Source organism: Microcebus murinus, chromosome 17 (genome assembly GCF_040939455.1).
Source record: "Microcebus murinus isolate Inina chromosome 17, M.murinus_Inina_mat1.0, whole genome shotgun sequence".
NCBI classification, from domain to species: Eukaryota; Metazoa; Chordata; class Mammalia; order Primates; family Cheirogaleidae; genus Microcebus; species Microcebus murinus.
The window spans coordinates 18,006,294-18,078,382 of record NC_134120.1 but is presented as its reverse complement, the minus strand read 5'-3'; the positions used below and the strand labels follow the sequence as shown (position 1 = coordinate 18,078,382).

Here is a 72,089-nt window from a genome sequence, read left to right as displayed (position 1 = left end):
ACTTTAAAAATGACCCGAAAAGAAACCCTGTGGCCATTAGTTGTCACTCCTCACTCCTACCACCCCAAGTCCCTACCTGCCACTAATCTACTTTCCTTCTCTATGAATTTGCCTATTCTGGACATTCTTATAAATGGAATCATACAGTATGTGGCTTTTTTCGACTGGCTCTTTCTCTTAGCATAATATTTTTCAGTTTCATACACATTTTAACATGTATCAGTACCTCATTCCTTTTAATGGCTGAATAATATTCCTTTATATGGACATACCACATTTTGTTTATCTATTCATTAGCTAATGGACATTTGGGTCATTTTCACTTTGGGGCTGTTATGAATTATGCTGTTATGAAAATCTGTGTACAAGTTTTGGTGTGGATGTATGTTTTTAATTCTCCTGGGTAGATACCTAGCAGGGAAGTTGAATGGTCAAATGGTAACTCTATGTTTAACATTTTGAGAAACTTCCAAACTGTTTTCCAAAGAGGCTGTGCCATTTTATATTCCCACCAACAATGAAAGAGAGTTCCAATTTCCCCGCATCACCTATGCTTGTTATTATGTGCCTTTTTGATTACAGCTACCCTGGTAGGTGTGAAGTGGTTCTATACAAATGTTTTTAATCCACACAAATGCAATTTCAAGCCTCTGTCCCTCTGCCTTAGGATGAAACTCAAGTAGTTTTTGTGGATCCTCTTACACAGGGATGTGTCCAGAAGGATAGAATCAGAGAGTTTGGATTAAAGTAGAGATGACCAGGAAAGAACACTGGAGAAATGTTAGGGAGGGCTAGAGAGGAAGGCCTACGGTGTCATTTTTGATTCCATGTTAAAATGCCCCAAATCAGTTTGTTTAATGATCCAATTGCTGAACTTAGCTATTTACCAAAAATATGTTTATTTTAACTGTTATGTACAGCAACTCATATAAAGTGGGATCGTTTTAACAGGTTTTGAAGATTCTGTAAAGTTTTAGTTGACAACCTTCATCTTCTCTTTGTAGCAGTTCTTTATGTACATTCTCCATGTCAGTTGGGCATGACCTGTCAATGCTGCTGTGACCTGAATAAGCAGGATGTTATTCTTAGATAGCGTCCTCTGTGTAAATAAGTTTCAGTTAGTGACTAATCCAGGACAACGTAAAAATAAACCAATAAAAAATATACATCAAAATGAATTATTTTAATTTCAGATAAAGTGGTTTTCTTTAGAGTTGGTTTCCAACATAGGACTTGCTGATAATGCTAGAAGCCAGGATCTGGGGAAAGCTAATGTTTAACCTTAAACTGGAAGACTCTAACATGAAGCTTTATACCAACAGGCGTTGTGCTATAGCGACATAATGGGCATGTGACTCACTTTGGGAATGACAGCAGGTTCCTTACCCAACACCACACATGAAGCAAGGGCAGTGACTGCTGACTGAGGATGACAAAAATGAAGACGGCGTTATGGGCTCTGATACTGAGAATGTCCATAGATGCAGATCAGGCTACGGAATTCTGATGCAAGGAAGAGAAAAAATGAACCCATTCACTCCAGAGCCCTTTGTGTGGGCTGAATTATGTTTTCTCCCTGCCCCAAATTCGTATGTTGAACTCTTAACCCTCAGTACCTCAGAATGTGACTGTATTTGGACAAAGGGTTTTTAAAGAGGTAATTAAGTTAAAATGTATTGTCAGGGTGAGCCCTATTGCAATATGACTGGTGTCTTCACAAGAAGAGGAAATTTTGGACACAGAGGAAAGACCACATAAAGACAGGAAGAAGACAGATATCTACAAGCCAAGGAGAAAGTCCTCAGAAGAAACCAACCATACAGACAACTTGATCTTGGACTTCTGGCTTCTATAATTGTGAGAAAATAAATTCCTGTTGTTGAAACTACCCATTCTGTTGTACTTTTATGGCAGCCTCTTAGCAAACGAGTACAACCTTAACTTCCAATACTCAGCTTTGCGGAATGCATTTTAATTGATAGTTATAAGTAGATATTCTTTCATTTTAAGACACAAAGCAGTGCCATTGGGAGCTTCCCTTGGGCAATAGGTGTCAGAGGCAAGTTTGATTCTCATTGTCAAGGTGGAGGTCATTTCCTACGGGGTTCAAGGCCAAGCATTGCTGTTTCTCCCATGCAGGGCAGCAGAGTATGGGCAGTGCAGTAAACACAGCTTCTGGAGTCCAAGAGCACCTACCTCAATAGGTGGGGGGAACATTAATTTTATTAATATGTGTCACACCTGCCACACCATGAATGCTGCATAAGTGGTAGCTGTTGTCCTTATTATCATGGAGTCAAAAAATTGGAGATGAAAGTGACCTCCTAAATGAGTATTATTGGGAGTAGTAATAAGGATAAGTGACAGTAATAAAGTAAGTTACAGCAGATATACAATAGCAATTGCTAGTCCTTAAGTGGTAGCACATTCTCATTTATGGAAACCTCTTTTCCTAATTCAACACATCTTCCTTTGATATCCACTCTCCCCAAATTCTTTTAAACCTTTATTGGCTTTTCACTTTTGGTCTCCTCATACATCTTTTGGCCCTTTCAATGTATTGATTTTTTTTTTTTACTAGATCTTGAACTGCCTATATCTTCCCTGCACTAAACTCCAGCACAAGAATCTGACTTGGGGTTCAGTTCTATCCAGAACCTATTTGAACACATGAAAGCTTCCATCCTTTTAACTTAGAGAAAGATGACACCAATAAAGAAATTAAGAAATCACAGTGTCTTATAGGTTGCCTCAATGTATAAAGTATGATAGATTTATAATTTTGAGCCTCAAAGTGATGGTGGTCAGGTCCAAGGGTGACTGATGCTCTGTTCTAGTTCATGGCATTTCCCAGACTTGATCTTTGAGATCTAGATTATTTCTGGTTTGCTCAGGAGTTCATCATTGCTTTGCTGTGCATGTTGTCCTCTGGAATTGTGCAGGGTGTAGTCTGCACTGCTATTCATAGTAGCTCCCCTCCAACTATGGCTTCTATGCCCCGGCCCCACTCTGAACATCTCTCACTGAATACCTGGGCTCTCATCTTGCTTCCTGGGGACCCAGACTCTCTCTTAAGGAACTTCCCATGGGTTCTTACCCTCCTTGCTCAGTACCTTACATAGTCAACAACCTTGCCTCTTTTCATTAATACTTATCAGTCCTTCAGATGTTGGCCTTATAAAAATATAGACTAACATGAAAAATCAGTTTATAAGAAGTTGAGGATTACCGCTGATATATATTGATATTGATACAGATACAGATATCTCAAAGAGCTTGGTTCTTGGCTATTAATATGAATTCAGTGATAGTTATTAATATTATATTCTTATTTATTCTCAAATTATAATTTTTATGATTTATCATTTTACCCATGTTAGTTGCCCTTTAACAGAAGTTTTTAGTATGAAATGCCTTAACTGAAGAAAGGAATTTCTAAGAATAGAAATCCTAATGTTGAAGCAGTTTATTTTGGGGGAAATTTTCATGTAAGGATGATATTGAAAAAGCTGCTGAAAAAATGACCTTTATTTGATGTGTTATAATACCAGGGATTCTATTATTAGGTGTCTTAATCTTTTTTTCTGTTGCTATACCAGAATACCACAGACTGGGTTATTTATAAAGGAAAGAAGTTTATTTTGGCTCATGATTCTGGAGGCTGGGAAGTCCAAGGTATGGTGCAAGCATCTGCTTGGCTTCTGGTGAGGGTCTTCTTGCAGCTTCATAACACAGTGGAAGAAATCATATGGCAAGAGAGAAAGAGCATGCATATCAGCTCGGGTCTCTCTTCCTCTTCTTATAAAGCCACCAGTCCCATCATTAGGGCCCTACCCTGATGATATCATCTAATCTTAATTATCTCCGAAGCCCCCATCTCCAATCAACATATGAATTTGGGGATTAAATTTCCAACACATGAAATTTGTAAGACATGTTCAAACCATAGCATTAGGAAAATGGTTCTCTTTAAAGAACAGGGACATTGTGTAGTGCAGTTGTCCTGAAACTTGACTGAGTATCAAAATGATGGGAGAATTTGTTAAAATCCAGAGTCCGGGGCTGAACCCCCTGATGCAGGACGTCTAGGATGGAAATGGAGAGTTTGCATTTCTAACAATTTCCCAGGTGATGCTGATGCTACTGGTCTAGCGACCATTTTGAGAGCCACTCATGTAGTAGAAAGAGTCGAGCAGAGGAGATACGGGCTCTAAGTCCAGTCTTGTTCTCCCAAACATGTTGTGAGATCCTAAGCACACTTCTGAATTTTCCTCAGTCTTCTCACCTGTAAAATACAGGGTTAGCTTGGACAGTCTCCAAGTTTCCCTCCAACTCACATTCCTTCCTATTCAAATTCTAAGCTGCTCACACCACGTGCCTCCTGTCTGCCTAGGAGGGGACAGTGTGTGTGTGTGTGTGTGTGTGTGTGTGTGTGTGTGTGTGTGCCCAGAGATAGTCTTACTGGGGGCAACTTCCCCTCTTTGTTGTGACCCTTACTTCATTTTTAGGTACAACTGTCACCTTTGGTGGGGGAGTCAGGAAAGACTCTGCTCCAACTGAGTGGGCTAAGACAGCACAAAGGGACCCCAGGGCGGCAGGAGTGCTCACCTCTGAAAAATTCTAGAAGGAATAGGTGATCACAGAGTGGAGGACAAAACAGAAGATAATATACATAAAAATTATGCCTTTCTCATACAGAAAAAGAACATTCCCCTAAAATTTAACAAACCTGAAATGAATAGGTACATAAACAAACAAAAGTGGTTATGGTTTTCATCTTGCTTTCTATAAATATCTGCAGGAACTCTGTTGCTAGTCTCCAGCCTAACCTTTTCTAAATCACATAAATGTTTCTGTTGCAAGAATTAAATTTTTCCTTACCCTTTTAATTTTTAAATCAGTACAATTTTCCAGAATTTGTTTATTAATTGCTTTCATTTCTATGAGCATTAACTTAAATAAAACCTAGACTTTTGTTTTCCTACCTAGTCAACAAGAACAAAATGGCCAAAGTTATAGCCCTGTTGCTTCATTAGATATGTGTATCATTTCAGTTCCTAGTTTTACACCATACTCAAGTCCACAAATATATCATTAAAGGCACAGTCATGCCATAATAAATCCAGATTCAATATGGTTTTTTTTTTTTTTTTTTTTTTTTGAGACAGAGTCTCGCTTGTTGCCCAGGCTAGAGTGAGTGCCGTGGCGTCAGCCTAGCTCACAGCAACCTCAAACTCCTGGGCTCAAGCAATCCTGCTGCCTCAGCCTCCCGAGTAGCTGGGACTACAGGCATGCGCCACCATGCCCGGCTAATTTTATATATATATTAGTTGGCCAATTAATTTCTTTCTATTTATAGTAGAGACGGGGTCTCGCTCTTGCTCAGGCTGGTTTCGAACTCCTGACCTCGAGCAATTCGCCCGCCTCAGCCTCCCAGAGTGCTAGGATTACAGGCGTGAGCCACCGCGCCCAGCTAGATTCAATATGGTTTTATCATTTCATTGTTTAGTTTCATTTTAAAAATGGCTTTTAGATTTGTTTTTAGTGAACCTATGTTAGCTCCCAAAGATTAATTCTTCTCTTCAAAGTTTACTCAAGTCAAATATTAATAATTCATTAGAAAATATTAATGAAAATAAGCATTAACCTCATTAGTTTATAGTTCCTGAAATTCCCCTTTTTTATCCTACCCCTATCCCCTGTCTTTGTTTCCCCCTTTTTCTGGAAAGTCAGGACAATGTTTCCTTATATTGTTCTGTTATCTCTCCTCTCCGTTATTTTTTAAAGACTGTACGACATTGGTTTTGTGATTGTACCTCCCAGCACTTTGAGCATCCAAGGATGTAATTTGTTTGGGCCTGGAAATTTGAATATAGTCAACATGGTTAGCTGCAATCATTGCTCCAGCTTACTTAATGATATTTATTCTTTCTATTCAAGGTTGATGATCATGATCCTGTAGTGAGCACATAAGTAGTTAAACAGTGTTGCTTTTATTAGGGTCTTTTGTCCGAAATAATATTTAACCTATTAATGACCGGATGGCAGGTGAATGAACATGCAGTGGATTTTCTTGATAGATACTCCAGAGGCCTATGTAGCATAGGTGCTTGCTGGCAGAATTATCAGACACTTTTTATTCTAAAGGAGATATCAGGGACCACAGCTCTTTCCTGTTTACCTGACTGTAAACATAAGTCATTGCAGTGTTGTCCTGTAATGAGTTCCACATACTGGGAGGAACCTGTTTGGGCTCTGCCTTATCTTTTTCTGTGTTTGCTTTGAGTCCACAACTAGATTGTTAGTGCCTTGAAAACACAGACTCTTTCTTGTACCACATTTTATCATCCTGGTTCATAGCAACTCATGTTTGACATTGATGATGGACATGCTTGTAATATTTTGATTAAATTATTTCTTAAAGAAAATCTAAGAATTATTTTTTTTTCTTTCTTTTTGTTTAAATTTTATTTCTGCATATTATGGGGGTACAAATGTTAAGGTTGCATATAATGCCCTTGCTCCCCCTCGCCCCTCGAGTCAGAGCTTCGAGCGTGACCATTCCCTAGACAGTGCACATAAGAATTATTTTTTTTTAATTTGGCATTGGAGCTTTTTGCCTAAAAAGCTCTTCCTATAGAAGCATATTTTCATTACGCTTTTCCTCCATTTCTCCAATACACATAAGCTCCCCCAAACATCCTGAAATTTCTGCTTGGTGAAACATTATCTTAAGAGTTGAAGTGGAAGTCCAGGATCACCTCTCTCATTTTTTTGAAAACGTGGGGCAGTGTGGATTTGGATGCCACAGTTAATCTCTGATGGATGTTTAATTCTTTGGAAGGTTGGCTAAATACCTCAGATGGAATTGCAAAACTGGAGCACAAAGAAAGTCTTGGAGTCCAGAGAATCAAAAGGGAAAGAAAACACACACACACACACACACACACACACACACACACACATACACACATACCCAAACCCCAGATGGGAGGCTCAGCCTACTATGTCATCACATTTGTCTTGCAGAAATGAACGGTTTAATAGCTCCTGCAACTCAGGTCAGCAGGATCACCTGCCGAAGGGGTTCTGGCTGTGCTAGGGTGGCCAGAGCTGGTGAGACACCTGCTAGTTTAAGTTCCAAAGGTTTCCTGAGTCATATTACAAATACATTCCTGGGGAATTTCGTTGAGCTGCTTTTAAAGCAGTTTATATGCATTGCAGTAATGGGTAAACTAGCTATTTTGACACATTGTAAAAGAATGTTTTTGAAAAGAGAAACACTCCTGGTGAAAACAGACAAATGATTGAGGGACGTTTCATTGTCGCTGAACTCAGTGTTGATGTAGGTGTTTAAACAGCCAGTTCCCAGCTCGCTATTTAAATACCTATATACTGAATTAGTTATTCACCAGGGAGAGATGTTGAAGAGAAGCAAAAATGATACAATTAAGTTACAAATATAGGAGATACAGTCCAAAATATCCCAACTGTCCTCTTTTTCTTCTTTAACGAGTGTCATTATATTTTGATGTGTTTAATAATACAGCAGAGGTTAAATGAAACATGAAAAAGGGATGTACATTAAAATTGAGATAACTCTCCCTTCAGTGAAGTGGAACCCAGCAGATGTAGCAGCACACTGTAATTGCTGCCTGTTTCCTGTCAGTCTGATTAAGTTGCATTGTCCCAGCTCCAAGTGTAAGAATCAGTGGCTTCCCACAGGGCACAGCGTGGGACGCGGGCTGAGGCAGAGGCATAACTACATGCACCTCCTGCTTCTCCTGGTAATAGTGTAGACATACAATATACATTGATGACATATAAAGTCAATAGGCTGTGTAGTGGATTAGGAGCACACTATAATCCATCTTCTCAAAGTTGCTTCGCAGGAACGCCAAATCGACAATAACACCCTGAAATCTGAGGCTCCGTGGACTCACCTGCCAGGACCAGAGCCAATGACTTGAACATTCATTTTTCACAGAAACCTATAGATTTAAAATTTAATCTAAATTTGAGCAGATCTTAAATCTGCTATTTTGCTTGCCATTCTTCCCCCACCTCAACTGTGTACTGTGATTTCCGAACCAACCCAGTCAATCGACAAGTGTTCACTGGGCACAAAAGGAAGTCCAGCATCGTGCTAGGGTTTGCAGGGGATAGATAGGCACCAGACACTTTACGATGCACTTGGGGAGACAACACTACCATAACAAGAGACAATTAGAGAACTATTAAGAGATACACTGGGTGAGCAAGAGTTCAGGGAAGGGACAGCTCAATGTCGCCCGGAGTGGTGTGAAAGGGGTTTCCTGTGGATAGAACTTGAAATAGGCCCTGAAGAGTAGGTGGGAGGGGGGCGGCATTTCAAGCTGTGTGACAGTAGTGACCAAAAGTGTCCTGATTGAAATGAGCTTGGGAAACCTTGAAGAGATAGATCTACCTGGAATGGCTGATAGAGCAATAAAGTTACACAGAGATTTATCATAGGATAGTCCAATAAATGTACCACTCTACAGTGATCTTTCACCTTCTGTAAAAGTAAATATAATAATGATCGCTATTGAGAGCAGCTAACCAATTGATTGCTGGCAACTGTAAGTCAGTGATTTAGTTTCGCTGAAAAAGTCTCTGGGGTGGAAGGTACTATGCATATTCACATTTAATTTAACACGAGGCCCACTGGTGACAATAGAAAGGGTTGAAAAGTGGGAGAAAAGTCATCATTGGATTTGGATATTTGGTCTGTTTGAAGTGATTTGACTAATTTTTTTTTTTTTTCTGACTGTGTTGGAGAGATGTGTTGATCTCATGTAAACATAGCCAACACGGACATATGGTGAGCGAATCAAAATATGCTATCTCGTGTTGGCTGTGAACATTTTGGACTCCTCACCTAAAAGGGGATATAAGGACATTTCAGTTCTGGGATCTGCCCTCAGTGTGCTTACTGAGAACTACATCTAAATAATTCTAATACCACACGGACAAGACTAATGGAACAATGTCTAAGGCAATTTAGAGGAGAGAGATGACTTGCAGTTGCCAGCAGTCAGTGCATGCCATTTCTTGTGTATGCAGGTTTGACTCAAGTTTAATGTCAAGTTCATGTCCTTGGGGAGTACGTTTCAGCTGGGGGCCCTGAAATCAATTCTTGGATGTCAACAGAGATTTTACTTACTAACTTGCAATCTAGTGAGACAATTACAGATCTTTCAAAAGGGGGCCAAAAATCTTCCATTCAATCATTTGGTCCTTGTACACCCTTGAAATAATTTTGGAATAATCATGATACTTTAGATACCGAGAAAAGGAATACTTCCTTTGACCCATTGTAGCCACTAAGTGATTGGATTGAGGTTAAATTAACTATGGTCAAGTGTATGGAAGCTCAGATGGTAAAAAGCCAGCTGATTTAGATACTCTTAATGACAATCTCCTGTTTCCTGGGTCTCACTCTTTTCCTAGCTCATCCTCCTCCTGTGTGGCTGGAGGAATTCCAGGGACCCTTCAGTAATTCCCAGTTCTGCGCTTGCTCTCAAGAGAGTTCACTGTGCTTATGGTTGCACTGCCACTGGCTTCCACAAGGCACCTGCTTTCTTCCTCATCCCTGGCTCTTTGCACTGGTCTTCTGGTTCTCTTTCTTCAGCACGCTCGGAAGTGGCCTGATGTGATGGCCAGTTGACATGACCAGAATCTTCCACTACATGGTGTTAATCCCTGGGCTGTTTTCTGCTCTTCCCTCTGCCACTCTCAGTCTTTTATTGAGGACCAAACTTTTCCTAAAACACCAGCTTTATACAAATCTAATTTAGACCTTTGGTTACCATCTTTATTCTTTCAGAGTCTAACATAAATCCTTGGTGGCAATGGTGGGATGAAAAGATGATACCATCAACCATTTTTGAAATATCTCTTCCCCTCACACAACAGCCCTTAGTCCTTGGACCAAGTTGTTGTGACTCTACTCTTTCTTTAGTAGAATGTACTTTTCTAAGTTATACCTTGGTCCTTCTTAAATATAGATACATGACAGAACAACATACACTACTGTCCATACAAATCATACCTATTATTTTTCTCATAACACTCTCTTCTTAAATTAAGTAGGGATAACATTTATTAGGAAAGTCTCCTTATTTGTAAACCAGTTTACTTGCTAAAGAAAAAAACACAATTGCACCATAGAGGGCAATGATACCTCATGTTTATAGTGGTGTTTACACTTCTTTGCATTACCTATGAAGCATATTGATCATTATTTTATTTGTTTTGAATAACTTAGTATCATTGATGCAACCATGTTATGATTGCATCCTCAGCACTGAAAAAAGTATGGGTGATGTGAAAGTGTTGGAAATTTGGGGGAAAAGAAGATTATAACATGTTGGGACCATAATCATGAAGAACCTTGGCATCTTATATATTAGGGAAAAAAATTCAAAAAGTTACAGAAACAATAAATAGTATGCCTTGGCCAAAGTTTCTAAAAGAGGGAGTATTACGAGGAGAGTGGATCTTTAAAGGGAAATCCTGATGATAAAGTAAAAAGTGCTTCAAATGAAAAGTTGAGAGTGTTTAAAGACAGAAGGTCAGGTCATTCTGAGATCAGCCTTTGCAGTCATGAAGACCTGGCTGGACCCTTGCTTTGTCTCCTACTTCTCAGGTACTCTTAGTGCAGGGTTTTTCATCAGTGGTCCTATTGACATTTTGAATCCGATAATTCTTTATTGTGGGTGGCTTTCCTATGCATTATGGGATGTTGAGCAGCATCTTTGGCCTTTACCCACTATTAGGCCAGTGGTACTCTATGGTCCAGCTGTGACAAGCAAAAACATTTCCAAACATTGCCACATGTCTCTTGGTGGGCAAAATCACCTGGTTAAGAACCATTGCTTTAAACAAATACTCATTTTTTTTAAAAAAATATAGAACTATTCTACAAGAATCGTGCTCCCAATTAGAGAAAACATTGTCATCAAAGAACTAAAACTAAGAATTTGGAAAAGGTCATTCAATCACATTAAATCGTTTCAAGTTTCTCATTAAAATTAGAGTTTTATATGAAATCTACATATGAGCTGGTAATCTTTGTAAAATGGCGGAGAATTTTGCAAGCTATGGAATGGTGGGATTGATGACTAATTCTGGCAAAATTACATAGTATATCATTAACAAGTGACTTAATTTAGAAAAGAAAGTGTAATCGAAGGAGCTAGGATGGGTTTACAAGAACTAAACAAACCAAACGATTTAATTTCTTTTTCATTTTCCTCTTATTTTGGATAGATTAGTGATTTGGGTAGTAGTACTCAGACACCAGAGGGGCCTACTGCAATAAAATTCTGATGCTAACCACCTGGAGTTAGCATCAGACCCAGGTTAAGGGTTCAGTCCCCAAAAAGAGCATCTTCACTTCGGATACCACCTGTTAGCAGAGTCCCCTAGGTTACCTGTCCTTCTGATAAATTAGCTACCAATCCAGGAAGTTACAGGCCTACTCAGATTTAATAATTCAATAGAGTGACTCACAGAACTCAGGAAAATATTATACTTAAGATTACAGTTTCTTTGTAAAGGGTACACATAAGGTGAAGTCTGAGAGGGACACGAAGCATCCATACCCTCTACCCATGGAGTTGGGACAATTGTTCTCCTGACACAGCAGTGTGTTCATCAGCCAGGAACCTCTACTGAGCTTTGGTTTTTATTGGGGTTTCACTCCAGAAGTATGACTGATTAAGTCATTGGCCATGTGACTAAATTCTTTCTCCATTCCCCCTCTTGGGAAGTTGGGCAATTCAAAATCCCAGCCTTCGGCCAGGTGCGGTGGCTCATGCCTGTAATCCTAGCTCTCTGGGAGGCCGAGGCAGGAGGATCGCTCAAGGTCAGGAGTTCAAAACCAGCCTGAGCAAGAGCGAGACCCCATCTTTACTAAAAATAGAAAGAAATTAATTGGCCAACTCAAAATATATACAAAAAAATTAGCCGGGCATGGTGGTGCATGCCTATAGTCACAGCTACTCAGGAGGCTGAGGCAGGAGGATTGCTTGAGCCCAGGAGTTTGAGGTTGCTGTGAGCTAGGCTGATGCCACGGCACTCTAGCCCGGGCAACAGAGTGAGATTCTGTCTCAATTAAACAACAACAAAAAAAATCCCAGCCTTGGAGTCATTTGGTCAGTCTTTCTGGTGACTGGCCCTCACCCTAAAGTTATCTAGGGTTCCACTGTAAGCCACCTCATTAGCATAACAGAGATACTCCTATCACTCAGGAAATTCCGAGGGTTTTTGAAGCTCCTTGCCAGGAATCTGAGCTGAAGACGAGACAAATTCTTCATTATACTACAGGTACAGTTAAGGAGAATTTTTAAAAATCTAGGTTATTTTGACTTTAGGAAGATAGTCCATAGAGTGCCTTTCTGCCTTAAGGGAAAATAGAATATTGACTAGATAATGGTGTGGTCAGAGGAATTTGTAGTTATCTCAATAATTATATCCAAAGGTTTTTAGTTAATGGATTAACCTGGAGGAATAAAAATTAAATTGAGCCAAAGAAGGCATGCCTATCAAATTTTCAGATGATATAAAACTATGAAGGATAGCTCATATTTTAGCAAACCAAATAAAAATTCAAAAGCATTTCATACTTAAAAGAAGTAAAAGATAGGCCTCTTCATACCCACCAAAGAGCTGGGCTCCATTTACTTCCTGCTCCACCATCTTTCTTTCCATGCTCAAGGTTACTCCATCATCTAAAATAGCTACTGAATCTTCAACCATAACATTCACATTCTGGGAAGGAGGAAGAAAGAAGGAAAAAGGGGTATACCTCCTACCTGCTGTAGTTTCCTTTAAAAAGCCTTCCCAGAAGTTCCCATAAATTTTCAATTATAACTCATGGCCTTGCACTTAATCACTTAGCTGCAAGAGAGGCTAAGAAATATAATTTTGAGGGGGAGGGGCTGAGCACAAGGCTGTCCGCCCTCCAAAAACAAAACGAAAAACAAACAATCTTAAAATGGCTAAAATGGAATAAAAACTAACAAAGTGAAATTGAGCAAAATGAATAAATCATTATGATTTCATATTAAAATGAGCTCAAAAATTGAAAAAAGTAGCCGGGCGTGGTGGCTCACGCCTGTAATCCTAGCTCTCTGGGAGGCTGAGGCGGGCGGATTGCTTGAGGTCAGGAGTTCGAAACCAGCCTGAGCAAGAGTGAGACCCCGTCTCTACTATAAATAGAAAGAAATTAATTGGCCAACTAATATATATACAAAAAATTAGCAGGGCATGGTGGCGAATGCCTGTAGTCCCAGCTACTTGGGAGGCTGAGGCAGCAGGATTGCTTGAGCCAGGAGTTTGAGGTTGCTGTGAGCTAGGCTGACGCCACGGCACTCACTCTAGCCTGGGCAACAAAGCGAGACTCTGTCTCAAAAAAAAAAAAAAAAAAAAAAAAAAATTGAAAAAAGTGCGATTTTAAGTATAAATGCAGAACTTTGCTAAATGCAGTCCTAATAAATCAGTCTGGTAATATATCATAGTAAAGGAATAATACTTCTCAGAGTAGGAATTATTTCAAAAATGCAAAGATGGTTTAATATTTAAGTCCACTTTGTCACTCCTCTGCTCAAAATTCAGCTGTATTGGCTCCTCTCTGGACATAGATAAATTTTTTGTTCTCATTCTTCAAAGTTATAAACGATGCTGCAATGAATAGACAAACAGTGCTGCGATAAACATCTTAATGTCTTTTGGGACAATTTATAGTTAAAATTCTTGAAAATAAAACTGGTAGGTCAAAATTCAGGCACATTTTACAGTTTGTTATATCTGATAATTTGCCCTTCAAAAAGACAGTGTCAATTCTCAAACTCAGAGCATCGTGTGGGAGTGCCTTTTTCCCCCCTAACATTGCCTAATACTAATTATTATCATGTTTTAAAAGAACTTTGATAATGAGATAATGGAAGAAAAATAATACTTCATTGTGGTTTTAATTAGTATTTCTGTATAAGTAAAATCATCAACTTTCAAATTTCTGTTGGTTTTTCTTTCCCTCTTCCCTAGATTGCATCCACGTCACTACCTCCACCCCCGGCTGCTGCCTTTTCCATCTTTCTCTTGTTGATTTGGAGAAAACTTTCTACACTAAAAATATTTTTCCCAGTTAGTTATTTACTTTTTAACATATATACTGTTTTTCTTCATAGAAAATTTAAAAAAATTTTAGTATTTAAATTTATTCAATTTTTTCTTTTTTCTTTTTGGCTACTTGTCTTAGTGTTATGCTACAAAATACAAAATGTCCCCCCCCCTTTTTTGACACAGGGTCTCACTCTATCACCTGGGCTAGAATGCAATGGCATCATTATAGCTCATTGCAACCTTCAACACCGGGGCTCAAGTAATCCTTCTAACTCAGCCTGCTAAGTAGCTAGGACTACAGGTATGTGATACCATGCCCAGCTAATTTTTAAATTTTTTGTAGAGACAGGGGTCTCACTATAATAATAATTAACTAATTAAAATTTAATTCATTAATTTTTGCCCAGGCTGGTCTTGAACTTCTGGTCTCAAGCAATTCTGCCTCAGCCCCCCAAAGTGCTAGGATTACAGCTGTGAGTCACCACAACCAGCCTACAAAATATTCCTAAAATATGAAGACTAATAAAAAGATGCCAAATTAGCAGAAAAATGGGCAAAAGAAGTGGCAAGCAATATCCAAAATAGAAAGGTAAATGACCGTTAAAACAAAAATGTTTTTCTAACTATTACCCACAGAATTCAGATTAATATAATAGGGATAACATTTCCCCCAATTTTGCAAAGACTACGAAATAAAAATGGCCATTGTTTGCAAGGGTGAGATAAAAACAAAACAAAACAAAATAAAACACACTGGTACACTGCTAGTGGGATATAAATTTTTCCAGCTTCCTGGAGGGCAATATAACATACATAGCAAAAGCTTTAAATATTTTTTTTCATTTCTACTCAGTAGTTCTACTTTTATTAATAGCAAGTCATTTTAAAGAAATAATCAAACACATATTCAGAATATATATATGAATTGCTCACTATAGTATTATTTTTAAAATTTATTATGAAGTATTCAACACACACAAAAATCATGATAATTAATGCAGTGAACACCCATGTACTCAACAGCAAGAGTAAGAAATAAATCATTATTGATAGAGTTGATACCTTTTATTCATCTCTCCCTCAATACCTTTACCTCCTGACCTCCAGAGATGAATGTGGTGTTATAATTATGATGTGGCATTATTTAATGATAAATTTCCTATAAGTCTAAGCTTAAGGAAATTAAGTAATTTATGATACCTTGAAGTAGTAAAATATCATTTATTAAATTAATGAATTAATTTTAATTATTATTAATATTAATTAGTTTTATTATTACACATATAATTCATGCACATTATTGGACATTTAGAAAAATAATGTAGAAAAAACATTTAGAAAAATAATGGTTACAACCAGATGTAACCATTACAGCATTTACTGTAGTGTCTGTTGTGCCATGTAATCTTTTTTAATAGACAGTTACATATTCACACACTTGTAGTCCCAGCTATTCCAGAGGCTGAGGTGGGAGGATCTCTTGAGCTCAGTTTGGGGCCACAGTGAGCTATGATTGTGCCACTGCACTCGAGCCTAGGTGACAGAGCAAGACCTTATTGCTAAATAAATGAATAAATAATTTAATTTCTATATCATGTAGGTAAATATTTACTCTATATTTTTATATTTTTGCATCATTCACATTTTTTGTTATTATAAATGAAACTGCAGTAAATTTTTTTGTAGCTAAATATTTGCTATACAATAATATTTATAAAGTCAATTCCTAAAAGTGGAAATTTTTGGTTTAAAAGTCTAACGAAAAATAATCAGTCTTTGGAGAATATTTAGTGATATGATATACTGCTAAGTGAAAAAGTAGAATACAAAACAATGTATATGGTATATTTGCAAATGTTAAAAGATGTATGTAAAGTGAAGAGGGTAGATAGTATTTCAAAATGTTAACAAGCTTTCTCAGGGCAGGTGGAGAGTGGATTACTTTTATTTGCATCTCTATGCTTTTCTATTAATATATTGTCCAGTTTTTCTACAGCCAGTATATATTTCCTTGTTGATCAGAAACAAAATAATTTTTAAAGTGATTGAATAAATATTAAAGAAACTTCATAAGTACCACGGTCTGGTGAGTAATGGCTTCATAACTGTCCTTTTGAGAAAGACCAGAGGGTCTTAGTGAACTACAAGCTCAAAGTCAACAGGGTATTAAAGCTGTTTAAGAATAAAATGCCAGATTACATTGTTTGGAATAAAGAAAAATAATAGTCCTTTCATAGTTTAAGTCTGTGGGACTGCAAAGGCCATACTAGATGTGTAGAGATGATATGGCGTGTTCATATAAGTGGCACCAGGTTGCTAAAGGGGGTTGGAAGCTGGTATGAATGAATTACTAGGCCCAGCCATCCAGAAAGGCACCAGGAGCTAATTATATTGTATATCAACACAAATATACCGTTACTGGGAATGCATGAAAAAATATTTTTCATTTTTAATGAAATATTAACATTTCATTAATATTAATAAAAATATTTTTCATTTTAACCCCCTTCTTGGCAGCTTTCTCTTTTGAGAGTAGAAGTAACTAATAGCATGAACCACAGTGTTGAAAGAGAAATGGTAAACTCAAGTTGAATCAAGGCCAGCATTTAATGTCAAAGGAATACAATCTAGGGCATGGGGCATTCAGAATTTCAAGGGGAAGGCAGGTGACAGCACCACGCTCTGTGGTTGGTTCTGTCCAGTCTTTCTCCCTGGGATAGACTCTAGCCCTATTAGCAGTCTCATGGTTGGTGTTCATTTGCCAGGCTCCGGAGTCATGATTGCCCCCTGAGTTCCCCACCCTTTTTTCTGCCTTATAATGAATTACTCTGCTTTGCCTGCTCAGCCAATGTCGGACCCTTGGGAATTCCCAGATGTCAGGTCCCAGCTGAACACTGATTCCCTCAACTTCTATCTACTCTGGGTGGGCCCTAGTGGATCAACAAGTGTTCCATAATAGCAACAATTGGCCTATTGCTGTCTTATTCTTATACAATAGAACAACATTGACATTCTGTACCATACTGGGCAAAACCACAAAATCTGATTGCCTCCCTTGATTTCAAAAGTTTAAATAGCTGAATTGCATAAATAATTTGATAGAAATAAAATTTATTGATCACTCTCCCAAAGTGATTTAAATTATTTTAAAGCGAAAGAAAAGGTAGAGTGTAAAATTAGTACATCTTTCTGGTATTGTTAGTAATATCATGCAAAAGAAAATCCAGCTGGGCGCGGTGGCTCACGCCTGTAATCCTAGCACTCTGGGAGGCCGAGGCAGGCGGATTGCTCAAGGTCAGGAGTTCAAAACCAGCCTGAGCAAGACCCCGTCTCTACCATAAAAATAGAAAGAAATTAATTGGCCAACTAATATATATATATATAAAAATCAGCCGGGCATGGTGGCTTGTGCCTGTAGTCCCAGCTACTCGGGAGGCTGAGGCAGGAGGATCGCTTGAGCCCAGGAGTTTGAGGTTGCTGTGAGCTAGGCTGACGCCACGGCACTCACTCTAGCCTAGGCAAGAAAGCTAGACTCTGTCTCAAAAAAAAAAAAAGAAAATCCAGAAATCCATGGAAAATAAAGCCACCTCAAAAGCGTAACAAATACCAAATTCTTTAAGGAGCAGATGAACTATGAGAACAGACAGACAAACCAAAGACTTCCAAGTCTATCAACTTTTCAAATAAGTGAGCCAAATTACCAGCAGATGTGATTAGTATCATATTAGGAAAGAGTGAGTTGACCAAAAGGGTATCCCAAAGAACAGTGGCAATTCTTTCACTGAAGGAGGAAAGATACAGCATGAAAGAAATAGGGAATTGGTACTACTACTTAATATGAATTTCACTAGGTATAGTAGCATTTGTTGACGATATTAGAGAGAGAGATATACACAGAAAGAGACTGAGAAAGATTATCTATATCTATCTATCTACCGCTTGAGACCCTACAACAGTGCCTGCTCATAGCAGAGGCTTAACTTATCTTTGTTGAATGATAAACTCCAAGTGTTCCAAATGGAACTCACAGAGAATCCCCTTATAAACGTTAAGTTCAATCAAACAGATGTTTCTTTGAAAGGGAATCTCTTGTATTGCCTGTAGGAACTTCGTAGGTCCCATTTGCGGTGCTAGTCCACAGCTGGGATGCACTCACTGGCCAAACCTGATGTTCGTGCTATTGTCTGTTTGATGGGTGGATGCCCATTGGCACTGGCAGTTTCCCATTGCACTCGGAAAGCACCTCTGCATCTGCACCAACCCAAAGAAGTCTCTGATGTAGCAGGCACAGTAAATCAATGAGAGAGGGCTGGATGTTAAGCTGATGGTATTAGCAAAACTGCCTAGAGAAAAATCAGATTCTCACCTCACATTGTGAGAAAGTACAGAAGCAATAAACAGTTAAATGTAAAAAAAAAAAAACCAACAACAAATAAACCATTATAAAAATTCAGGTGATTTTCTACAGAGCAACCTAAAACAAAGGAAAAAAAAAATCAAGACATGTTTGACACATTTATCTAAATAAATATTAAAAATTTATATATTAAAAATCATGAACAAAATTTAAAATCAAAGAGTAAAATGGGAAAAACATTGCCATATTTATGACAAAGGGCCGATACAAGGGGTTTATATACAGAGTAAAAAAATTAAGGTCCCAATAGAAAAATGGGCAAAGGACATTGACAGGTAATTTGCAAAAGAGGGAATGGCTAATGAACAACTGAAAAAGCTATTTAATAACAGTAGCCCCAAATACATACAAATATAACGACAGAATCTTTTTTTAACCTATCAAATTAGAAAAGGTATTTTTTGGCAATGATATTAGTCACTGCTAGCGACATTAGGAGAGAACAGCACTCCTCATATACTGCTGCTAAGATTGAAAATTGCTATAACTATTAAAAATCACTTTGACTATATATTTCAAAGCCTTTAGAAAGACTTTATGGATCTAGTCGTTCCAATGATAGACATCTATCCTACAAAATCATCTTAAACTTGAAGATTTATGCATATAGACTTTCATTTTAGCCTAATTTACAATAGCAAAAACTGGTACCCACAAATATTCAACAATAGAGAATCATGTTATGTCGGTATGATATAAAATGAGTCAGTAAAGATATTGTTACAGATCATTTTTAGTGACATGGGAAAAATAAACATAAAAACAAGAATGCCCAATTTTATACATAATAGGTTCATACCAAGGTTAAACAAAAGAAAGGTAAAAAAACTGGAAGGAAATCACCAAAATACTATAAGTGGTTAACTTTTATTGGTGGGAATAAAGGTGTTCTTATATTCTTTTTTTATAGCTTATGCTTTAATTTTATACAAATACAAAGTTGCCTTCAATAAGCATGTATGACCTTCATAATCAGAAAAAAAAATCATTATTTTTTCAAAGAAAATCTCTAAAATTAATCTTGCTTTTACCTGGTAGAAAACAGCAGAGGAAAACACTTTGATGAAAAGCAGAATTTCACAGTTCTATTCAAGCCCCAAAGTGATAACTAAATTTTGGCAAGACAATGGCAAATAATAACTAGTTAAAACTTGTGCATATTTAGTTTTTAAAGACATGATTATGATATCTCTATTAAAAAACACTGAAGAAAAAAAAATTACCTTAGCAGCTCAAAGTTAAGCAAAAACACATTTTTGTTTTATTTACACCATCATTATAAACTTGTTGAAAAATTACACAGGGGGCATTTTGCTCCAGCCTTAATTTCTTGCAGTTTCTGAAAGTATTGTTGTTTGATCTCAAGATCAAGAAAATTTAAGATATGGGGATAACTTTTTATCATCATTCTCCTCCACCTCCCCAGACTTCATTGCTTGCTTTTAGAACTGCCTGTCCTTTCTAGGGAGTCACTGTAGATTCACACACAAGTGAGAATCCAAGTCTTTCCCCCAGAGCCAGCCCCAGGCAAAATTGTCGAAGAGCTGAAGTTAGTGGCGTTTCCTGTCTGCAGCCCAGCGTCTGGTGCATTCTCACCCTCTCCAGATCTGCTCTAACATGCTTTAATCGCACTAAATGTTGCTAACATTTCTGGAGCATCTACTACACATCAGGCATTCTGTTAAGGGCTTTCACCCATACGATTTTATCATCACAATAACCTTGCAAAGGTTTATCTGCCTCATTTTACAGATGAGGAAGCTGAAGCCCAGAGAGGTAAAGTAAGTTGCCAGTGGTCACACAGCTAAGCACAGGCGCCATTCAAATTCACAGCCAAATCTGTCTGATTTAAAAGCTGTGCTTACTTTCTGTGGGTGGGGTCCATGCTTTGGTATACCCTTTCCATGCCTTTTAAACTCTATTGCACAGATAGTTTATTTTCCAACTAAAATTCAAATTGTTCTTAAATTTGAAGCAGTCTAAAGCTTTTCAGTTTTCTCTTCAAATAATTGAAGTTTCCCGAAGAATACAGACATCTGCCTATTTATATCTAGTAGTTCTCTATCAGTTTAAATACAACCTTACTAAATGAATTTGGGCACCATTTTCTCAAATTGTCATACCTTTCCCAAAATCGTATAACCGATAACAAGAAAATTCACAGGCTTGTCTTTCTGTGGGCTTAACATAATTTCTCCACTAATCTAAAGATCCCCCTAGAAGGTAATTAATTTCCCAGCTTCCTTCTGTAACTAATCGAGATTTTAAAACACTAATTCTCAAGGAATTCTTTTGTACTCCTTAATCAATTCTAATTCTGCTCCTAACTAGCTATATACCCTCAGGCAATTTACTGTGGGCCTCTGAGATACTAGTTTCTCATCTGTAAAAACTGGAATTAAACATATCACCCTTCCCCTCAGGTTGTGGGGAGAATTAAATGAGATAATGTAAGTAAAGTTCTTGATACAAGGGAGTGGGGAATCAGCCAGGTGCACTTCCTTATTCCACTCCTACCTCTTCTTTGCATATTTTTTTTTTTGTTCTCTATTTTAAAGGTCATTGTGTCATACTAAAGGTTTTCTTTTTTCTTTTTTTATTTTCTCCAGGACACTTTCTATTTCCTATTCTTTAACTCTTTTCTAAGAGATCTTGTTTTTTCATCACATACTTAGCAAATTTCTCCATTCCACACCACACTAAAGAACAAGACCTAACAAGGTTTGGATAAAGTCAGTAACAAATCTCTCCCCCCACCACCCTTTCCCCTTCCCCGCAAAACCCCAAACAAACAAATAGGAAAAAAAAAAAAGAATGACAGAGAAACAAATCCCCAAATGTTGTCAATAATAGTCATTCAGTGTCAAAGGAAGGAATGACAAGAGGGTAGCTTGCAAGTAAAAAAAAAAAAAGAGAGAGGCTTTAATCTTAACCAACTTTCTATTCATCATCCATCAGTGGCAGCTCTTGGAGTCCCTTGTCCTGCAGGGCAAGGTGCTGAGGGGCCGGTCACACCTGGCCAATATTTAACATCTTGGATCACAGAAATGCTTATGGCGAAAAGGCTACAATGAGCAGGGGGAACAGAATATTTTCCACCTGGTAGTATGTAATGGAAACGCTTTTGTTGATTTGCTTCTAAGGAATTATTTTTGGTGGGTAAAAGCAGAGAATTAAACGGGGCTTAAAAATCCCACAGCTGGAGGAAAACTGAAGAACCCACTTCCTGACTTAAAGTTTCAGGAATATGAATTCTGTGTTCAGAAAGCTTCCCCACACTCTGCTGTTCTAACCTTCACTGCTGTAGAAAATGCCAGGGGCCCTGGAAGCATAAAGTTTCTTCTGATGGATAATCCCTTCCCTCCCACCCTCCTAGCTCAGGGCCCCAGACAGTTGGTGCTTAAGTGTCTACAATTTAAAGTTTCCTGCATCTTCCTTGGGCTGTCACATGTCTACCCATCCCAGCCAGGACATCTCCCTAAATAATCTGTGAGCGGAAAGCCACGATCCTCTCCCAGGAGACTGATCTGAGGATGAACGTGCGTGAGCCCCTTCCAATTCCGGAGCTCGGATTTCCCTTCCCGCAGGGCAGGCGGTGCGGTCAGGGGCCCCGGAGCGAGGTGCGCAGCTGTCCCCGGGAGGGGCTCGGTCTCGGGCCGCCGAGGTCGCGGGCAAGTGCCGCCGCCCTGACGTGTGAGTCCCAGGCAGCTTAATCCTGGGTCTTCTAATCCTGTGGGCACAAAAGCACCCGAACCACGCACGGGGCTGTTGTCCCGATGAAACCCCCGTCCGGATGCGGCCGGCCCTGCATTCACGCCAAGGGGTGGCTTGGATCTGGCCCTCGCGGCGCGACGGTCCCCTGGCTACAGCCTCGCTGGCGGCCCGCGCGGTGTGGACGGCGCGGTGTGGACGGCGCGGGGGCAGCCTGTTCCCGCAGGGGCCGCCGTGGGCGCGCTCCCCGTGCGCGGTGCCGGCCCCGTCCCCTCCGAGCGCGACGCGGTCCCCACGCAGGGCGGGCTCCGCGCTGCTCCTCGAGCGCCCCGGCCCCGCCCGGCCCCGGCCCGAGGCGCTGTCGCCGGGCCTCGCCACGCGGTGCCTCCTCCCGCACCCGCCGCGCGCGGCCGCCTCGCCTCTCGGAGGCCCTGGGAGGCCCTGCGGCTCGGCCGCCCCCCACGCGGGAGAAACCCGCCTTCGAGGAGAGGTTTGCAGCAAGCCCCGCATCTGCCCCAGGTGCCGGCTGCCTCGAGGTTCAGCGGTTCCACCTCCCTCGGGATCCACCTCTCTCCTCTTAGGGGCTGCCCGTGGCTCCAAGTTCGCACTTGGGGTGTAAAACGCGCTCTTCTCAGCCTGTGTAAAGAGGGGCAGGCGGGCCGGGGAGCTGGATACGGAATGGGCTTCTAATCTGCGGAGAAAGGTCATTTGACTAGTGAGCCTTGATTTTCCTCTCCGGACCTCACAGACTTCATCTCGAAAATAAATTGTTAAACTATCCCATCTCACCTGCCCTAGAGAGTTGATCACACGGCCTCATGAAGTCCTTCTAGGGCTAGGATCGCTATGACTTTGTGACCAGTAGATTGAAATTTAGGATTAGAAATCTGTCCTTTCTTGAAAGCAATGAGTGAGCGCGTTGTACGTGAATCAAGGACCAGAAGCAGGGGGTCTTTTTCCCTCCCTCTCCCCGGGTGGGGAAGGCCTCACTGCGAGGTCGGTGCCAGAAACCCACATGATCAGTCAGTCGAATATGCGGATAATCCATCCAGCCCTTCAGGACTCTCTGCGCCCTTGGTTCTCTCCACTAATAATGATAACCCAACGTTAATCACATATTTTGAGTTTCTCTTCCTTGTCTTCATGTTTTCAATCTTGAGAGAGAGAGAAGGAGGTGGAGGGGAGAGAGAGAGAGAGAGAGAGAGAGAGAGAGAGAGAGAGAGAGAGAGAGAGAGAGAGAGAGAGAGAGAGAGAGAGACTAATTCTCTTCTTTAAAAAACAGACTCAGACTTTTGGGGGGAGGGGGGGAAATGGGCATTTATTGAAACCTTAAAATCTGTACCCCCATAATATGCCGAAATAAAAAAAAAAAACAGAAAAATCAATCTCATTGATCAATGTGGAAAACCAAACACCCAACCCTCCCCAGTGCCAAATCCCTGCCATTACCCTCCACTGTGATTAAAATTGGAGTGTTCTGGAAATGCTGTTTCAAATTGCAAGGAGGCAGAATCCCTTTTCTCTCTCCCCTGCTCCTTTCTCTCCCCTTCTCTCTCTCTCTTAAAAGGACATGCAGGGGCATCTCAGGGACATTCCCTTATGTCAGGCCCTGGAGGCCACATCTTAAAGCCAGCTGAGCTGGCTACATGCTGACTGTATAGTAGGTGTGCCCAGGAAGAGGAAGGTACTGCAAAGTCTTCACAAAGAATCTCGATTATTTTTACAGAACAAATTACCTTTGTTTACCTTGGTGAATCATTTCATGTGTTGTTGTTTTTGACCCACCCTTTTGCTAGGATACAAGAGTCACCCTTGTCTCAGAGGGGGAGAGGAAGGAAGATGTGTGAGCTCCCCCTGGTGCCCTGCTGTATGCAGGCTGACTGAAAGGAACTGCAAGGAAGCACATCTACACAGTCATCACGAAAAAGAAATCCCCTGGATTATTTCCTTTAAAAAGGTTTGTCTCTGTGCTGATGGGCTGAACACCTCAGATCAAGATCTCCAGGCTTTGGGCCTGAATTCTACATGTCACTCACCTCGGGAGGAATTCCTGCCTTGTCAGGGAACGTGTTTATAAAACACAATTTCAAGTGGGGGACTTGGGAGCTGTTCTGCTGATGGGATTACTCTAAGAATCAGAGTAGATTACTTTTTGCACAGAATTGATCTCTTTGTTAGCCTAGTTATTCCTTTGACTGATTTTCACACACTTCTCTTTGTATAGTAGACACCACGAAGATATTACGGGAGTCTACTGCCAGCCAACTTGACGCGCGGTGGCTTTAACTTGAAACCATATTCTAAAAATATGCTATGTCCATCATGGCTTCCTCAACACTAGGGGTCAGGGACCTCTGTGGACTCTAGTCATCTGTAAAGCTAGGGGTGGAGGGTGGAATTCCTCTCTGTCTACTGGATATCTTCATTGCAGTGGCCTTCAACAAGTTATCAACACGTATTTAGTTAGTCCTGCTCTTGGTCCATACAGTAGAAAGTACAAAAGACGTATGAACCATAATCCCTGACTACACCTGGGCAAATCACTTAAGGAACAAACTGCAGTGTTCATTAACATAGTTAAAAATGGATGGGCCGACATTGTCACGGTTCTCTCACCTCCTAAGTATAATAAATGCAGAGTTTTTCTTCATTTCATTTTGTATGTGTAATTTTGGTTGAGTGGGAATCTTGTAAAGCCAAAAGTGGAACTGAGGCCCACTCACAGGACCACAGGTTTTAATCAATATAGTTCATAGTCTCAAATTCATTCTACTCTCCCATTTATATTTCTTCCACCATCTTTGTGCTCACCCCACCTTTTACCTCTTTGCTAGTGCCATTGTTCCTATATGTGCTGTGAACCCCTCTTCCTCCCTGGTGATCCAGCATCCACAGTTCATATTGTCTAAGGTGAGGCTTACCTCTTTCCTGATGACTCTCATCTGTACAGATTGCTCCATTTTCCAACTCTTTTTGCACTTACTGTTTCACTACTCAATGATCTCTTCTTGTGGAGATCTTCATTCTCTAATAGATAAAACTCAGGCATGTGTGTTACCTCTGGCTCTGAATTGGAAGCTCCGTGGAGAAAGGTAATGGCTTTTGTTTTCTTCTGTATCTTCGCACAGCTAAAGTGTGCTGATTATCTTTAATAGTTTGCAGTTAAAAGAGTAAATTGAAATAATAATCCTCGGGATTTTTTAATCTCAAAAAGTTTCTAAGTCCCATGTCTCTTAAATGAAAAATTGTCAAATTAAGGAGCCATTTCCAGGATTTTAATTTATGTATTAGTTATGCCTTTTCTCCACCCCAAAAGGATTTAAGGTGGGCTTAAAATATTAGGAAAACTAGACAAGATTTTTAATTTTGCCCTTGCAAACTCCAAAATCATATATTTCTATGTCCCAGTTTAAACAATGGAGAGTTTTTTTAAAGATAAAAGGCATACTTTATAATATTTCTCATTATCATGCTAAGAGAAAAAAAACCCAGATAAAAAATTTCAGAAATATTTTTGTGTCTTCTTTGCATATCATACACATACACACACATACATACATACACAGTCACACTAGAACTGTACTGGCAGTGAACATAGGTTGTTTAAAGTATAGCTATTCAACTGTCATATAAAGTGAAATCTATATTTTCTCTCTTCCTATATGACTATATATTTAACATCTCTATGCATATGTGTGTGCATACATATGTATATGTTATATACACACACTCCACATTATTATTTCAAAGGGGATTTTGCTCCTTCTGGCTACCAGCAATAACTAGTCAATATTTACACTCTTGAATATCGATGACATCATGCATACACAGGAAAGCTGTGGAAAACATCTCCATTTTCAAACAGAGCTTTAATTATTTGTGAAGACTTCAATTGTTCACTATCTAATGTCATGGATTGGTCCTCACAGTGTGAAGTGCAACTGTCCAGAACCCCCACAGTATTATAAATAGTCTTCTTAAGCTGGGTTGATTGATGTTTGGCATAAAACTCTATTCCTCTGAGCACATATATTCCTTCTGTTCACCATTTTCATAGAAAAATACCAGGGCTGATTTTTTATTCAAATCTCCAATTTATGCAAGGTTTAAACTACTAAGTACTTAAAGCCTTTTTCAGATCTTTCCCCCCTTTTCTGTTAGGTAGGTAACTAAATCTTCTGCTTCAACACAAATAAGAATTGGAGATTTAGCAGATTCCTGTGGGGGAGAGAAAGAGTTTATTAATTATATTGAGAATCAAATAATATGCTACTTTGACACTAATGCTCCATCTTTCTCCACCCCAAGTGTCCTATGGGACAACTTTAAAGCCTTTATCAGGGTCTAGATTACTGCATTTATGGTTCCTTAGAAGAAGGAATTTAATGAATGGCATTCTGAGTTGAAGAGAGAATTTGAGATGTTTTAAGGTTTAAGCTGCAACAGTGAAACAATTCTTTTCAAAGTATGTCCTAGGGATTGTAATATAAAACAGCAAAAATAAAAAAGCACAATAAAGTACATTTTCATGAGTTTTCATAAATTTTTAATACTGATGAAATGTAAATTTTTCCTTCACGACCCTTATCTACATTTGACAGAGTCCTACAGAAAACTTTAAGCACCAGTTTAAAGCAATTTACAAGATATTGTAGAGATTCCCAGCAATAAAGAATGCTAAATGATCTTCTTAAAATTTTTTATATTGGCAATATTAAAACTAAGTGCCTTATGTACATTCAACTGGTTTTGGCCAGTGCCTGTATTGGTACCTTTATCAAGAGTGAATATTTACTTGATAGCTCTGTATTAGAAACAAATTCTATTGAAATACAATTCTGAAACTGCCATTACCTGGTGGATAGCAATACTTGTTAATTATTATATAACACTTATTACATGCCAGACACTATACTAGGCACATACTATATGCCATTGAATTGAGTTTTTATAACTATAGTTGTCTCTTGGTATCTGTGGGTAATTGATTCCAAGACCCCCATGAATATCAAAATTTGTGGATGCTCAAGTTCTTGATATAAAATGGGATATATCTTCTTGTATACCTTGGGTAATTGATTAATTTTTTTTTTTTTAGAGACCAAGTCTCTCTTTGTTGCCCAGGCTGGAGTACAGTGGTATAATCATAGCTCACTGCAGCCTTGAACTCCTGGGCTCCAGCAATCCTCTCATCCCAGGCACTTGACTTTAAACTCCACTGTCGGAGACTTTGGAAAGCTCCACTGAGAATGCACTTATAAGGGTGGGGTCTTGAATTAACTCATGAGTGCTCATTATTATTGCATTGTGATTTCCTAGTACTATAATTAAACTTGAGTCCAAGTCAGCTTTCTGGAGCCCTGAAGGCTATTTAGCCTTACTTATAAGACGATCTTGCTTCATTCTTTAAGAACTATTGGAGATCCAAGTTACTCTTACTGTAGACCCTGTTTTTGTTTAATTGGACTTTTAATGTATTACCCTGGATCTGTGTGGCTGGGTGGTGACTCAATAGTTTTCTGGTTCACTTAGTCCTGTGTGTTACATTTTCAAGTCTTTAAACCAAATAATCCAAGGATTAGGTCCCACCCACCTATTGGCCAACTTCTTTGGACATCCATCATGCTCCCCATCAGATGCTGTATTCTTCTGGACAAATTGAGCTTCTTAGTCACTGAAACTTATCAGTGGTTGCCAGTCCACCCCAGTGCACAGATAAAGGCCTAGTTCTGGATTCTCTCAGCTGGCTCGGTCCAATGGCAGGCTGTGGGGCACAGATAGCAACATGGGGCAGGACACAGAAAACAAACTCCCTTATTTTACAGCTTTGCCTAAGGTAAGACATATCCTTTCTTTCATATTGAAAAACTAACTAATATGACCATAAGAATAGAGTTATTATACAAAGTTGCACAAGGATTTGGCCTAACATTTCTCTGAAATAGCAAGATAAGGAGAACACAGTTTTTTCCTGATTGGGAAAATTACAGGTGCAATTAGGTGAGAGAACAACCAAAATTATAGTTGATAATTTAAAAAGGACCATGAAGAAACCTTACCTGTCATAAGACTAACAATGCTTTCTCTCCTCCTCCCATTTAAGCACCTTTTAATTTTAAAACTCAATTTTTATCACAAATCTCAGTGATAATTTTTTTTATTAAATAGGAAAATTCTCTAGTGTTGGGTTTAATCCTTAAAATCAGTCACCAAATCTTTTAAAGTCCTTTAAATCCTCACTAGATGAAAGAATTCTTTAGATTCAAAGCCAAAGGAGTAATCTCTTGTCTTGCGGGTGACCATAAAGAATGGTTGTGAGCAGTGATCCCTGCTCTTAAGTAGACTGTAGAATCATTGGTGAGATAAAATTAATACATAAGAGACAATTAGGATAACTAAATAGTGTGACAGTCGTGGTCTATGAGTTTATAGTAGGGAAGGATGTCTGAGCATTGGAGTGTTGTGTGGAGAAGGTTGGGTTCAAAGTAGTTGCTATGAGGAAGCCACTGATGGATTTTTAGGAGGGACTGACCTAAATGTGAGTTCCTTGAGGTTAAAATTGTCTTAATATTTTTGGTAACTCAAGTACAGGGGACATATCATGGCACACATCAGGTGCTTAAGAAAGGAGTATTTAGTATGCAAATGAAATTTTAGGAAGCTTAGTGTGTGGTGCAGAGCATACGTTGCAGAGACTGGAATAAGGACAAAAGGACAGCAGTCTCTTTGATGACCAGAAGTATGTCTTGATTGATTTTTGCCAACCAGAACCTGTAACAGTTATCAGTACTAGGTAAGCTCTCAAGACATACTCTGTAAGTTCAACCAGGTAGTCTTGAGCATCAATTAGTAAAATTTTCAAACCCTCTTAATACTCCAAAGAATGTGGACTCCAAATTTAGTGCAAAGAAGTCGATCCCCTTTCTTGAGTGAAATGAAGAAATGATTGCAGGCTTTACTTTCAAGGGAAGTAGCATGGTGCAGAAGTCATGGGTGTTGGAGTCAGACAGACTGCATTAATGAACTTCGCCCCACCAGTTGTTTGTACCTTATCCTCTGAGTGACTTTTGGTAATGTCAGTGCTCTATGTCTCAGTTCTATAACTTGAAAAAATAGAGATGGTATATAAAACATCAGCACAGACTCTGGTACCAGGTAGACAATCCATAGATGTTCATTTCATTTTTCTTTCTCCTCCTATAGAAATAGTGGAACCAGGGTATCCTGAAGGTTCTGGACTGGGAGACTGGAGCACCACTGGGGAGCAAGCATCAGAGACGCCATCAATGTGGAGGTCACGATGCCCGTCCTGAGCATGAGGGGACTCTGGTGGTGAGTACAGAGAGCAAAGCCCAGAGCACTGAGGAATATCCACTGTCAGTGCTCAAAAGGCAAAAGCAAAGACACAACTAGTAAAAAAAAAAAAATCAGTAATTTCTATGCAATAGAAAGCAAAAGAACAGAAGAGAGCATTCATTATTGTTAGTCAATAATAACATATAAATGCTTTAGATTTTTTTTGTTATTTTATTATACACTAATGTGTCAACTAGTAAAAATGGGTCTTAACAAAAGCCTAAAACAAGCTAGCTCTGTTTAACTAAATAGGAGTTTCTTTTATTCCTCATGTGAACAAGGAAAGGAGTCCATTTAATTAAGGAGAAAAGTGGTAGGAAAGATTTGGGCATGTTTTCACTTTTGCACTGGTGGAAACCAGTTCACCAAAGGATGGAAGGCTGATGTCTCTGTACTGTAAGGAGAGACTTGTGGCAGCCTGGGAATTACCAGAAGGAGCTTCCATTCAGTGGCCATCAGGCTGTTCTCATAGGCAACAGGAGGTGGAACAGTCGACTGAAGTCTAGGTAGAGGCTTTTACCCCACAAAGGCCACCTTTTTCCTGCTGGCTTCTCCTTTCCCAGCCCTTGTCCTGGATGCAGCAGTTGTGCTGAGAGAAAAGTCGTTGCAGCAGCTCAGGTGCACTGTGTGTTAGTTACTTCTTGGCTGGTGTGGTCTTCTTCTGGAAATAGCTGTGTAGGCCTCACTGAGCCCAGAGCAGTGCAGTGCATTGGGGCATAAGCTTTGTTTGCCTGAGATCTGTGATCCATCAGCTCTGTGTGCCCTTGCCCACCCCGGATCACTTCTGTCTTGAAAACGAAGCCACTCACTGATTTGCCAAGGTTGCATGGAAAGGCAGGTAATAGAGTTGGGATCAGAAGAGAAGTCTCTAGGCTGCAGGAGATTTTTCTATAGACCAGTGATCATCAACAGGAGAGGCAACTTCTCCACCCTTCTATCCCCACCAGGATGGACTATCCTAATCTAGCCTATACTCCGAGAGGATAGTTTGGAAAAACATTGACAAATAATTCTAAGTATCTGTTGTTTTTACTACCAAGCCACCAAAGGTTTGCTGGTCAAAATGAGTGGATCAGCAAATGTTGTCGATGGTACTAATACCATGTGACATGGGGGCCAGGGCTTCAGAGACACAAAGGAAAGTGAAGTCTGAGAAATGTCCCCTAAATTTGCCAGACAGAAAGCAGTTGGTAACCTTTAAGAACCTAGCTTCAGTACCACGGTGAAAATGGAAGCCAGGTTGCAAGGATTAAGAAAAGAACATACAAGGAGACAGTGCCGGCTTGGACGAAACACAGAAGCAAGAGTAGGGAAAGAAAGTGAAGTAGAGCCTCTGGCAGGATTAAGGCTCTGTCTCCTGGCAGACTGGATGAGAGCTCCCCACGCTCAAATCCTTCGTCTCTCATTTGGTGCAATGTGTTAACCTAGCAGTTTACCTTAAAAAGGTGTGTGTGTGGGGGGGCTTATATTTAAATACATTAATATATTTAATAGATTTTTTTTTCTATCCTTGAGGTAAATTGCATTTCTTTTCTTGTATCCTGAGGACATCCCCCTGCTCTGTGCCACCCTCCCTTCTCCCTCATCCCAGGACTAGATAGCTAGACAGTGAATCACCCAAAACAAAGGCTAAAAATATTTAACAATCCTCTGATCTTAGTGTAAGTCAGAAAGATTTGAATGCACACTTGTTGAGCAAGTTTTGCTGCCTTAGGAGGCTAATTAAGTTCGGAGATCAGATTAGAGATTCCCCAAAGGGCAGGGTAAGAGGAGTGGGAGAAGATGCCACAGCAATGAGAGCAGGAGCTCAAGAAGCTGCAGGTCTCTCCACTGGGGAGAAGGCACTCGCTGTCCCCCATGCCAGTGAGGTACATGGAAGCCCACTTAGCATCCAGTCGCCCTTCTCTTTGCCAACTGGTGAGAGCCATCTTTGAGCCGCATTCAATATGGCACTCTGACGCTAGGTTTGCACATTGCCTAAGACCCTGCTTAGGCCTTTTCTGACTTACAATAACCCTTAGGTGTGGAACTTAAGGTGGTAATAACAAAAAAGCCCCCTGCTCCTTTCTGAGGTGGCATTAGATGGAGCTAGACTAAAATCTTCCATGGGACAAGAAAAGTGGTAGAAAACACTATCCAGTTATGCATGTCTTTATGAGTGTGTCTTCCCCATTGTACTGGGATATCCTTGAGGGCAAAGATCATCTCTTTTTACCTTTGCATATTCAACGGCTGGCTGGTACTTGGCACAGAGCTTAATGGATATTTGTTGAATGAATAAAGGAGTGAATGGCTGATTGATGAATCAATAAAGGTGAAAATATTTAGAGGTAGAAAGCAGAAGGAGCCAAAGAGAGAGAGGCAGAGGAGAGGTTAAAGATGTTAGTAGAAGGAAAAGTGATTATTTGGACAGAGCAGAGAGGTGACCGGGAAGGGAAAAGTTGAAGGGTAGATCCAAGTTCTTTTAGAACCTGGAAAAAAACATGAGATGATAGATGGTTGGTCTCTGATATGTTGGCATGACAAAAAACCCATGCCCTTTAATTGCCATAGTTAACATTAAATTTATCTTCTTTATAGTTCCATTTCTGACCATAATATATGAGTAGTAGAGTTGCCAAGTAAGAAATAACCAAGATTGCCTGAGACTCCATAAAAGATAAAGGCACAGGGTTATAATTTAAGTCCTTTGGGATTCATATTTAGAAAAGCACATCACTGTCACATCAGATAACTCTCTTTATGATCTGAAGACAGAATTCTGCTATCAGAGTATGTTCACAGTGCCAAATAAGATTCTGTGCTCTTATACTTTGGAGTGGTTTCATAGTTATTCATTCACTAATTTTTCCACTCTGGTTCATTTATCCACTCATTGGGAGGCACCACCTCAAACGAGTTCACAGCCCAGCGGGGGAGGCAGACACGTGAGTGCGTAGTTATGAATCAATGAGCTGCGCCAGCCCTGAGCCCCAGTGCGTGAGGCTCGAGTCACAGTGTTTGAGACCCTCCCTGCCTTGTCCTGACACATTGCAAACCAAATGATCCCACTGACTGCCTGCTTCATCCCCCGTGCTGCTCTCAGCCTGGGCACTCCCTCTAGAACCCTGAACTCTAACAAGGCCCGGAGCTCGAAAGCTCTGCTTGGTTCCTCCCAGTCTCTCTCCCAGGAGCTTAGATCTTGCCTCCTCCCCAGTGGATGCAACTAGACCCTGTATTCTGAATTAGCCTCTCCCCTTTGCTCCAATAACCGCCCAATCCAATTCTGATCTAGCCATGATCTTTGGACGATGGCTTTGGACTACCTGGTTACCCTTGACATTTCAGCCATGTCTTCTCCTGCCTCCTCATGGCAGCTCTGTCCTCCTTCATGCAATGCCTCACTTTGAGGCCTTTCAGCTTGCTTCAGGCCAAAGTCTGTCCAAGACAGCTCCTGCCCCCTAGCTCTGCCACAACCCCAGCACTGCCATGATCCTTCCAAATATCTCTTTTGACACAGAAACTTCCTTGGATGCCCTTCAGAAGGGAGGGATGAGTTCTTGCTGCTGTCAGGGCTGGCCAGGTGCTGGGGCCTCCCGAGCCTACAAATGAAGTCACTAGTAGATTTCACCACAGGGACTTGAGGGAGAGGAGTGAGATAAAAAGTGACACATTACTCGCCCATTTATTCTAAGTTGTGGAAGTCAAGTGCTTTGTGTCTACTTCAAGGGAAGGTATAAAACTATGAATTAAAGAACTTGATGAACTATATACATACACATATAGGCATATCTTTCTATATATATATTAATGGGAAAGATGGAAATGTAAATCAGTATTTCTTAGCCTTTTATTTAATTGTGAGGTCATGTCAATAAATTGGAACATATACTTTTTGGTGTGAGAGGATATTCCATGTAAAATATGAGAGGCTTAAGACAGATGTTCTACACATAATATCACTCCTTGATTTTTCTAAGCTCTAGGATTACTTTTGTTGTTAAACTAAATTTACCAATGTGCCTCCCAGTGTTGTATTTCTCTGTGCAAGAATAGCTAAAATATACAAAGACGGCAGAAAAGAGGAGGGAAAACTACTTTGAACTGTCATATTTTGGAGGCAAGTAAGCTATTTCAAAATCAGAGTACTTAGTTTCAAGCCTTCAACTCTGTTAAAAAATAAATATATATTTTTTTAAAGGAGACAAAAATAACTTCTTTATTGTAAACACAGTATCATTGAAAACTCAAGTCTTTGAGCTGATGGAAAAAATAACTGTGAATCATCAGATTGTCAAATGTCAACATCAGCTCCAAAAAATTTGGGGTGGCTTCTTAATAGATTTCTTGATAGCTGGAGTAGCAGAAATCTGGAGACCCGGAGGGTGGATTGGGAGAAGCAGGCATACACAGAGTCCCAGTTTGGGAAAAATGGCATCTTGCTGCTAAAACAAGCTTCACACATTAGCCTGCAACCACTGGGTTGGTGACTCTCCTAATCCCCAGGAGAGGCTTGCACTAGGACTAAATTTCTATGTTGAAGCATTTGACAAGCCTTAGTTCCTGATGTCTCACACTCAAGCCTTACTTTATAGTCACATCTGTTAGTTTAAAGCATTTTTAGTTTATTGAAGAAGCCTTCATAAAGAAAAAACAGATGATGAAAATCTCATCTGTCAAAACTGTTATTAAAACCAGTAACAGTGTGAAATTTTGTTTAAATTGAAAGCATCATTTATTTTTATCAAACATTTTATAAACAATCACATTTGAGAAAGATTTGGGGGACCTGGAGAGCCCTCAACAAAATGCAGCTCATTATGTTGCTTTGTTTAAAGTGCAGCTTTGAGTTGGTCTGGGGCTGCCTCCCTTTTTCTTAGTGTGAGACCAGAGGGTGAAGGAATCGCCACGGGGCCGAGGCTCTCATGCCTTGTCCCGGGAGAGTGAGCGGGAAAGAGGAGTAGGCCTCAAATGGAGGCTGAAAAGCAATATCGTGGTGGCAGATCACAGGAGCACTTGATTTGCCCTTTTCCGAGTGTCATGGCCTGAACCTTGAAGTCTCTGAGAGCGCTTAGGAAAAAGAATGGAAAAAAAAAAAAAAAAAAAAAAGACATTCATGGAAAGACTGAGCAAGGCTTGCTTTCTTTTTTCCTCTGTAGACAGTTGATTTCATGCTCAGATCTGCTACTGATATCAAAGGGTGTTTCACAGCCAGAAGGAGTCAGTGACACCCTTAGGAAGGGAAACAAGATGAACATCAACTCCATTTAGTCAAATCTTCATTCGATCCAGATGTTTGGCAAGGTGGAGACAAAACATCCGACACTTTGCTATTGTGTAGACTCAGCCCTGGAATATACAAAAGATCCAGTTTCACATTCTTAACTGGGTCTCACACTTCTTTGCCTGTTTGGTATTAGCAGCTTTGGAAAAGAAAACGTGTCTAAGGAAAAGCAGAGCAGTGTAAATCTAAATGATGTGTCCAAGTAGTGACCTTTCTTTCCTTTCTCTGGGCCATACTGTACTTAATTTTGTTACAGTTTGAGATAGTCCCCTGGGGGGCAGGAAAGGTTTCCATGGAGTATGGGGCACTGGGATGGGGGCCCCCAGAGTGTTAAAGATTGTCAAGTTTCCATCACACTCTTCCCTAAAGCTTCCTGATGTGAAAATGAGTCTAGTTCTCCTTTCATATCACCCCTTTCTCAATCCCTTCTTCTTCCACTTGTACGAGAAAACCTTCCCTCTTACCCACTCTGGGTCTTACTGTGGAGCGTTGCTGCAGTGTATACAGAACCTCTGGCACAGCAAACAGAGGGACAGTTGGGGTCCTTGAAACCTACTAAAATCAAGACCTCAGTCTGTTTCTCAGCTGCCTGTTTTGGACAATTTCAAAAAGGGGAAAGCAAAATTCCATATTTACTCCCCAAATAGCAATGTTACATTTTCTAGAGAAAGGGCCACATATTGGTGCTAAGTTTGTATTTATATTTTCTTGAACATTTATTCAGGGCCACAGGTGGGAAAAAAAAACATTTTCATTAGCTTTTGCCAGATGATTACACACTATCAACCTCTATTTCATTTTTACCATAAGCACAAATATCTTGCTTTTTACTAACCTCTTTTTAGCTCATTTATTTATTTACTTTTTGCCATACACTTATAACAGAAATGTCTTGTAGGTTCCACTGCTAAAGAATTCATTTAACATCACTAATTAATATACCTTTTAAAAGCTCTGAACTTCCTGTGGCCCAATCCTTTCTATTGTTGGTGTTGTTGCTGATTTACTCTGAAACCTGTATCATTCTAGCCAGAAGTTATATTTATCCATGGAAACATAAACTAATTGGCAGAAAAGCCTTATTCTTCTTATTAAGAGACACATTTTCAATAAAAATTTATTTATTATATTCAATAATTTTTGAATCAAAAGTAATAATATATTTATGTTTGATCAGTTGTAGGTTAACAGCTGTAATGAAAATTCAATTCCAAAAAAATTTTTGATAGTACTTGTGTGTCATTTATTTTTATTCCATGAAATATAAACAAATTTAAACTTTTCCATTGATTATTATTTTCTTTCAATATTACATTGGCTATTCTGGGTAATTTGCCTATGCATATGAACATTAGAATAAGTTTGCTCATATTCATAAAATAACTTTCTGAGATTTTAGTTGGGATTGCATTGAATCTATAGATTAATTTTGGAAGAACTGACCATCTTAACAATATTGAACCTTCCTATGGAATATAGCTCCATTTTTTTTTTAGTTCTTCATTTCTTTCATCACATTTTTTTAGTTTTTCTCATATAGATGTTGCACATATTTTGTTAGATTCATACCTAAGTATTTATGGGGGGTGCCAATGCAAATGCTATTGTGATTTTCATGTCAAATTCTACTTATTCATTGCTTTGAGTAAGTATCTACTTATTCATTGACTTTGGTATATTAAGCTTGTATACTGGAACTTTGTTAAAATCGCTTATTAGTTCCAGTAGTTTTATTTTGTAAGTTCTTTTGGATTTTCTACATAGATAATCATGTGATCTGTGAGCAAAGACAGTTTTATTTTTTCTTCTCAATTAGTATATCTTTTCTTGTCTTGTCCTATTGTATTAGCTAGAACTTCCAGTACAATATTGAAAAGGAAGGCTGTGAAGGAACATCTTGTTTTTGATCTTAATGGGAAAGCTTCTAGTTTCTCACTATTAAGTATGATGTTACCTGTAGGATTTTTTTTTCAGTAGATATTCTTTATCAAGTTGAAGAAGTTTCCCTCTATTCCTAGTTTATTGACAATGTTTATTGCAAATGGTTATAGTATTTTGTCAAATGCTCTTTCTGCATCTATTGATATGATCTTATGAATTTCTCCTTTAGCCTGTTGATATGATGCATAACACTAATTGATTTTCAAACACTTAAAAGCTTTACATACATGGGATAAATCAAAAATTATTTTTGTCTACTACCTACAAATTTGATTTTCTTTATAACTTTTAGAATCAATTTATACACAAAAGTTGGTATTTTGTTTGCAATTACATTGAATTTATAGATTGATTTGGAAAGAATTTTCATCTTAATAAAACCCAAAGTCCGTCTTATCATCCAAAGTTCATAATTTACCCTAGGGTTCACTCTTGGTATTGAATATTCTGTGGATTTGGTCAAATTTATAATGATATGTATTCATCATTATAGTAGAACACTTCATCATTAAATCTTCCAATGCATGCATATGGTATATCTCTCCATTTATTTGTCTTCTTTTTTAGTATCTTGCATATATTTTGTTGAACTTATTCCAAGGTATTTAATGAATTTGAAGCCATTGAGCTATCAATTTCCCCCTAAGCACTGATTTAACTGCCTTCCATAAATTTTGACATGTTGTATTTTCATTTTCTTTCCATTCAAAATAATTTTTATGTCCCTTTTGAGATTTTCTTTGAACTATAGCATATTTAAAAGTATGTTGTTTAATTGTCAAATTTTTGAAGATATCTTCAGATGTCTTTCTGTTTTACTGATTTTTATTTTAATTACATTGTGTTAGACAACAGTTTTTATGATTTCAATTCCTATATTTTATTGAGACTTTTTATGGCCCAGAATATGATCTATCTTTGTGAATACTTCATGTGCACTTGAAAAGAATGTGTATTCTACAACTGTTTGCTGGAATGTTCTATAAACGTCAATTCCATACAATTAGCTGATAGTCTTACTCAAAGCTTTTATGTCTTAGCTGATTTTCTGTCCAGTTGTTCTGTTCAAATTGCTTAAAGAGGTGTATTGAAGCCTCCAACTGTAATTGTGCATTTGCTTATTTCTAATTTCACTTCTTTCAGTTTTTGATTCATATATTTTGAAACTTTGTTATTAGGGGGATACAAATTAGATTTAAGTTGTTTTGATGAATTGACTTCTACTTATTATTTAGTATTCCCTTTTATCCATGGTAGTGTTACTGTTTTGAAGCCTACCTTGCTTGATATTGATATTTCTATTCCTGCTTTCTTATGATTTATATTTGTATGGTATAATTTTTCTATCATGTTACTTTTTTTTTTTTTTTTTTTTTTTTTTTTTTTTTTTTTTTGAGACAGAGTCTCGCTTTGTTGCCCAGGCTAGAGTGAGTGCCGTGGCGTCAGCCTAGCTCACAGCAACCTCAAACTCCTGGCTCAAGCAATCCTGCTGCCTCAGCCTCCCAAGTAGCTGGGACTACAGGCATTCGCCACCATGCCCGGCTAATTTTTTGTATATATATTAGTTGGCCAATTAATTTCTTTCTATTTATAGTAGAGACGGGGTCTCACTCTTGCTCAGGCTGGTTTTGAACTCCTGACCTCGAGCAATCCGCCCGCCTCAGCCTCCCAGAGAGCTAGGATTACAGGCGTGAGCCACCGCGCCCGGCTATCATGTTACTTTTAATTATTTGGGTGTTTATATTTAAAGTGAGTTTACCTTATATTTAGAAGAGAAAATATATAGTAAAGTCTTGATTTTTCATTCATTTCAGCAATCCATGCCTTTTAATTGGAGAGTTTAGATCATTTATTTTTAATGTGATTATTGTTATAGTCAGGTTAAAATCTACTATCCTGTTATTTGTTTCTACTTGCTTCATCTACCTTTTAAAAATCCTTTTTACTTGTTTTATTTTTCAGTGTTCATTTTATTATCACTATTGGCTTATCAGCTATATTTAGCAGTTGCTCTAGGGTTTGCAAAACACGTCTTTCATGTATCATGATCCACCTACAAGTCAAATTGTACTACTTCCCATAGAATGCAACAATATTATAAGAGTATAATTCTGCCTCTCAGTCCCATCTTTTGTGCTATTATTGTTATACATTTTTACATCTTCATGTGTTATAAACTCCATAGTGAGTTACTGTTGTTTCTACTTTTAAACAGTCAATTAGTTTTAAAGAAATTTAAAAAACAGGAAAAATAATCCTTTATATTTCTTCATAAATTTATCATTTGAATTGCTCTTTCATTCATTTTAGCAAAGTTAGTTCTATCTGGTATCATTTACTTCTGCCGGGAGGATCTTCTTTAATATTTCTTTTGTAGTGAAAGCCTCCTGTTAAAATATTTTCTCAGTTTTTATCTTTTTAAAGTCTTTATTTCACCATTATTTCTGAAATATTAATATATTGTACATGTATCATCTACTTTACCTTTTACGTACATGTTTTTTCTTTAAATCCTTGAGCATATTATGCATATTTATAATAGCTGTTTTAATGTCCCTGTGTGTTAATTTTATTATTTCTGTCATTTGTGTGTCTTTTTCTATTGGATTAATTTCTCTTCTGGGATGGTCTGTATCTTCTGATTTCTTCACATATCATATTATTTGATTTGATGAGAGATATTATGAATTTATGTTTTTGGGTAGTGGATTTTGTTGTATTCCTTTTAAGAATATTAGACTTTGTTTTGTAACTAAGCTTCTTGTCGATCATTTGTATTATTTCAAGGCTTCAAGATTTCTTTTCTAGGATCACTCAAGATTAGCCTGTATTCTAGAGGTAATTAGGCTCATTTCTAAGACATAGTCTTTCTTGGCTCTCTACTGAATTCTATTATCCAGGATCTGTTTCCATTCTAACCAGTGGAAAATAAAATTATTCTTGGCCCTTATATGAGCTCTTGGAATTTTAAAAAATTTTATAACTCTATAGTAATTGTTTTTGCCCCAGAAGTTCTTCTTGTGAAAGTTTTATCCTATACAAACACAGATCAGCATTCAGCCAAAGACTCAAGAAGACCCCTATTCAAATTTCTGGGGCTTTTCCTCTGTGTAGCTTTCTATTCTTTAATATTCTGTCTTGCAATTTTTAGCTACATCTGCCATTCTGAACTGAAATGTCTGTCTCTTCAATTCAGCAGTGCTATGAAGGTTTTCTCGAGTTTCCCCTCCTTGGGCTGGAGGTTTGCAAATTACTTCCAGACAAAATGCCAATACAATGGAAAGACTCACCTTATTTTTCCTCATCCCTTATTTTCCCCAGGGATTGCAGTCCTATGCTGCCAATTGTGTGATGTCTGAAGACAGTTGTTTCATGTATTTTGTTCAGTTTTCTGGTTGTTTATGGCAGGAAGATAAATCTGGATCCTGTTACTCCCTCATGGTTGGAAGTTAAAGTCCTTTTGTCATCTTTGATTTCTTCTTTTTATCTTTGCTTTCACATCCAAGTTGTTTCCATTCCTTCTCAAGTTCTGTCACTGCAACATCTCTCATGACAGTCACCGCCTTTCCATTACCATGGCCTTACTTCAGTCCATAGTCATCTGCCTTCTGAATAATCACAAAAGTTTTTTACCTAATTCTTCTAGACCCCACTTCCCCAATCAAATCCTCATTCAGTTTTCAAAATGATATTCCTAAAATTCTTGCAATTGTAATTTTAAAATTTCTTTAAAATCTTCCATGGTTCCACTTTGGTAGAAGAGTAATTAGGCACTTTTTAATATTGGTAGTAAACCAATGTTATGTTTTTCTCTTTTGCTTTAATTTCTCATTTTATCTACCATTATTTCCCTGCACTTTCTTTACCCTTTCTACTATGTATTCTTTTCCCTATATAATAAAACGTTCCTATCTTTGTGAACAAAATAAAATTTTATGCCCTTTGCAATTCCTCTTGAATCTCATTTTTTAAAGAATTTCCTCTACTCTGAATTCTGAAAGTACTTTGTTGATACTGCTCATGACACTTTTTATTCTCTATACTTTTCTCATAGTTTTTTATGAACAACTATTATTGACATCAACTATTGATAGTATGTTTAGTATGTGCTGTGAATTTTTTCTGTATTTTATCTCCTATAACAAATAATGGCAGTGAATTTCATTGACTTGTTGCCTAATAAAACTTTGCTAAAAATTATTGCCTGTATTGACGTCTTGACATCATCTTTCCTTCTGGTCTGCTGCCTCAACCCCAGAATAAGAGTCTAATGATGAACTCTCAACTGTGGTAGGATTTAAAAGTAACTTTCCTTTATCATATTCTGCATCTTATCACAATTTGATATTACATATCATATCACTACTTTGATATATTAAAAACAAATAATTCTGACCAGGAGTGGTGGCTCACGCCTGTAATGCTAGCACTCTGGGAGGCCGAGGAGAGACGATTGCTTGAGCTCAGGAGTTCAAAACCAGCCTGAGCAAGAGCGAGACCCTGTCTCTACTATAAATAGAAAGAAATTAATTGGCCAACTAATATATATATATAGAAAAAATTAGCTGGGCTTGGTGGCGCATGCCTGTAGTCCCAGCTACTCGGGAGGCTGAGGCAGGAAGATCGCTTGAACCCAGGAGGTTGAGGTTGCTGTGAGCTAGGCTGACGTCATGGCACTCACTCTAGCCTGGGCAACAAAGCGATACTCTGTCTCAAAAAAAAAAACAACAACAAAAAACCCCCAAAAAACCCAAATAATTCTGTTTTCAATTCATACTTTGTGTTTTATCTTTTTTCTATTTTTATATATGCCCATATTTTTATTTTTAGGTGTACATGTTTCTTTTTCACAAGGTTATCAGCTCCACATAAATGAGGCTTTGATTAGTCCTTTACTACAATGTTTTGCATACACAAATGGATGAAGTACAAAATAATTACAAAAACTCTCTGTTTGGGTTACACACACACACACATACACACACTTCGGCTTACTAAGCATAAGACATCACATATTAAAGAATTAATAAACATAAGTAAATATGCATACACATATCTCTATATAATGTATGCCTTTAAATGTGCTCAGTATATATGTGTGCATTATATACAAAAATTGAAAGTAAAAATACTGGGATTTTATTGAATATTGCTTCATATTAGAAAATGACACTAGAATATTAGCTTTAATATGTATAGCATATATCTGATAGTCAGTGATACTTTAGTTTTAGTGTCTCAAATTATGGGGATTCAATTATTTTCTCTAGAAAATACTTGTGTCTCAATCTCATTATCAAAACACTTTCCGCATACTTTGCCTAAAATTACCTTTTCTTCATTTTAATTATACAACTCCAAATCGCTTTTCCTCATTAGTATTTGATAATTATAAGCAAAGAAGCAAATATAAGAACAAGAAATACATGAGAACGCAGTCATGCATTTTCTCCTTCTTTCTGTTGATAGCACTGACTTCATTGAGATGAAGTGTATTTAATTTCAATTCACTAAATGACCACATTCATAATTTGAGTTCATTTCCATTTAAGGCTGATTTTTTCAAATCTGAGTCAATATACATATTTTTTATTTAAGTATACATGTCTTTATTCCTTTAAACTTGTACATCCAGGGAAGGAGAGAGAAGGAAATTAACATTTATTTTGTATCTCCTTTTGACACAGCCTGATTTGGGCACTTTGCCACACATCATCTCATTCAATTCTCTATACAATCCTGAGAAACTGAAATTATTATTCTCATTTTAAAGATGAAAATCTGATGGTTAGAGACTAACATGCCCAATAGTGTTTAATTAGGAAAGGGCAGAGTCAGAATTCAAACAAAATCGTTTTCTCTCTTTCTTTTTTTTTTTTTAAGAATAATGACGCTACATTGTTTATTTTCAGGCAAAGATTTTGCAGAACACTCACAGGAGGCTAGACAGTTACTAATTTTTTAAAGTCATATTGATATTTCTGTGATGCTTGTGTGGAGTCTGTGTGTTAAAATGCTTATCCAGAACGTGGCACTTGAACAGCCTCCGTGTTAGAATTTTGAGATGTCTCAGAGTTTAAGTATAAGGGAAGCATTGCAAAACCCCCTTATCATTTCTATCTATGGACTCTCATTTTTTGTTTTGTCTTGTTTTTAGGACAGTGCTAATTTGATCTGGAGAGACTATTGAATTGAGATTAAACTAGGTGGAATCCTTCAGTGCGATTACCATCCCCCCACAAGTGTGTTAGGGTCCCTGAGGCAATAATGGAGAGTGTGAGCACACTCGTTTCCACTCCCAGGAATTTGGTTTCATCTAACATGTCACAGGTTTCCCCAGAAGTCTTGCTTCATTGTGTTGTAACTTGCACCTTCTGGAATTATTAAAACTTTAAGCATGCCAGTGAGAGACTGTACATTGTGTATTATGACGATACTTGCTGTTTAGTAATGACATTGCTGTAAGTGTGAGGTAGTATATAGAGCAAATTGGAATGGGCTCTAGAAAATATAAATTAGAAACTCAAGTTAACTATGTGTACTAGGTCAAGTCACCTAACTGGTCCCTAGTCTTTGCTTTCTCATCCATAAAATATAGGGTTGAACAATAAAATCACCAGTGAAGGTTTCTTCTTTAAACTATTTTCCCTCAAAGGGAAAAAGCAATAAAAAAATGTAATAACAAATGTAAATGATACAAAAGGAAATACAATAAAAAATAATTCTCCCATTCCAGCCTCCTGGTCTTTCTTTTTAGATGCAATTGCTATTGACAAATTTTGTGCATCAACACACATTTTCTATGCATCTACAAGCAGGTGTTGTAAGTGTATGTGTGTGTGTGTGTGTGTGTGTGTGTGTGTGTGTGTGTATATATATATATATATATATATATACACATATATATATATAGAACTTTCATTTTCTTTTTAACCGAAATGGGAATATACTGAATTCACTGTTGTGTTGAATTTTGTAAAATGACACATATTTTGGAGATTTTTCCATATCACCATATTTAAATCTACTTCATTATTTTTAAGGGTTGCACAATATTTCATTGTATGAATATGCCATAATTTATTTACTCAGTTTTGTATGGATGAACATTGAAATTTGCTACAATGAACACACACATATATATATAATATTGTAAGCAAATATAGGCAAATAGATATGCAGAATGAATTCCTAAAAATGAGATTAGGGGTCCCAATTAATTTTAAAATGTGCTTAGGATAACACACACCTGATTTTTTTAGCATAATAATTTTTTGGGGAAAAATATGTTCATAAATACCCAAGCAATAAAGAATAATAAAAAGAAGAAATCATTATTTACTCTAATCCACAACTATCTAGAAATCATCATTTTTTACATTAAATGATTATCATAACATACATTTGTTATGCTTATGTAGAATGAAACCAGATAGATAAAACAATTTATTTTAAAAAGGATCATGTTATACGTGCTCATTTAAAAAATATATTGTATTTAATTTTTATTTGGATCTAGCAGGATTAAAAAGACTGAGGTGAAACTGATAGAATATCTAAACTTTAGATAAATGTTTTATTGTTACAGGAACTATTCATTTCTAAAAGTTCCCTCTACCATTAAAAAGAAATATTCCAAAAATATCGAGGATAAAATCCACTCCTATGCAATATTCTACTTTGCTTCCCCTGTGAAGAGTTTTGTTGATTTTTTTTTATCATGGTAAGGTCTATCACTTTACAGTCTAGTCTGCAATAATTATTCCTGCAGTTTTAAAATCATATTTTTATACTTAATGGATTTAACACTCATCACATTTTTAAAAACCATGCCTTTTCTATTTTTATTTTCTTTATTTTGACTTATTTCTTGGTTATCTAGCTTTAATTGACGTTTAATTATGTTTTTCAAGAAAAAAATCATATTATTATTTTTCTAAGTGCTTGAATGCTTGAGAACATGATTCAGCTATTGTATAGACAAGGGACAACTTGACCAAACACACTGTTCTTGGCACCCACTTTTCCTCGAATTTTCTAGACATTGTCTTTTAGGATAGAGAGTCCCAATGGAAATTGTCCGATTCTTGTTTTCGCCCTACCACCTTGTAAATGATTTGCTTTTGTTTTATGGATGCCAGAAGATTTTTTTTTCATATTAATCAATAATTTAATTTGAATGTGTCTTGATGTAATTTTCCTTCTAAGTCAGCTTTTCTTGGAATACGGTATACACTTGTGATCTGCATGTTTACTTCTTTCTTCATTCCAAGGACATATTTTTTATATTTTATAATACTTTTCTTTTTCATTTTTTAAAATTTTCTAATTCAACATTAATTATTTTATATTGAATCTTTTTTTTTTTTTGGTATTTCATATCTACTTTCTTCTCTCAAATTCTTTAATCTCTGTTTCCTCTGCAGTTAATCTGTTTTCCTACCAGAAATTTAATTTTCAGGCATGTATATTTTTCTCTTGCTATTTCTAACATTGCTATTGTATCTATAATGCTTTTTTTTGGTTCTCAATATATTTCCTCAAGTGTTAGCTCCCTTTATTTCTAGTTCATATATTTCATTAACTCTTATATAAATGAATTCATGTTATTATTAGGTTTTCCTCTTCATTTCATTGAGCTTTTTTTTCACATGGGGTTTTAAATCTGTTCTTTTTTGTTGTTGTTGTTCTTTTTTTTGAGACAGAATCTCACTCTCTTGCCTAGGCTAGAGTGCTGTGGTGTCAGCCTAGCTCACAGCAACTTCAAACTCCTTGGCTCAAGAAATCATTCTGCCTCAGTCTCCCGAGTAGCTGGGACTACAGGCATGTGCCACCATGCTTGGCTAATTTTTTTTCTATTTTTAGTTGTTTGGCTAATTTCTTTCTATTTATAGTAGAGATGGGGTCTCGCTCTTCCTCAGGTTGGTCTTGAACTCCTGAGCTCAAGCAATCCTCCCACCTTGGCCTCCCAGAGTGCTAGGGTTACAGGCGTGAGCCACCTCGCCTGGCCAAAATCTGTTCTTTTATTAAACTTACATGCCCAGTTCATTCTACTTCCTAGAGAGGATGGCTATCTTCTTCCATTGCTGAAAGGGAAGGGTAGGAGCCTCTACTATGTCCCCAAGCTGCTTAGCCACTCCCTTCAATATGCTTCTATCTAAATTGGGGAGTATCCAGGGGATATGTTGTCTTCTTATGTTTTCCCTCTGTTCCATTTCTGGGCAGTAAAAGTTTGTTGATGAACAATGAACAACAGCATTAACATCTATTTATTTTATTGGCTACAACATTTTAAAGATTATGGTATCAAGTTGTTACTACTTTCTTGGACTATTTGCTGCTGACACATTGTTTATAAACTTTGTTTTGAGAATTGTTACTGCTCACGTTGTTAGCTATGGGTGGGGAGATGTTTTCATCTGGCATTGCCTTTTACATACAAATACTCACCCTTATAAATGTTGAGAATTATCCTCCAAAGTGGTAGCCCCATTGTATATTCCACCAAAGGAGACTGAGTAAACCCAAACTACCAAGCTTTTAAATATTTGCCAATCAGATATACAACAATGTTATTTTATTGTTTTAACATACAGCTTTTATGAATGAGAATTGGGTGGAAACTCATTTTCTAATTGATTTTTATAAGGGCTCTTTGACTACTATGGGAAATTGCTTTTGTAAACATTCCCCTAGTTTGTCTTCTTTCTTTTGGTTTTCATTGTAATATTTTTAACTATGTTTGTATTAATTTCCAATTTTTCTGAAGTCAAATGGTGCATTTCCCTTATACTTCTGAGTTTTGTGGCTTATTTAGAAAGGCCAGTCTCAGTCCTAGATTAAAAAAATAAATCCAGAAGCTGAAAAAACAAAGATTCCTCACTGCCCCACCTCCATACACACACTCATACACCTGCTAAGTCTGAATCCATGGAAAAGGAGCTTAGTAAGCATGTTTTAAAAAACTTTTCCTGGTTAAGACTTACTGGGCCTGATAGCCCCACTGTGTCTTCCAAGTATGACATTCTAGGACTGTAGGTGATACTGCACAAGTAGGAAAGTGACAAGCATTTTTTGAGGATGAAAATGTGTCACAGGTATTAATTTTTTTAAAAAAGTTATGTTCCCAGTTTAGGACTTCATAACATATAATGATTTATCAAGTACACATTTATTCCCATCTTTTAGAGGAAATGGATAAAATCTTATATAGTGATCTCTCTAGTTGGAGGATTTTACTGAGATCAGAATAGGAAAAGGATAGTAACTCTTTTAACCAAAGGAACAAATAGTCTTTCATGATATTTCTAATGATTTGGAGAGCAATGTGAAGCAAGATTGGGTTATTGCTAGATTGGAAGCCAGGCAGATCAAAGGGACTCGAGAGAAAAGGCGGAAAAATGAATATTTAGTATAGTGTTATTGTCACCGTTATCTCAGAAACACATTTTATCAAAAAGAAAAAGAAAAGCTTGGTTAAATTATTACAGACATGTGCCATCCCATCTTCCGAAGTGGTTCTATTAGAAAATTCTATCATTATTGCGGATGTTTCATAAACAGGATATTTCTTCTGTTCAAAATGATAAGGTGGCGGACACGTAGCCAAATGAAATTATCCGAGTGGCAGAACATTCGCATATAAGATAATTTATAGTTCACCATAAATGTTGTTAAATCTGGGACTTGTACAATGATGAGTTATGAATTCAGCCCTTGTTAATGTTTCCTTTGCAATACGTGGTGGGAAACAGCTATTAAAAATACTAGCGTCACTATTTATTCAAAGGTTCTACATCGCCAGAATAAATTGCCTGAGAGGAAACATCTTGTTCATAATGATTTGGAATACAGAGCTTAAAGTTTCATGCACTGAATGTTTAGCTTTATAATAAGGAAGCATTCATAATATATGTGTGATACTTGTTAGTACTAAACATATAGCTAAATGTTTTATGAAAGAGCTATTGTGCACTTGATTTTACAATAAACAGTTAAAACTCTTGGAGTAGATTTGATGCAAGTGGAATGTTTGCTTAGATTTAGCAAAGAGAAATAGTGTAAATAATTCATGGGGTGTAATTGGACTCAATATTTTTCCTGGCCTATGAGGCATGTGGACCTACTTTTTTTCTCCCCGCGTGTAGTTAGGTCTTTTCTTCGGGTTGCAGTTCACTTTGGTTTGTAATTCACCTCTGGGGTCAATGTGAAAATAAGTTCAGAAGATTAACTGATGGAAATTGCATGTGATAGACCAAAGGAATCTAGTGCCTTCTTTTTTATAGTGTCAACACTAAAAAAAGTGACTTCAGATGCACCACCTGCCACCTCCTTTGAGAAAGATAATGAAAAAGAAGACAGGTAAGGAGGACTGAACTAAAATAGCACCCATGGTTCCTGATCGTCAGTGGAAAAGGTCTTAAATTAAATTAAATTTGACCTAAAGCAGCCTCCAGATGTAGCAAACTGCAACCTAACTTACTATGTAAACAAAACACAATCTAACTAGAATATATTCTTACAAGTAGCTGAGTCTCAGCCAATCACAGCCCCAGAGTTTCAGCCAATCATGGGCTGCCAAATGCGGAGCTGTAACCAATCAAGCTGTTTCTGTATGTCACTTCCTTTTTCTGTCTATAAATATTGTCTGCCTACTACCATTGCCTGTTGGAGGTTATGAGGATGATTTTGAATCGTTGTTTGCTTAAATAAACTCTGCTAAGCTTAATTTCTCTGAAATTTTTCTTTTACAGGTTTACATCATAAGTGGGATCAGAAATAGATCTCTAGTGACCCTCAGGAACATTCAATGACCAAGAAAAGGTACCCACTGGGTCCACTGTGCTTATTAATCTCTTTTAGCAACTGGAGTCATGGATGAGTCATAGATTCAAACTCCATAAACTTGGATTTTGAGCTCTCTAAATTTATTTGAGCATTTTTGATCTGGAATGGGTTCAGAAGTTGCTACAGAAACAACTTGGTCCTGTAGGGAGGCCCCAGTTGTCTGACCAGTTATGGCCTGGATTCAGTAAGTAGATAAGATTAATAAAAAACAGGAAATCATGAGTTCATCTGGATCCAAGAAGGCCAGAACTCCTCTATCTGAAACTCCAGCTAATTTTATATACAAGAACAAGAATTTTATGTACCCAGAACCTGTACTTTTCTAGAGAAATGGGTGAACCTTACTTACCAAAGGTAACTTAGAGTTACAGTGGCCACAATGAGAAACCTCTTTCAAAAGGTAGACAGGCGCATGTCTTTACAGTTACAACAGGTACAGAGACCAAGAGTATCTCCTTGTACATATTTTAAACCCATACCTAGGGGACACACCTAAGAGTCATATGCCCTGAGATGTCTGCCTTTATTGTAAACAACCAGGCCAGTGGAAAAGAAATCATCCACTTTTACAACAGCCATCTGATGCACCCATTCCTTTTGGTCTAGAATGTTTCCGCACTAAAAGAATCCCGCAAAGACTTCACTCCTAGGATGATAATGCACAAATCTCTCAGAGAGAAAAAATAATATTTCTATGATGGTGGTTTTAAATCAAATCCAAGAGGTCCCTATGTCTGAACCTGTCTAATGAACACTTGGACCATTTTCAGAAAAACATTTGTAAGAATTAGTCCTCTGTGTTTACTCAATCCTGCTTCTCTCATGGGAACCTCTCAGCTGACTGAAACGCCTCTTCTTAAACTCCTGCTGACTATACACTTTGCCAACTCTGTCCATCTTTTCCTTGTTGTCATGACTTTTGCTATGCCCCAAAATTCTTTTTTGGGGAAAAAACCCACAACTAATTTATCTATCCTTTAATCTTGAAAACAAACAAACAAACAAACAAACAAACAAAGGATGAGTCCAGGCATATAACATGCCTGTATATTTGTACTTGGCAGATGGCTAAAAGTTTAGAATGAAAGCTATAAGATCCATTTCTATCTAAATGTTTATGTATGTCTGTATGTATGATATATATGTGTGATCTTTTTCTATCTTCTAATGGTATTGCCAAAACTAAATTGTAAAGAGCTCTGTTTAATTGGCTTAAAGAAAAATAAGTGCATGTATGAATTAAGTATCCTCTTAGAAAAATAAGAACTAACCCAAAGACTTTTCAAATTCACATGACTTGGGTAATCTTTGGTAAATATCAATAAGAATATTGTTGGTTTGATTAAAACAGGTATATCTTGAGGGCTGTCATCATCAAATATAATAGAGAAGCATGACTTTCCCTACCTAGCTTTACTGGTAATATAAGCTTATTTTGCCTCTATACTACAAAATTTGCCAGCAAGAAAAATAACTTAATATCATGGCTGCTGTTTTATGTCTCATCTTCATGAGCAACCCAAGCATAATTATTAAAATCAAGTGGGTTAAATAGATGTAAGTAGGATGAAATTCTTATGTCTTCCCTATACTAGAAGTTTTTAACATTCTTGTAATCAAGAATGGAAAGTTGAGGCCAAGGGAAATCTTTACAAACAACAATTTAATTCTCAGTCCTAGCAAAACTGAGGAGATAGAGATAAAACTTTGCTTCCTTCTCAGTTTCTTATTATGAAGAGACTAAATATACTTGGGACTGTTAGTAGACATGTTCTGTGACACATTGACAAATCGTACTATGAGAAAGCACATGCTTCTAGAAATTATAATTCATGGATTTGCCAATCTACAGATTGCTGTTTGACAGTTCACAACCGTTTGCTCCTAGTGTACATTGGAAATTAAGGCCACTAAGAGTTAAAAATTGTAATTGATATATGTTACTAAAATTACTAGAAATAATAAGGGAAACAACTATATATGCAAGTATACAAGGAAGTTAATATGTGTTTTTGATAAGGAAAAGCTATAAGGTGTAAGGATATTTTATTTTGTTGAGGGACAAAGAGAGTAATTTTTGTCCTAAAGTAGAATGACCAGTTGTTTCAAAATGAGAAAGAGGAAAAGTATAGGACAAAAAACCTGAATGGATAAGAAAATTGCAGCAGGTTTGTGGAAGATGAATTTTGTGAAAGGAATTTTATGTGTGATCAAGCTGGCTAAAATTAGAAGGGAATTATTTATAAGTTTTTCTAAAAATTGAGTATTAGTATCAAAAGCACATTGATATAAAACTAGAACTTGGTAATTTCTGTTAAAACAATAATACTCTTACTAGGAGCAGACCAATACTATAGGAACCTTGTGAAAGGTTTTTCTTTACCTCTTAGGTAATTGGCCTAGGAAACAAAGATTCTGTGTTTTATCAAGATAATTTTCTGTGCTTCTTATTGTCTTTATTAGGTTTTAGGTCACTTAAGAAAATTCAGTCTCCTCTGTTAAATAGCTGAAGTTTTTCTGTAACTATGTAACTTTCTGTATTCACCTTTGAAGTTTTAAAATTATCAGCATGATTAAATGAATGACCATTATTTTCTACAGTGACCTGTGATCCCATTTTGATCAAGTGTTTTAAACCCTTGATAATTTTTACAAGCTTCCCAAAATCAGAATCTAAATTAGTTCTTTATCTTGACCTCAAATTAATTTAGGGACATTCAAGTGGATCCCTGGAGCATCTCAAAAGGATATCTGTCTTCATACAAAGAGATATATTAAATTGATTTGGCTGATTTGATATATTAAATTGGGTGGGAAATATTATCAAAAATAATAAATGCCAAACCTTCTTTTTGTTATATTTGTTTGGACATGTTAATAATGTGTTCCAGAAATTATATGAAATTCCTAGAAATCTGATCAAACAATTGGACTGGGTAAGAATCTCCCAAACTCTAATAAAAAACCTGGTTGGTTTCATAAAACTGTTAACCCAACATCAGGCAGAACAAGAATTAATTGAATACCAAGAAAATGGTTTGGCATATGTTCATGATAAGGCAGCCAGTACTGAAATTGTTATATGCAAATTGAATGATCTCCATAAGATTGATCATAGTCAAATTACCTATGATAACCTATTTAATAAACAGTACTATGCACCTTAATTGGAGAAACAAATCTAGTATTTAAGAAGATGTAAATTCAGTGTTAGTCATGGACCCATGGAGAACCTGGGCAGCTGCCTGGTCCTTCCTGAGTCCTCAAAGCTTCCATTATTAAAAGCTCTGCATTCTCTGACTCAGTGTGGAGTAGATAAGATGATAAAAATTATGAAAAATAACTGGTATGGTGAATGTTTTAAAATTGCTGAATGGTTTATAACCAATGTTTGGTTTGTTAAATTCGTAATTCTAGTAAGACAATATAAACCTGAAGAGGGGTATGTTTTTAGCAACTGCTAAATTGTTTGAACATTTCACAGATGGATTCCCTTCAGTTGCTACCTTCAGTGAAAGTCTGATTGTATAGAAGGTTTCCCATGCAGGAAGACCAGTGCTACAATAGTAGCAAAATGGTTATTATTAATAGAAAATGTGTTTTCCTTATGGGGCATTCTTGTAGAAATCTCCAGTGATAGAAGTACTCATTTCACTAGACAAATTGTAAAATAGTTAAATAAGGTATTACAAACACAATGACATTAAGCAAAGATAACTGAATTGATTGGATTGCCTTAATCAAAGATATTGTCAATTGATGGCAATCAGTTCTGTCCCTGGTAAAAAACACAGATTGACCCCTTACTGGAAGGCCTATGTCCCTAATAATAGAACTTCATACATTGCCTGCTCTTATAAGCTCTGACATGACTCAATATTTCAAGACTTTAATGCACTATGCCGAAGTATAATGTCACCAGGTAAAAGAAGCCCTTTGTAACCCACCAATTCATGACAACCAGAGCTTTTTAAATCTAGAACCCAGACATTGGGTCTTTCAGAAATGACACCAGACAAAGACTGCCTTTGAACTCAATTGGAAGGGACCATACTAAGTTCTCTGTGGCAAAACTTAAGGGCCTCGAGTCTTGAATCCATGTCTCTCAACTCAAGAGGACCCCTCCAGATTCTTGGAGGCTCATTGGAGACCTCCAGGTAAAACTGATGAAGGAGGTTCACCCTCAGAAACGGATGGCATGCCAAATATGGACAGGTTTCCCAAGATCGTAGACCAAGGCATCTCTCCTCTGTCACCATGAAAATTTTGCCCCCTTTCCTCTTTTCCTTCATTTTTTTTCTGTTTATAAATGATAGTAAGATAATATAATTAAGATTTACTAATCAATAGCTTCTGTAGGGACCTTAACTGAATGTTGAACATGTCGTGTTAAACCTAAATCTGTACCTGATCTTAGAGATTCCCAGGGTCACCCTGCAACGATTTTCACTGATATTCCAAGTATGACTATCTGTTCAAATTGCACATCTGGCCCTTTCTATGAGGCTAGGCTTTTATATTCATATATTTAGATTCTTTGTTTAAATTTAAGAGCAGGCAAAACCTATAGTGAGAGTTTTGCGGTTAAATTATTCCAGAAACTGAATAAGACAACCAAATGAAAGATAATTCCACAGTTTGTAAACAAATCTATAACCGCAATCCCCTAATTGTCAGTAGCCTCCAACCCTGTAATGATTCAGTGATGGAGCCTTAGACAAATATTACTAGTGCTTCCCTACAGTGACCCCTAGTGCATAAGGCATCCCACAGGGAACTGTCTATTGTGACTGTCTAGGATACATTTTTATCTACGCAAGATTTAACAACCACCATATATGTGGGCACCTTTGTGTCTCAATAAGTGGAAAATAAGGGGCCAACATGGATTAGGGATTCTAATGGTACCACTGTCACTCTGTAACTAATTGGAAACTGAACATTGGTCTACCCATCTTAATTTATGCTATGGGATAAAGAGGAATTTTCCAAAAGGCATATATCCCCTCTAAATGGGCATATTTTGGTATATTTGTGCTTGGCACAAATATAAATAAAATTGTGATTAGAAATCTGTCTCAAACATTAGCTACTATAGTTGACTCTACTGCAAAGGCGATAGTTGCCCAGCAAACTTCTTTAAATTTTCTTGCTGAAGTTGTTTTAGATAACATAATTTCTTTGGACTATCTGTTGGCTGAACAGGGGGTGTGTGTGTGATAGCTAACACCTCCTGCTGCACTTGGATAAATACATCTGGTATGGTAGAAACTCAGTTGCAAGAAATCAACAAACAAGCTACTTGATTAAAACAAGTAGATTTCTTTTCTGGTTCATTTTTGATGTATTTGATTTTGATAGGTTCAATTTGTGGGAGCTCCTGTTAAGGAGTATACTTCAACCTCTTAGTATTATGCTCTTCATAGCCATCAGAATAGTCTCCCTGGTGTGCCGCATCCTCTCAAGAGTCTTAAATGCTCATAGGTAGCCATCCGTTATATGTCAAATGGTCTCACTAGGGTTAGAATAACAAAAACATGAAGAGAACATAAAGAATCCTCCAACTGACTTGACACTGTGAATTATCAGTTTCATACTGAGACCAAACAACTGCCTTATGATGGTGACAGAGTGGTATTAATGCCCAAGGTTTTGGTGACTCTCTCCAAATTGAAAGGCTGGCTGAAAGGGTGAGAATTATTAAATTAATAATTAATTTGGCTTAGAGCTGCCACTGTGTGTAGCAAACTGCAAAAGCTAACTAAGCATGTAAACAAGATGCAACCTAACTAAGGAGTATATTCTCCTAACAAGCAGCTGAGCTTCAGCCAATCACAGGCTGCTAACTGATCAGACCATGCCCATAGAAGGCAAATGCTGAGCTATGACCAATCAAACTGCCTCTTTATGCAACTTCCTTTTTCTGTCTACATATACTCCATGCCCACATGTTGCTGGGTGGAGGTTCTCAGTGCTGCCCAACTCATAAGTTGTTCTTTGGTCAAATAAACTCTGCAAAATTGAATTTATCTGATGTTTTTCTTTTAACACTTTTGACTTTTCTCTCCAACAAACCACATGTAAATAGGGGAGAGGTTTAATGCAAGACCAAAAAGAAAAATATCTGATGTCTTAGGGTCACCATGGCATAGGATTAATTGTATGTTACTAATTTGAACTGATACTCAGGGCCATCCCTGTGGGTTGGGTAGGGCTCTTTGCCTTTCTTCCAGCAATTGTGTTAAAGCAGTCAGGTTCCAAAGAATATCACGAGAAGCCTTGAAAGAAAAACACAGAAAAATGTGAGGGGGAAGTCAAATCGTTTTTCTTAGTGATATTAAGGGCTGCACAGAGCTTTATAGTCGCCATGGCCATCTTTCTCTCACCCACCAACTTCCTTTTTAAACAATTCCTGGCTGATTTCCTGTTCACATTTACTTAAGTTGTTAGGAATCTAAATATGTATTTTCACTTTTAGTGATTGTCAAACTATAATGAAGTCCTTGATTATTTTCTTTCTTTGTTGTTGATATTTCTTTAGAATGCAGCAAAACAAATATTTTGAAATTGGCTAGAGATATCCCATTCACTAAGTGGAATTTGAGTCACCGGATGTTTTTTCTTTCAAGTATGAGTTGTCTGAGAGTGCGATTGCCCTATTCTTCCTTCCCTCACCCCCAGCCTCATACAGACACGTATACACACACACACACACACACACACACACGCACGCACACACACAGGAGGAAGGAGAAGCAGTCTCCAAGCTACAAGAAGGAAATAGTCTCAACTGACTGGCACTGAACCTTAAATCGGAGGAGTAAAAATTGTTTAGGAAGATATCTATATCGAGACCACTAAAATTTAAAATAATCAGAGACTGCTACAAAAATCCATTTTTATCTGTCTTTGTACGCCTGAGGTGGAGAAGGGTATAATGAAAAGTGTGTTTCTTCAATGAACACCCTATAGATTGTGATGCAGTTTGTAAAAGCTCCGTGAGCCAGAAGATGCGAATTCTAGTCTTGGCTTCAACACTAATTAGCCGGTGAATTTGGACCATTTCCCCTTCAGTTTCCTTATGCATAAGCTGATGGAGCTGGTAATAAGTGATTCTAAAATCCTTTCCAGCTCTAATCTCCTCTTGTTCAAACCGAGTGTTTTCCACGTTCCAGTCTGAGGCATATCAGAACTGGGCCAGAGCTGAACTACCAGGTTCCTTGGAAGAAAGTTGCACTCCTTGTAATAGGAGCAAAAGGAGCGTTCTCTCCATTGGATGTGAGCTTGCTGAGGAGTGACAAAGGTTCTTTGTTTGACCAAGCTTTAGTCAGTCTCCTGAACCTTCTCCTAGGCCTATCTGTGCACTTCCTTGTAAAATCTAGTTTTAGCAATAACCTTACTAAGTTTTTTAGCATATCTGATATATGATCACCCATATCCCTTCAATATCTGATTGGATCCCTCATCTTCCACCAATCCCTGCTGGTGTCTGATCACACTGGCCAGTCTTCAGCAAGAACCCCCTTGACCCCTGATGTGTCCTGTTAGTAATTTTCCATCACTGACCCCCACCCTGCCCTTCGATTATAGATTCCCATTTGCCCGTGCTGTATTTGAAGCTGAGTCCATCCCTCTCCTCCACTGAAAAATCCCACTGCCAGGGTCCTTATATATTATACCACTGGCAATGGTTCTGAATAAAGCCTTCTCTATCATGTTTTAACAAGTATTAGTGAGTACCTTACTTTTAATAGGAGGAAGGATTCTGAGGAGAGATGTCCAGGAGGGGGGACTTGAGGAAAAGAGCCTGGAAAAAGAAAAAGTTCATTAGCTATAGATGCTCCATTATCAACTAATATGCCATCTTTGATGATGATAAATATTCACTTTGATGTACCCTGGAAGACATGTGGCTAGTTCAGTTACCGCCCAAAACTCTGTAAAGATATCAGTATAGGCATCAAAATATTATCCTGGAGATGCCATATCATGCCACATTGTATTACATCAGATAGGTTTCAATGACCACAGAAAGAACCCTTGGTGCTTTCACCCCAAGAGTTCCATTGCACTGGAGAAATGACCTTCAAATGTATTGACCTGCAAACCATTTCAGCATGGCCAAGCCACACTTGCACCTCTCTGCCCTCCCCCAAAACATAAATGATGAACCCATATAATTCCTTCTCTTCACTGTCGACTCCTAATTACCAAAACAAAATCAGATAAACCAACCAATCAGATCAAGATCAAATTAAGAAAATGAGAAGAAAAAGAAGTTTTAAATGAGAGACCAAAGAAGAATGCAACAGGCAGATCATCATTTTATGCCAGGAACCAAAAAATAAGTACCGGCAACAGGCAGATCATCATTTTATGTCAGGAACCAAAAAATAAGTACCGGCATATTACAAACACTGAAATTTCAAGAGTCCACGTGTTGTCTTGAGGACCCTGGGGAAAGCACCTTGAGAACTCTCCCCTTAAAGCAAGGATCATCTGCAGCTCTGTTTTGTTGGTATTTTTTTTCCCCTCCCGGTAGCCAGGAACTGAGTTCTGAACAAGTTCAGAGGCTCACAAACCTCTTTCTGAGTCACTGCTTTCTAAGACAACACTCTGATTTTCCTTGGAGTGTGTCCATTCAGGCACTGACCAAGATTGAACTTATTTAACTTATAAGACCTGACAGTTTCATTGCCAAAGGTGGGTTACGAGCCAGTTCATCAAAGTTCAAATCATGATAAGAGATCCCGTATGAAACGGGAGGCCAGACTGGCCATAAACGGAGGTATTCTTTTGGGAAAGGTTGGCATGTTTATGATTCTTGAGGTTATGTGAGCTCAGTTTTTCCCCTTAAACATCTGCCACAGGTGCTGGGGAAACACCGCTTGTATTTATGTATGAACATGGTGTAAATAATGTCCACTTTCAATAAACTGAAACAGCTGCCATGTGGAGCTTAAAAACAACTTGTGACTTCCCGTAAGTCTGAGATGACCTTATCACCATTCTCCATGTAAAAATGTTACCCCCCCCCTTACCCCCATCTTTGGTCTGCGGCCCTATAAAGTCCATAGCTCTCGATTCTGTTTCTCACAAATATAGGGCAATGGCTTTAAGAAACAAATAAATAATCTTATTCTAGATTCTTGGAAGAGGTGTTAAAACTAGAGCATTTACCACTACCTGGTAAATATGCCCTGTGGTTTACAATTAAAAAAAAAACAAAACAAAACAAAAAAACAACCCAGAAAACTCTGGTACTCAGAGGGCCTTTTAAAAATGTGTGTAGCTGCTTCTCTTTTGTATGTTGTTTGTTATATGTTATAAGCCACGCCAGCTAGGACTTTATCTTCTAAATTTTTGTATGATTCCTGAAGATTTGACCTAGGGCAAAGAAGGAATCTGTAAAACCTACGTGTGTAAATTACGTTTGGGCTTTCAGGCGTTTGTACTTGTTTCCTTTCTTAACCACACAGGATTTTCTTTTTTGCAATCCCAGTGGATTTATAGGCTAAGAAAGGTTTTCCTTCCATCTTCCCACATCCTAGGGCAGATTGGTAGCATTCAAGAAACAATGGGTTCTATTCTTACTTTTAATAAAAAGAATGTGGTTTCCTTTTTTAGAGTTTTTTTTTTTTTGAGACAGAGTCTCACTCTGTAGCCCAGGCTAGAGTGCAGTGACATCATCATAGCTCATTGCAGCCTCAGACTCCTGAGCTCAAGTGATCTTCCTGCCTCAGCCGTCCAAGTAGGGGTGCACCATCATGCCTGGCTAGTTTTTCTATTTTTAGTAGAGACGGGGTCTTGCTCTTTCTCAGGCTGGTCTCAAACTCCTGAGCTCAAGCGATTCTCCTGCCTTGGAGAGATTACAGAGTGCTAGGATTACAGGTGTGAGCCATTGTGCCCAGCCCTCTTTAGAGATTTTATTTCTAAAGGTAAGACTTAGAGTGATGGAACAAAAATAATCCACGTTTGCATGTTAAGTGATTTTTTGTGTGTGTGTCGGTGTATAATAGCTTCTCTTAGTAGCTGCTAAATTAAGTAGTTGAGTGAAAGTTTGTACAGTTTATCTTGGTCAAGGTCTCTCATCCAGGTGAATTGGGCCCAGTGGTTTTCAACTAGGGCAATTTTGCTCCCCTGTGGACGCTTGGCCACTTCTGGAGACATTTCTGGTTGTTACAACTAGGGGAAAAGTGCTGCTGGCAGCTAGTGGGTAAGGGCCAGGGATGCTGCTAAACATCCTACAGTGCACAGGACAGCCCCTCCCAATCCTCCTCCTACCCCCACACAACCAAGAACCATTCCGCTGAAATGTCAGTAGTGCCAAGGTTAAGAAATCCTGGGGGGAAAAATGACGCTGAACACAGGGTTGAGGACCAAGAGGTTAAAGCGGGTCTAAGAGATGAACTTGAAGGTTGCCAGCTTCAAATGACAGCTCCTGGTCCATCATCAGGCAAGAAAGAGAATCCTTCTTCAAGGGACCATATTAGAGTCCCACACAGTAGGAGATCAGAAGGCTCCTACCCCCATTGGACAAAGCTTTAGCTCTTGTGTTTAGGTCTTTGATCCATTTTGAGGCAATTTGTGTGTACAATTAAGGCAAGGATTCAACTTAATATTTTTGCATGTGGATATCCAGTTTTCCCAACACTATTTGTTGAAAAGACTGTCTGGTCCCCATTGAATAGTCATGGCAGCTTTGCTGAAGTTCATTTGACCATATTTTTGAGAGTTTAATGCTGGGCTCTCTCTTGTGTCACATTGGTCTATATATCTTTCTTTATGTCAGTGCCATATTGTTTTGATTATCATGGCTTTGTAGTAAGTTTTCATCTTGTTTTTAAAATGTATTTATTTTTCAAAAATGTCATGGCTATTCTTGCTTATTTTCTGTTCAGGTTGATTTTTAGGGTAAACCTGTCAATTGGAATTTTGAGCAATAAAGGTATAGACTCATTTGGGAATAACTGGTAGCTTTATGGTATGGTGTTTACCATCTATGATCATGATTGATTTCTCTTTTTATTCAAAAATTTTTTATGGCCCTGACTAAAGTTTTATGATTTTCATCAATGTCTTACGTATTTCTTATCAGTTTATTAGTTCTTACCAGTTTTTGTAATGGTTCTGTTGGTCTTTTAATGAAGTTTTACTAATTATATTTTCTTATTAATTATTTTTGGAGTTGAGAAAAGATTGATTTTGAATTTTGGTGTTTTATCTGATAATGTAACCAAACTTTCTTATTTATTTTAATATTGTTCCATTGCTTCTCTTGGATTTTTTAATTGTGTTAGATAATTATATTGTCCACAAAAAATGAAATTATTGTCTTTTTAATTCTAATATTTGTGTCATTTATTGCTCATGTCTTATTGTCTTGGCTGGTGCCTAGTGAATAGTATTCCTTAGTAGTAGTCATAATAGCCGTTCTTGTCTCTTTTTTATTTGACACAGAATCTCATGCTTTTCCCCGGGCTAGAGTGCCGTGGCATCAGCCTAGCTCACAGCAACCTCAAACTCCTGGGCTCAAGTGATCCTCCTGCCTCAGCCTCCCAAGTAGCTGGGACTACAGGCACCTGCCATCGTGCCTAGCTAATTTTTTCTATTTTTAGTTGTTTGGCTAATTTCTTTCTATTTATAGTAGAGACGGGGTCTCACTCTTGCTCGAACTGGTCTCGAACTCCTGAGTTCAAGCAATCCTCCCACCTTGGCCTCCCAGAGTGCTAGGATTACAGGTGTGAGCCACCATGCCTGGCCTTCTTGTCTTTTTCTTGAGTGAGAGTATGTTTAATGTTCACCAGCAAGTGTGATGGTAGCTATAGGTTTCTGGTTGATAGACTTCATCCACTAAGGAAGGTTTTTGCTACAATTAGAAAAAAATATTGAGTTTTATCCTGTAATGTATCAGCATAGATTTAGATAATTTTAATTTTTATCTTTAATTTAAGGTGCTAAATTGCATTCTTATTTTCTTAATTTTGAACCATCCTCATGGTTCTAGGATAAACCTTCCTTGATCACTATGTTTTGTATTTTATTTTATTTTTTTTGAGATGGAGTCTCGCTCTGTCACCTGGGCTAGCTAGAGTGCCGGGGCATCAGCCCAACTCACAGAAACCTCAAACTCCTGCGCTCAAGTGATTCTCCTGCCTCAGCATCCTGAGTAGCTGATATTACAGTCATGGACCACCATGCTGGGATAATTTTTCTATTTTTAGTAGAGACAGAGTCTTGCTCTTGCTCAGGTTGTTCTCAAACTCCTGACTTCAAGCAATCCTCCCACCTCTGCCTCCCAGAATGCTGGGATTACAGGCGTAAGCCACTGCACCTGGCTTGTTTTGTATTTTAATATCACACTAAATTCAATTTAGTAATATACTATTTATGACTTTTTACATTAATATTCATGAGTTAGACTGATGAATAGTTTTCTTTCCTGTTCTCTGATTTTGCTATTAAGGTTGTGCTTACCTTGTGATATGAGTGATATGAGTTGGGATATGGTTTTTTTTGCTGTGAAATATCTCAAATAATAAAAATTATCTGGTTTTGGAGGGTCAGTAAAACTAACACCAGGAAGGGGATTGATCCTTGACAATATTTTAAATGCCTTTTATGGTTATTGGTCTAGTTAGATTTTTTTTTAAACCTTTCTTGACCAAATTTTGAGTATATGCATTATCTTAGAAAATGATTCATTTTATTTATATTTTCAAGTACATTTACTTAAACTTTATACAGTGTTCTCTTAAGGTTTTAAAATTTATTATACCTGTTCGTAAACCTCTGTTCTCATTTCTAATATTATTTATTATATTACTTACATGTTTTCATTTTTCCTTGATTATATTTGCTATAGGTTAATCTCTCTTCAACTAATAATCCTTTGTTTTTATCAACCAAGTAAACGAATTATTTTCTTTTATATTTTAAGTCTCTATACCCACATTTTGTATTAACTTGTTTTGTTTATTGATTTTGGTTAGGAGGCTCATTTGTTCTTATGCAGCTTCTAGAATGTGCATTTAGTTCACTTATTTTTAGCCCTTTCTTGCTTTCCATGAAATCTCAAATGCCCCAAATGTTGATGTGTAGTGTTCTCAGTATTATTACTTTATAAATAGTCTATAGTATCATTTAAAAATTTCTTTTTAACCAAAATCTAATTTAGAAGATTTTTCCTATTTCTAATGGATACATTTTAATTTTGTCATATTCTGTTATGTCTTATTTTATTGCTTAATAGCTATAGAATGTGGTTTGCATGATTTCTACTATTAAAAATATTCTAAGAATATTTTTCTGGTCTAATATATCATCAGTTTTATGACTATGCAATGGATATTTGAAAAGAGTGTTTATTCTGCTTTGTTAGGAAGCTGTCCATATATTTATTAAATCAAGCATGTTAATTATGCTATTCAAATTCTCCTTTTTGGGATGTGATTCTTCTATCAATTTCTGAGAGAGGAATATTAAAATTTTTCATTATGATATTAAATTTGTCAATTGCTTTTTGGATTTCAGATTTTTTTTTAAATGTAGTTTGACAGTTGAATATTAAATACACTGAGTTTATATCTTCTTTATGGGTTATATAGTCTTTGTCTTATTTAATGCTTCTTGCCTTGACTAACTCCCATTCCTGCTTTCTATTATGAGCATTTGCCTACTATATCTTTGTTCATCCTTTATATTTGATCTTTCGGAATCATTTTGTTCTAGACGTATCTCTTGGAAACAGATATACCTGGGTTTTGCTTAAAGAAAAATGTAATCTGAAATTCTGTGTCTTTAAATTGGGAGATTTATCTGTTGCCATTTACTAGAAAAATGGAAACATTTGGTCTCATTCTGGCATCCCTGTTTGGTTTCCTATTTTTATGTAAATTAGTTTTTACTCTTTCCTGGTGTGATCGAATTCTCTTTATTATTTTTTCGTTTACTGATTTGAAGGGTATATATACTACTGCTACTCATGCAGGGCTTATGCTTATTTTTTAATAACATATTTAAACATACTCCTTTTTTATCAGTTTCTAGCATTAGTATCTTTTGCCTTCTCCTTAAACAAGACCTAAATGTTGCCTCTTCTTTTCTACTCTACTGTCTCTGCTGTTTTGACATAGGCAGAAATTTTATTTCAACCTTGTATTGATTTCTTTTACATCTTGCCTCTATTTTATAAGGAACTGTTTCTTAATAATTGGACTAATACTTAAAAGTATTAATACCACTGTATGAACCATTATTTTGATCTAACCATAAATTTTATGTATTCTTAACTTATCATTGTTTCTTCACTCTTATGCCTTTCCTCCTCCTTGGATTCCTTTTTAATTTTTCTGGCACATACTCTTCAATAAGATTTTAGAAAGGCTTTGTGGGTGGCACATTTTCTGAGTCCTTGAATGTCTGTAAATGGCTTTATTGAGTTATTGGGAATAGAAATGGAGAACCCACATCTTTTTCCCTCTAAACTTTGCAGCTATTTCTCAAGTATATTTTAGGATTCTAATTCTGGTTATTTTTTGAGTGAAAGAATGAAACAGGCCTGCAGTCACTTAGTTTTCGTGCTACTATATATTAGGCACAATATCAGGCTGTAGGAATTCAGAGAAGGTAACACTGATTTATAAATGAATATCTGTGGGAGAAAGAAGAGATACTTGCTACCCATTTGCTTAGGGGAGTATCTTTTGCAAAGGAATCATGTAAGTCGGAGAGTGAAACAAAAGCAGAAATTTACTAGAGAATTTAGAATCTTATCTACTCCATATTATGGTTCTTATATTAAAATGTGAAGTAGAATTAGATGAGATAAATTTACACTAGATTACAATTACATAGATTTGAAATAATTACATTTTCCCCCAAATATCAGTAAAGCTTATTCTTGTTCTAGTATCTAAGTATCTTATCAGATTTTCTAGGGCAGAACTTTGAAAACTAAGGTCTATGCTACTTGATTTTGGAAATAAAGTTTTATTGGAACAGCTATTCTTATTCATCTATGTGTCATATAGCAGCAGATTTGAGTAGTTGCAACAGAGACTCTATGGCCACAAGGTCTTAAATATTTTTTATCTGGCTTTTTATAAAAAATGTTTGCTGATCACTGTTCTAGGACATTCCTCAGGGCACAGATGACCAGAGCTCATGTCAGTTTTCCTACAAGCCACAGCAAATCTTGACTTCCTTGTGGTGTCTGATGACTATATTGATAAAAACTCAGGAAACAAGTCTGCCTGTATTTTATATTAAAAGGAATTGAAGTTTACATCTCAATCATGTATAATTGTCAATAATAACTTGCCCTTTAAGTGATTTTCTTCTTTCAATTTTGTTTCCTTCTTGTGTTCGAGTAGTTGTGCAATTCAGCATGGTGGTTTTCATTTCTTTGACTGCGTGATATGAGAGAAGCTGGCATATTTTCTAATGTGCTGTTGTGTGGGCTCGGGTTGTTGATTGCTTTTGGCCTAGGTGCTGTGCAGAGCTCCAAGGTTTGGCTTTGTAAACGCTGCCTGGCAAAACGGAAACATTTTGTGAAATTTGACAAATGTCGCACACACACACATTTTAAATTGCAAAATTCTCCCCCTTGGCACACAATTTTCCCCAGGTTTTTGTTCTTCACAATAAATCTTTAACCATCTTCATTCTATAGGAGCATTTTAGTGGGTCGACTTGCTCTTGCTTTGATGAAACTTGCAGTTAAAAAGTCCTCGGTTTCCAGGGTGTTCTTATTGTTTTCCCTTTCTCGAAAATTTAATATGATCTTTTATTCCAAAGAGAAAGGAGGTTTATTTCCAGTCCAACTGTTCTCTCAGACAAAGATCCCTGATTTGATTCCCACTGAAAACCATTCTTCAAGACTCTCTCCTGAACCCAGAGTAAGGCACAGGGGAGTTGAAATCAGAGAAAAACCGGGCAAATTAAATTCTTTTTGTGCAGGAGTTAAAGCATCTAAGAAACTAATGAGAGTGAGTAATCTCCATAAAAATATCAGTATAGTATAGTACCTTTTTCCTTCATGGGTTGCTGAGAGCATTTTACAAACAAATCATTTACTTTAGCATGAGGGGACAGATATTATTGTCACTGGGTCACAAGTGGCATTAAACCATGGAAAAGGTAAGCTTTTGCTTAAGGTCATTCAAGCTGTCAGTGGATGTTAGGCGGGCTTCAATTTTGTGATTGGCGTATATGTTTTGAGTGTTCTGCCAGTGTTAAGGTATGCCCCTGGCATAAGAAAATTCTTCCAATTTGACTACCCCAATTTGCAACTCTCTCTGGGCTCCCAGCCCTACTTTATAGTTTCCGGCACTCTAATTACTCAGGCATTACTTTTGACAATGACCCCCAATCTCATCCCTTCAGCGTGACCTCAGGGTCCTTGCACCTGTGAGCAGCCGTCCCTGGCAGCACTGATTAGGCAGGCTTGGCTGCCCCACGCACTGGGCAGTGCCCTTCCTGGTTCAGACCGTTTAGGGTAACAATAATTTGGCAGCCCTCGAGATCTGGGGTGTGCAAGAGCAACCAGGCCAAATGGGACCGCTTCAGCCATGCTGTTTGCAACGCATCATATTGCCTGGAGAGCAGACAGCGCAGTTCAGAAACTCTAGAGAAAATGCAGAGTCTTTGTTTTGCCAGTTACAGATCTGGCTTTTTTCACAAGTCAGAATCCCCAACTGTTGGAGATGGGGAGAAGAGAGAAACTAAATGTTCAATTCCATCATTTAAACAGTAGAAAGGGTTCGATATGTTTATCACGATTGCGGTCATCTTCATTTCTATCTCTGTCTACCCTCTTCCAAATGGTGGCTGGGTCCACTAGAGAACCACAGGGTTACTCCACTACCCAGGTCCTAGTGTTTGTACTAATGTTTTATTTCCTATGTCATTTTGTAAGTTTCCATGTGTCAGGGATTTCTTATTTTGTAAGGAAGGACAGCATAGCAGAGTGGCTATGAATAAGGCCATCAGAGCCAGACTGCCTGTTTGGAATCCCAGTTCTACCACTTAGTAGCTGTGTGATCTTAGGCAGATTACTCATTCTTTCTGGGTCCCAGATTCTACATAAATAAAATGAGGACAATAATATTTAATACATTAAAATCCCTTAAAAGTTGTTGAGAGATGAACTGATATTAGTAAAGTATCTTGCATGGGACTTGGTGTTGTTAAGTTCTCAAAAAGTATTGCCTCTCATTAATATTAATATTTATTCCCTGTTCTCAAGCCCTCTTCAGTGTGGCCCTGGAGTCTGCTGGGGAAGTGAGTGACTCACTCAGCTTCCTGGTGGGGAGAAATGTCAGAGTGTTTCAGGCCATCTGGTATTTGGGGTGATGTCCCTTGGTCTCTCTCCTGGCTTCTCTGGTGAATGGGATTGGCAGTTGACTTGACCTGTGGCTTAGCGGGTCTCAGCATAACTTAGGCTCTATAGCACTTCCTGGCTATATAGCTATATGGCTTTTGCTGATCATCAGACCCATTGCATCTCTGCCACACCTTCTCTCTGGTCTCTGGTTGGGTGGTGACCCCCACCTTCCACTAAAAGGATCCCACTCCATCTCATTATGCCTTGTCCCTGGGCATTTCACCCTTTTCCACTAAGCTTTTAAGTCCTCTAGGGAACTTTGGAACTTTGGGCTCCATCCATGCTGAGACTACAGGCTGATTTCAAGGCAGCTACAGCATAGGTAAATCTGAAACAAGGAGCAGGGCAAAAGCCCCCTGCCCTGGGTGCTCCCTTCAACTTATTCCACATACTCTTCCCTGTCCCCAGTGACAGCAGATGAAAATTACCCCCATTTTACCCTGGCAAAGGGTCTCAGTCCATGTGGATCCTTTTAAAGGATGAGGTTATGTAGGACAGGCCCTGGGAGAAATGAGATTTCTCTCCCAGAGACATTCCTTAAGCCTGACTCATTCCAGAGTGCCCCCAGGATCCTCTCAATTGTCATCGCCACTCTGGGCCTGGAGATTCCTTCATAGTGACTCCACTACCCATCACTTAGTCATGACTTGAGGTTGGAACTGGGCTCCAGGCATGTGTATCCAGACATATCAAATGATCTCATTCAAATGGTAACAGATTCTGAACTAGTGTGGTGGAAATGCCAGCAAAGGAGAGTGAGAGATAAATGCATCCAACACTGTGGAAGTAGAGTTAGATTTGACCACTGATTGGATGTTGGAGGAAAGGAAGAGAAGATTCAAATCTGACTCCAAGGCATTGAACCTAGTGATTGGGAAAACCAGAAATGTATATGCTGTTTTCCTAGTTGGAGCCACTTCTGAATCATGGAGCCCAAATATTAGTCATGCCCTTGCTGATGATGAACTGATGGAATTATTTTCATAGGTTCTGAGAAGGCAGGTCCAAGAACCTGATATTGACATTTATGAGATTGTATATAATATGTAAATATGGCAATTGAAAATTATAATATTCAAGTAAATAATTTGGACATACTGTTTATGACATCAATTGTTGAGTTTTTCAAATAAAGCCACAAGTAATTGAAATGCAAAATAAAAGTAATTCCCTCTGGGAATTGCATACACTCATTTTTCCTTCATGGCTTGATGACATAAGGGGCCACATCACAGAGTCTAGTGTGTACACCAGAAAGGGGAAGTTGCCTTTCCCTTTCTTAAATGAGGATTTGCTGGTGTTTAAGATTTTGTGCACTGTCACGGAAGAGTGATACGTCCCGAGGTACACCATGAATATTATTTGATGATGACAAGCACCCGATGAATAATTTTCAGAGTGTTGTTTATAACTGCAGGGGTAATAGTAATTATAGATATATAAAAAAAGCTTAATTACCAGATTTAAGAATAAGAGGTTAAACTTCATAGAAAAGTGATCATTTTTAGTGGTTGTGGAGAAAATGTTAAAATGACTAAGGGAACATATGGGGAACTACCAGCAGACCAATTCATGTGTTGCAGCTATTTAACTGAATTACAAATGCAAAATGCATTCTTTTCCCAGTTTCATTCCATTTAAACCCAAATGGCTATGTGAAATGGTGTCATACACCTGGTGAAAAGCTTAGCTTTTTAAAAATCTTATCGCTTCACCAAAGCGCCTGGTGTTGAACCAACAACAGCATTCTTTCTGTATTTTTTAAACAGCCTAACCACTTTTCAGAATATTCACGTCTGTCTCGGTGGAAAAACTAAACGTTAAAGAAATTTAATTTAACCCCTTTTTTTCCCTTCGTGGTTCTATTGACATCAATGATGATGTTAATCATTGTTAGGAAAGAAAATAAGGAGGGCTTTCCCCCCCCCTTAAAACCAGGGAAAACAAGGAGTGAAAAACATATCTTTGTTGTTGTTAGAAGTGGAAACTATGTTGTAAAACAGTATGAAGCACCCTTCCAAATTGCTAAGAAAATGTAAGCAAAAGTAGAAGATTAAAACCCACAAATTAAAGACTTTGAATTATACTTGAGATTGTTAACAGGAAGAAAAACATGAACGATTTTTAGTTGAGGCAGAAAAAGTTTAAGCACTCTTATAAAAGCACATTTAAAATAATATTTTATGTATTTGGGAACACAGGCTATATTTAGTTACGACGAACTATATTTAATATAAATTGGACATTGCACACTGTTGGCCTTTGAGCCACACATCTGGCACCCAGTTGTGTTTTGTTTGGTCTCCCCACTGCGCAAAAAAATTCTTATTGGCTACCGACATTTAAAAATTGTGAGCATTCATGTAAAAATCTAGACTTTCTAGTTTTCTTGAAAAGAAGAATCTGGCAGAGCTGGGCTTGTGTTTCTGCAAGGTGTCGGCTGGCTGAAATTGAGACCACTGCCTCGGCCACAACCTCGGAGCTGCACTCAGCTGGGAATGAGCAGTCTAGATTCCCAGGCTTTTACCTGAGCTACTCGCACCTCGGGTGTCTGAGACAGCTCTTAAAGTCAAGCTCAAGCTAAGAAGACATTAAGATTTATATAGGTACAGAGCTATGCGAACCTAGTGTTGATTTTCTATAAGTAGATTTTTCTCCTTGTGAGTTACCTTCAGCGATTCATATTTTACGTTCTTTTTGATAGAATTAAAGAATCTGATAATGTCATTTGATGGCTCTATTCACAGTTTACTTCTGGAGTCCATGCAATCCCCAGGTGGCCTTTTAAGGGAAAGCCTTAATTACTTCCTACAACCTAAGGGAACGTGAAATTACAAATACAGCTAGATTGCTAAAGCACATGTTTGGTTCATAATTTGTATCTTCTGCTCATTTCCATCATGCATTGGGATAGTTTAGAGTAGGGAAACTTGAGCAGAATAAGGGAACACTTTAATAATGTGGCATGAATCAACTTTTAAATAAGATTTATTATAACAATTAATTCTTAACAGAAAATTTAGGAAACAATAAAATGCATCATTGAGTTCAATTTTATAATGTGGCTCCATAGTCATTGAAGAAATTGTACATTTTCACAATGTAAGACTCTGATAGTAGACATACATGACTATGGAATTGACCATTATTTATACCATCTATATCCCTAGCCAATAATATGCATAACTAGGAGATGACCAATTAGTATTATGAATTAACTGGTACATAACCAGGGGGTCTATTCATGCACTTGAACATGTTAAGTATCATTCTGTTATAACTTACAACTATTTTGTTATGGGAATCCTAGGGCATAAAAAGTTCAGATTCGTTTTTTTAAAAAATGAATGATTTTTGAATGGAGGGAATTCCAAAGGCTGAGTAACTTTTTTCTTCATTAAACCAAAGTTAGAAATACTGCATCTTCATGACCTTTTCCTTCATGAGTAACTCAGAAAATTTGATTCAAACTTTCCAAAATAAATTTTTCTTTGGCTTGATCGTAAAGCATAATAATTTTCAGTTCAAAAGGAGCTGTTGGAGGACTTTTTTTGACAACATGAGAAGGGCAAGAAATTGGGCCCCAGATAGAGGACTAGTTGTTGGCTTAATTAAGGAGCAGGGCCTGTGGTGCCATAATTACTGGAAATGATGCACCCACGTTAACCATGTTATTTAGCTGCCAAAATTTTGACTTTCTATTCCCAGAAAAACAGAGATGTGTGTCCTGAATGGAAAAATTCCTACTGATGTCAGTAAGCATACCATCCACCTATGGCATGTCCATAGGGAAGAAAGTGACATGGATGAATAAAATAGAATATATGCTTTCTGTCATGAGATGGCAGTCCAGGTGGAAAGGTTAGAAGGAAAGGGTGAGTGTGAAGGAGGTGGGAAGGTAGATGAAAAAGCATGAGGATGTATACAGTCGTGTCCACTTGGTTGACATTTCTCTACAGACTACAATTCCAAAAGCAAGGCAGAACTCCTGAGCTTTCATAGGTGGATGAGAACACAGGGGGAAGAGACAAGAGGAGAGAGTTTGCTTAAAGCTCCGCAGCAAAGAAGGGGGAGAGAAAAGATTGGGAGATGTTACAAGCATGCTGTTCATGTTGTATCACTTAGTGCAGTCTTGTCTCCCCAGCCCACTAGTCTGGAACAAAAGTCAGTCTCAAACATAACAACAGACACTGGGGAGCTCTCCAACAAAAGATCACCTCCCAGAGAACAGGATGGTGCCGATGACTGAATGCCAGCCGGAGGGGACACAGAAACACTGCAGAAGCACGCCAGAGCCCGCAGAGCAGGGGCTCCTCGCTGCCTCTGAGTGAACTGCTAAAAGACCAAGAAATCTGCTGAGAGATGGGGAGCAGGAAGGCTGTGCTGCTGCTGATGTTGGGAATACCTGGGCCTGGCGACCCAGCAGTGGAAACAGCCCCGGTCCTCGGTGCAGAACAGGACAGAGGAGGATTGTGACTCACATCTACGGGCAGAAGATTGGCCTCTGGTTTCCTCCTAGGGGTAGAGCCAACCCAGAGGCCCCACTTGGAAGAAAGCTAACGCAGTTCGTTCTCTCTCCAACCTCACACCATTTCCTCAACACTGACTCCAAACAATGGGCAACTGGAAAGGTGGTTTGAAAACCTCCACCAACCACACGGTATGAGCTATCATGTAAGGTTTGTCACCATCCCATTGCGTGGCCCACTCACCGTGCGTCCCTTCTCACACTGCATTGAGCACCTGCCCGTTACAGACGTCGATGGTGATGAACAGCACCCAATCGGTGACCTTGAGAAACTCACCGCCTGGTGTGGGGAACTGGTGATTTCAATGGGAACTTTTAACAGAGAGGGGTAAAGGCTTGCCTGAGCATTCCTGGACTCCGAGGCCAGTACAGTAGGGAGGCAGTGACTCATGAAGTCAGCCGGTGGCAAGAAGAGGGTAGTGGATTCAGCTGCTGCTAAAAAAGGTTACGTAACTGTTTGACCAAGGCCAAGCAATGAATCTGTCTTAGCCTCCTTCTTCACATGCCCCTGTTTTGACTCAAACAAAATCTTGGGGTCAGAGGGGACTAGGTGACTAACCGCTATTCTAAATTCACTCGAGATGGCCCATCCCATCAGGCCAGATTCCGCAGAGACATCCTCACCACTCCTCTTTCTCTCCCCACCAGCTGCTAAGTCAATGAGTCACCAAGTCTTGACTCTACCTGCAATCCTCTGTGGGCCCCTCACTCGCCACCGTCTCTGTTACGGCCGTGTGTCTCTGTGATGTCTGCTGGGTCCCAGCCCTCATCCCTCATCTTCTGCACGTGGAACCAGCCTCCTAACTCCACTCCACTCCCACTCCTACTTCACTGCCATCAAGGTGATCTTTCTAGATCAGAGATCTTATCCTGTTAACACTACTGCTCAAAATCTATCCATGGTTTTCTACTGCAAAAAGAATAAAATCCTAACTCTTAAAAGCATGGTCTAAAAAGTCCTTTACAAAATATTTAAACAAAGATGAGATGGCTATATGAGGATGGTTTTATATCAGGATTCTCACATCTGTTCCACTGGTCAATATTCCTGTTTTTGTGCCAATACCATATTGTTTTAATTACTACAGCTTTGTAGTATAGTTTGATATCTGGCATATTAATGCCTCCCATTTTGTTTTTGTTGCCTAGAATTGCTGTTGATATTCGGGGTCTTCTTTGGTTCCATACGAAGCGTAAAATTATTTTTTCTATATCTGTGAAGAATGCTGATGGGATTTTAATAGGTATTGCATTGAATCTGTAGATCAGTTTGGGTAGTATAGACATTTTGATGATATTGAGTCTGCCGATCCAGATGGCTTCACACCTGAATTTTATTCTTTGTGTCTCCTTGGTTTCCTCTAGTCTGTGACAGTTTCTCAGTCTTTTCTTATTTTTTGATATATTTTGATTCCCAGAGCTATATAATGCTTTGGCCCCTGGAAGTTTAAAAATATATATAACAAAGATTTGTGATGCTTACTATGTACCA

At 38.0% G+C, this 72,089-nt stretch overlaps 1 long non-coding RNA gene across 1 annotated transcript; it reads left to right on the top strand.

Annotated features, from left to right (window-relative positions):
- Positions 1–21,950: 21,950 nt before the first annotated feature.
- LOC142861618 (uncharacterized) lies at positions 21,951–71,527 on the top strand. Its single transcript, XR_012912839.1, has 4 exons — positions 21,951–22,258; positions 24,073–24,233; positions 29,480–29,608; positions 70,214–71,527. It is a non-coding gene; the product is annotated as an uncharacterized LOC142861618 (long non-coding RNA).
- Positions 71,528–72,089: the final 562 nt, after the last annotated feature.